Here is a 71852-nt window from a genome sequence, read left to right on the forward strand (position 1 = left end):
TCGTGTGATTAATTGTTGTTGTTTTTTTCCTTTTCACCCTTCGTCGCCAAATGTTTAAAGCAATCTCTGGTCATCAAGTGCCTTTTTTAAAAAAAGCAGACTTAAAAGTTTTTAAAGATGACTATTCCCTAACGGTAATAGACCCTTTCACGATTTCCGACGCCATACTGGTTCAATTTGACCGTAAAAAAAATCTTGCCTCGACGAGAATGACTCGATCGGCTCAAAAACGTCACAAAACATTGAACAGAAGATCAGATCAGAACCGTGAAAGGGTCTATTGGCAAGGAGTAACTTGCGAACAAGAATGTCGGACATATTATAATCAGGTCTAGACTACTACACACTCTCTTAAATAAAATGCATAGTCTAGATATCTTTGCTTCTTCATAAAAAGATATCCTATTAAGCGTATTAAAAATAGGAACTGATCTAGCACGGTTATCACTATCTAAAATTGTTCCCGCTGCAGCTCATTTTTGCATTTTAAATCACTAAATATAAGATCTAATTTAGCTTTAGGGCCTAAAGTCAAAACTGAACTGCCATACATAATAATTGCCTTGATTGTAGCTGTATAATAACAGATTCTCTCCTCTAACGGTAGGAAGTTCTTTATTCTTTTCAACAGACCTATCCTATTTGCGACTGAGATTTTTCTGCAGATCCTTCTGAGAGTGCTTCAGTGTTCTATATCTATGAGTTAGCCGTGCCCTGAATTAGATCAGCCCTAAGAGTGTTTCAGGATTCAATCAGCCCTGGTTCAATCTGTGAGTTAGCCATGCCCTGACTCATGGATCAGCTCAGAGATTGTTTCAGGGTTCGATAAAAAATTGGCGATTTACTATATAGATCTTCGTAAAAGTTTGACTATCGCGGTACGTATTTCTCCAACTCGCATACAGTAAATAATTGGATTCAATACACTATTTAACATCACGAGAGTCCACTGAGTTCCTGCAATGAAAAACCCTTCGTTTCTCGCCCAGACATTCTGGAAACACAATTGCAGGATATCGAAGGCCACAGAAGCAATAAAGCTGAACAAAAATGCCCCACTAACATAGTACATAGTGTTGACAGATTTCTTGTATCTGGGCATGTCTATAGCCGGTTGTACTGATTGCTGTTGGACTTGGATCTGCAATGAATGTCGCCGGATGACTCGAGAGATTTTGACAAGAAGAAATATGTTTATAACTCCTAAAGCAATATACAGGATTAGGAACACTATACATCCTTCATAAGAAACAAGCATTAAACTGCCAGTCGCCACATTGAAAGCTAGACAAAATACCCAAATACAAGCTAATGCTATACCGCATCGTTTGGTTGTGACAAGTTCTTGGTATCGCAAGTGAAGATGAACAGCCAGGAATCGATCTGCAGTGATGGCAATTATATTCAAAAATGACACTAAGATTATCACATTGTATATTGAGAAGAAGACGACGTCCAATACTTTTTCTTGACTTTTCTCCAACTCGTCACTTGATAAAAAGATATAAATGTTCCAGGAAACAAAAGCAGGCTGTGCAATGACACCAGCACTGAAGTCAGCGATGGCCAAGCCAAGAACAAGAACGTTCGAAGGTTTTTCTCGTAAAGATGATGTCTTTACGAAAGTGAAGATTGTCAAGAAGTTGAGAGAAGCAGCTAAGAGGGCCATCACTGTATTGATAACAATTATTGACTGAAGAAAATAGGCAACAGAAGAATCATTGGTGGTCATTCTTTTTTGTCTAAAATTTAGGGTACCAATTTCAAGTATGGGTTCAGTATCAGTGTTCAATCCCCTACGATGAGACTTCCATGGACAAGCCGATAAGATAAGGCTTGCTATGGTAGACCGTCGATGTTCACCTTCTGACATGTAAAAAAGGTCGCTTAGATCAATTCTAGATCTAGTATTAATAAAGCACATAGCAGATGTTTCAACCTCTGATTATGCCTGAAGTATTAAGCAATAATCAAAATAATATAAGAACACGCGCTTTACACAGAACTTTTCATTAAATAACATATTTATTTATTTGTTCAGTAATAACTGGGTATATCATATCGATCAAGTTGACTTAATAACATGGGCATAGCATAACGCCTGTAAGACATCTACTGATATTTACCAGCCCTTCGTATGATTAATTGTTTTTTTCCCTTTTCACCCTTCGTCGCCAAATTTTTAAAGTATTGAAAATTAATAATTTGTTTCAGCATTAAAACTGAAAATAGCCAGTGTGTATAAAAGCATGTCTCTGTGTATCCTCGTGAATCCAGCAGTAAAAATCTCGCGCACTCCTTGCCACTTGTCCTATATAATTTTCGTTTTTTTTTTGAGTCATTTGTTTGTTACGTAGTATTGGCGATTCTTCATTGTAAATAAACTGATGATGACTTTTTCAGTATATGCAAACATTAACTCATTCATTATAAAATCTAAAATACTACTTAGCAAAGACTTCAAAATAGATCACCGTCTACCTTTTTGACGCATATGAAACTTAATTTAAATTTCTCAGATTAAAAACTACGAGTAGCAGGTGATATTGTAAGAGGAGCATTTTTGGTAGAGGGTTCAGATTTCTTTTTTTTCTCTTTCTTTTTAATATGAAATTCTATTTTTTTATGGACGTGTTATAGTCTTCCATGTTTTCATACTGAAAAATATACTATATAAATCTCTCAAGTCGACTCTTTATATATCTCTCTCAAACCCCTCAAACCGACCCTAACTTATTCAAACTGGTCAGAGCTGTGCTCCAGGATCTTACATGGATTGTATAGTGGCTGACAGAAGCTTCTTTTCATTGCTGTCAGTAAAAATCCTTGAGCTCCGCGCCTTTGCTGTTCTTGCGGTGGTAAATAGTGATAACAAGTTTAACGTGTTTGTACTTTGTCCCTTCGATTTATTTTTCTTTGTGCATACAGAACAGCTAACTTGCACAAACTATATGTATTATGTCAATGTCTGCCAAGCCTCACCAATTGTGTTGGGGATGTATTCTTTTACAAAGCTTAGTTTCTCGTTTGAAAAAAATAGAACAAGTTTGCTGGGGATGGGGGAGATTCGAACTAGGCATAAAATTACGAGCTGTTCTTTTTCAACAGGCCACTGCTTCTTACTTTATCCAACTTTCTAAAATGAAAACTTTTAGTCCCTAAGAAAATATTCAAAACTTTTTCATATGGATATTAATTCTTACCGTATGCAGCACATTAGGGCATGACGAGCTGGAGAGCCCATTTTACGGTAAACAGCATGTAGTCTTGGTTGCTACAGATAATAGTTAATCCGATTTCCGTGATGTCAAGATGACGAATGCCAGGCAAAAACATCAAGCATCTGTAAATATGCCTACACTCGATCTATTTAGAGTTATAAACCATGTCGCTCGGCTATGAAAGTCCCAATAAGACACCCAAAACATAACATACTTGTCATATAATCACTTATTACCTGTAGCATTAAAAATGCCAATGAAACAATTCGATTGAAATAAACATTTATGAAAATATATACCTTTAACCCGCTCCCAATAGATCAACACAAGCTAAGAACAGACGTATTATGTACAAAACAGAAACAGAGTCACATCTATCACAAAACACAGTGATCTAAGTAAGCATACACATTATACAGGTATACGAGTACCTAAGTATAAATGTGCCTACAGATCTATCACAAAACACAGTGATCTAAGTGAGCATGCAAATTATACAGGTATGACGAGTACCTAAGTATAAATGCTGCCTACAGATCTATTACAAAACACAGTGATCTAAGTAAGCATGCAAATTATACAGGTATACGAGTACCTAAGTATAAATGCTGCCTACAGATCTATCACAAAACACAGTGATCTAAGTAAGCATACAAATTATACAGGTATGCGAGTACCTAAGCATAAATGCTGCCTACAGATCTAATACATAACACGGACAGTGACCTAAGTAAGCATGCAAATTATACAGGTATACGAGTACCTAAGCATAAATGCTGCCTACAGATCTAATACAAAGACAATAAACGCACATCACATACATAAAATAACAGCAAAAGGGTTAGATAGGCAGTGATAATGTGTAAGAAAAACCTGACATCCTTTGATCTTGGGCAATAGTTAATCGAAACGTTCTCAGTGACCCTTTCAAATAAAGCGCCACAGTAGAGTCACATGATATCTTATAATGACGTAAATACTGTTTCAGTGATGTAATGTGCCGTCCATTGATAGTGGCATGCTGTGTTAATCCGTACGATGACATGCATTACGCAAGTATTCCCTATGCAATGAATAGAAATGAAATCTGAGACGAGCACTTTGAAAGTGCTGCTTCACGCCGGTAACTAAGCCGTGTAGCTCGTCATGAATAACTATATTTCTCAATTTCTTATCATGAACACATGCCTTTTGTTCATCATATGTACTTGCACCGTTTATAATATCTCAAGTTTACATACTTATTAAACATTATACACATCTAATCATTCTGCAGGTCATATACAAGTAAATTGTTTGCAAAAAAGTACGAAAACTGACACGCATTCCTTCGAACTCTTATACAGAATATGATTGGAAATAATATTCCATTAAACATCAAAATAGTTTCTGTTATTATAAACATCTCTTTCCTTGCCTCCCAGTCTTGGGAAATATTATATGCAACTAGCATCCCGACAAACGGAGCATAACACACCATAAACGCACTGATCACATAGTATTTACTATTCTTTGATATCTCTTTTCATTCCAAAGATATTTAATATGACAATTACAAAACGATGACATCAAAAGAAAACCAAATCTTCAATTAAAACATTGAGAATACTTATTAAGAAAACGACTGAAATTGCGTTACTTTATCTTTTGTTGCCATGCCAACATCATCAAACATATCGAAGTGACTGTTTTATCCTGCCCGTACGACCAGCGATTCTGAGTTAGTTTCATCCTTTACATGGTTAATGATTTCCACCATTATTGTTCCTAGGTGAGGAAAATAGCACAGGACGAACGCACCGTACCGATAACATAGTACATGAATTTGACGGATTTCTTGTATCGGGGCATGACGCAGTACTGTTGTACTGATTGCTGTTGGGCGTGGATCTGCACTGAGTGTCTGTGAATCACTCGAGATATTTTGAAGACCATATACAGATTGATTGTCAACAAAACAAAAATAATAGCAACTACAAGGGTTAAAAAAATTTCAGCCCTTAAAATACCTCCGAATGAAAAGCATTGAACTGCCTATTCAAATACAAGCTAATGCTATACCACATCTTTTGGTCATGTGACGAGTTCTTGGTATCGCAAGTGAAGATGAACAGCCAGGAATCGATCTGCAGTAATAGCACTTAACGTAAGGAAGGAAACAGAAACCAACTGGTAAGACATTAAATGAAATACTTTACCGATTGTTTGCGATACATCTGCGTTTTTGCCAAATTTTAACTCAGCGTATTTGACGACACAAAAAAGAGGCTGCACGACAGCATCGACTAGGAGGTCCGAGACGGCCAGACCAAGAACCAAGACACTAGAAGACAAAGCTTGCACAGATGGTGTCCTGATAAAAGTCAAAATAATCAAACAGTTCATGGAAAAAGCCGCAAACGCCATCTCCGCGTTCATGACAATTGTTGATAGAATAAACCCGAAGCTCCTAGGATTTTCGCAATAAAGCACTAGAGAATTCATAGTTGGAACTAATGAAGCGGCTGAGGTTGTCGACAAAGCACTGATGTTATTCATTTTAACTGATGTATAATTTGACAAAAACGTCAAAACGGACGCTTTATCTTCTCACCCAGTCTGTAAAGTGACAAAAAAATTGACGATTATTTTCAGCGAGGAAGAAGAATAATATTTGTTTTAGCCTTTCAATTATGACACTGAGCTGCCATAGAAATATAATCTTTCACGAATCAGGTGTTCTGTAAGATAAGTTAAATATAAAACTCATCGTTCTTAACTTTGTTTATCCAAAGGCGACGAATTTTAAGATATTTTAGCGACCAGAGTTTATTTAAAGATTGGTGATTGTTCCAAATCATCTCAGGACTACTAAATATATCTAAATTAATGATATACCTACAGATGAAAGCCAGTAAAAGTTTTGTTGCTTAATGAAAATTTTTGCCGTTTTAGTACAGTCGACTCTCCCGTAAGCGACCACCTCGGGGCCAGGAGAAAGTGGTCGCTTAGGGGAGATGGTCACTTACGAGAGTTAACACAGGAAGCCCAAACAATGGGAATCCCAACACAGGAAGCTAAACCATTTATAATTTTGTAACTCACGTGTAAAAACTACTGTATTCACGATTAAACTGTTTTAATCAAAATTTTGAATGTGCTATATGTTTACATTAGTGTAATTGTCAATATTTCGTCGGGTTTCTAATACCCGATGACTCTATGTTCTTAAATTTTTTATTGTTAAGGATCTGTCACCATTACTGGCTCTTGGGTGGTCGCTTACGGGAGAGGAAAAACAATGAAATATTCCAAAATTTTAACCCAAAAGGTGGTCGCGGTGGCTTACGAGAGTGGTCGCTTACGAGAGAGTTTTTTTTACAGAGTTTATATAGGGAACAAAACGGGAAATTCAAAAAGTGGTCGCTTATGGGAGATGGTCGCTTACGAGAGTGGTCGTTCAAAGAGAGTCGACTGTAAACCCAAATGCCTACTATGACATCACACTCATTAGCATACTGGAAATATAAACCTTGATATCTCCAAGATGCATCACTCAAATCATATAAAACATTTTACTATTTAACTTTTAACTTCATGTAGAATCAATGCTGAAAACATTGAGTTAAAAATCATAGGCACTTTACGTTTTGACGAGGCAAATAATTTTTTTAAATCATAAGCCCCGTATCTGCCCGGGAGAACGCTCTTCGGAAAACCTTCGGAAAATGGCGTGAGCAGGGCCGTACGTCTTTGAGCGAGTAGAGTCGTACGAATCCCTGCTCGAAACCTGCGACCGTATTTTCTTTCTTTTATTTTATTATTCTTCTTATCGTGAGCGTCATATGATAAAACGCTTATTGACTGAGTTAGGTCGGGCCGTACGGGAAAATATTTGGCTCTCGGTCATTTGTACGGACCTCGCTGCGCTCGGTCCGTACCGCATCACCTCGAACCAAATATTTTTCCGTACGGCCCTCCCACTCAGTCAATGAGTACATATTATTCGCTTTAGAGCGGATAGTATGAATTAAATTTATATCTTTGAAGTAATTAGCAAAAGTGTCAGGCAATTGGCCGTTAGAATGTTTATACGCGACTTCACAAAGCTGGAGTTCTCAAAGACATTTAGAATGTCAATTCTTCGAAATAGCGGTCTACTTGGAGTTCTACGATCTGAGAAAGTAATCGCCCTTAATTAAGGCTCGCTTCTGCAGGATGTCAGGAATAGGTGAGATCCTTGATTTATAATTACTCCCCCAAATCAATGAACCGTATGAGAGACAGGAGTATATAAAACTATAGTACAGATTTTTTAATATATCAAGACTTAGGTAGTGTCTACATTTATACAAAACTCCAATTGATTTAGCAATCTTTCTGTGGAATAAATGCAAGCATTACCATGGAAACCTGCTGATTGACATCCATGGAAACCTACTGTTAATGTCATGGCTACAAATCGTACAACTTTGCACATGTAATTCAGGAACGCATAGTTAATATCGTAGGTAATTATGTAAAAAAAAAAACAAAAAAAAAAAAAAAAAAAAAAAAAAAAAAAAAAAAAAACAGAGTACGAGAAAAATGGACTTTGATAGTTGGTATATAACAATCTGTGTTATAGCCTTGCCCCGAATTAGATCAGCTCTGCGAGTGTTCTCTCTGTAAAGGTAGCCGTGCCCTGACTTAGACAGCTCAGAGGTTGTATTAGGGTGAATCTGTGAGTTAGCTGACTTTGATCAGCCCTGAGGTTGTTTCAGTGTTCGATAAAATCGGTGATTTACCCTACAGGTCTTCGTAAAAGTGTGCCAATCGCGGTACGTATTTCTCCAACTCGCATACAGTAAATAATTGGATTCAATACGCTATTCAACATCACGAAAGTCCATATTCCTCCATCTAAAAACATTTTGTTTTTCACCCAGACATTCTGGAAACACAATCGCAGGATATGAAAGGCCACAGAAGCAATAAAGCTGAACAAAAATGCCCCACTAACATAGTACATAGTTTTCACGGATTTCTTGTATCTGGGCATGTCTATAGACTGTTGTAATGATTGCTGTTGGGCTTGGATCTGCACCGAGTGTCGCCGGATGACTCGAGAGATTTTGACAAGAAGAAATATGTTTATAACTCCCAAAGCAATATACAGGGTTAGGAACACTATATATCCCTCATAAGAAACAAGCATTAAACTGCTAGTCGCCACATTGAAAGCTAGACAAAATACCCAAATACAAGCTAATGCTATACCGCATCGTTTGGTTGTGACAAGTTCTTGGTATCGCAAGTGAAGATAAACAGCCAGGAATCGATCTGCAGTGATGGCAATTATATTCAAAAATGACACTAAGAGTATCACATTAGATATTGAGTGGAAGACGCGCAATACTATTTCTTGAGTTGTCTCCAACTTATCGTCACTTGATAAAAAGATATAAATGTTCCAGGAAACAAAAGCAGGCTGTGCAATGACACCAGCACTGAAGTCAGCGATGGCCAAGCCAAGAACAAGAACGTTCGAAGGTTTTTCTCGTAAAGATGATGTCTTTACGAAAGTGAAGATTGTCAAGAAGTTGAGAGAAGAAGCTAAGAGGGCCATCACTGTATTGATAACAATTATTGACTGAAGAAAATAGGCAACAGAAGAATCATTGGTGGTGGTCATTCTTTTTTGTCTTAAGTTTAGTTTACAATTTCAAGTATGGGTTCACTGTCAGTGTTCAATCCTCGAGCTCTACGATGAGACTTCCACCTTCTGACATGTAATAAAACACAACAATAGCAGATGTTTCAACCAATTATGCATAAAATGATAAGCAATTGCCAGAACGTTTTCAGGCTATCTTTTCGATTATATGTCTCAACATGTCATAAAGTATTGTCAAGAATATAGCGTTCGCTTTCTTAGTCTGAAATAACGAGTGCGGCACGAGTGTCGCATGATTGACTATGGAAAAAACTATTTGATGGACGTTTACCAAAAAGCCTACTACGAATACTTGATATCTTTCACCAGTAGAAGATACCATATCTTTCACACGTGAAGATATCACTGTTGACATAGTAATTTTTGAGCTTTTGCTTTATTTGAGTTTCATCGATATCTATTTAATAAACAGAACATTACATGGCCGCTTGGAGATACGAATTTTATCTTCTGGTGTTCAATTTGGATATCTCACGAGTGAGCGCAGCGAACGAGTGAGATATCAATTGAATACTCGAAGAAGATAAAATTCGTATCTCCGCGTGCCCATGTAATATCCTCTATGTTATACTCGTTATAACCTTCGTATTTATCATATTTATTTAACACGTACAATTAGCCGGAATCGAAAGTGAAAACAGTTATTGCTCTTGGAAATATTAATTTCCACTTCCCTTAGTAAAAGGTTATGAACAATAACGTTTATGTCAAAATGAATTACACTCTTTTTTTCCTTTATTAATATGTTAATTTTTTCCTTCATTTCACTAGTGAATTATTCTGCTAGCGCTTAATTGTCGACTCAAAACAAATATTTTAAAGTTTCCTGGAACTCCATCGCTTTGTTACATGTAAAGAGAGATTATAAAACATGAAACAAACAAACAAACAAACAAACAAACGCACAAACAAACAAACGAACAAAAAAGCCTTTCAAAAAGATAAAACCAAAACCCAAAACAAAATTAAACAAAAAAACTTTAAAAACGAGCAAAAAGAAAAAAAAAAAAACCAAAAAAAAAAAAAAAAACACTCGAATATTATATCATGAAAAACATTATATTATTATTATAATAGAGAAATTTATTGAGAGACTAAAATTCAAAGATTTGGCTTCTTTTATAAAAGATTATTATTTTTATTTAATCATAACTAAACTTGCTTTAATATTCCTGTAAATAATTAGAGTGCATTTTGTTCTATTCTGGTTGTTTGTCTGCGATTTCGTAGTTTGTATGATGATTTGAAAACGAAAATTCTCACGAAGTTAATTGTAAAATAACATTTTGCATGCGATATAATCTATGCGTTGCTTGGACAGGTCACGTGACCCTACACATTAAAACGAGCAGTTGTGTCAAACCGAAAAGAGCACCTCGATATTAGTATGAAGGCGAATTGTTAACTAATAATGTTGACTTTAGGAGTAATGATATTAAAATTAATATAAAATCAAATATTTTGAGAGGATTTGTAAGGAAAAGTGTTGGCTGGTGAGCTCATGCCTTCCAGCGCATTTTTCCATACAAACCCCTATAAAGCGTTCAGTCTTATGTTAATGCCATTTCTCCCGTTTCGCTCGTTGTGAGCTATAAATCACCCTCCATACATGTTGAGGTGATCTTTTCATTTCTGATGTTCATTTTGACACAACTGCTCGTTTAACTGTTAGTGCTAGTCGTCCATTGTTTTATGTAATAGTCCCCCCCTTCACAGTTCTTTGCGCCATCCCGAAGGTAACCCTGCCTGTGCTTTGAAGCGAGAATGACGATGAGCTTGCAATGATAGACACCTTTTTTAACACCATAGACAATTATTATTATGTCTATCATCGTAAAGTCAACAATTGGAAAACTGTGAAAGAACTCGAAATGCTCAGAACAAGCATCAGACTAAACAGCTCTGTTAATAGTTGGTAATCGTCACCTCACTGGCTTTGCCTAGAGAACAAAATATTTGGAACTGAAGTGAAGTACTTTGAAATTCAAATGACTTCCACCGAACCAATAAGAATGCACAGAATTTCGAATTATCAAATGAAATTACTTGAAATGACAAGGAAGCCATTTGAGAGTCTAGGTAGCGTGCTTCAGTCCCATCCATACTATATATACTGAAGACTGAGAATATAATAATGAATTCTGATTAGTAAATATAAGAAATAATTTTTCAAAAACCAATTAATTGTATAATTTTGAAGATGAAGTGGTTCATTAATGACATGACATACAGTCCTTTGACTAAACGTTGTAGTTGATCGGATCATCCCTACGCGTAGACCGGAAAAGATAACGGGTTAATTACCCAGAACTTGCGTCATCCAAACTGCTCGCCAGTTTAAATCTTCGCCGTATGCTCGAGGCATGGTTTTAGCAAATTAAATGTGATCGAAAAAAGCGAGCTCAAGACGTGTTAGGTAATATATGCGGCAGCGAGTAACTGTCAATTAATTATCCCCATTATCCTTTTCGGTCTAGGCGCGTAGGGATAAAGCCGAGCAAACGACAACGTTTAGTCAAAGGACTGTAAACATTCTATTCTACGAAGCATAATGGTCCTCGTAGAATGTTTTTGGTCGAATTCTTGAATCAACTTTTTTGGTATTTCATTAATTTACATCTACAGAATGCTCATGACATGGAGCTAATTAACAGTATTATTCAACTGACTGTTTTATCTTTAAGCCAGCATGCAACATCGACGTCTGCTTTCTCGTAATGCTGAATAAATGGATGTTTCTGAAACATAAAAATAAAGAATGTTGGCTCTTAAATGGTTAAGAAATGTTTTTTATTGCTACTTGCTGCTGCAAAAGTGTCTAGATTCATGAAGAATCTTGGTATAATTTCTATCAAAGACTTTCAGTTCCAACAACTCGAGCAGTTTTGAGGCGCGAATGGACGTAACACAAAAAAACTTTGTCTCTGTGAATATTCAACAGTCAATATATTATACTCCTAGCTTTCATGAACGTTGGTTAAACATTCAGTAGAGCGAAAGTTAAGTTATATTACAGACGAAACGAAGCCACCAATTTATTAAAAACACACTGATTAGAATACAAATTAGAGAGCAGATGTTTGGCGCAGTAATAGAGGAGATAATAACGGTACGAATAGAAAGACAAGTACATAGTCAAGTGGTTGTAGCTAGTCATAATAACGTACACAAACTTACCAGGAGTTTATCATATTTTGGTCTGTATTGGTAATCTTTTATTAAGCTGAAAATACAAAAAGAAAGGATGAATTAAAAAGAGGAGTTTGTCCTGAAAAGAATAAGAAAAAAACCCAGAATGAAAGGGAATGGAAAAAAGAAAAGGGAAGAAATGGGAAGCGATAAAAAGAAAAAGGAAAGGAAAGGAAAGGAAAGGAAAGGAAAGGAAAGGAAAGGAAAGGAAAGGAAAGGAAAGGAAAGGAAAAGTAAGTGAAGTGAGCTGACAGAAGTGTATTGCCCAACTTCCCTGTCGTGACTGTTGTCTCGATCAGCGCGTAGCAAAGAAAAGAGTGGTAAAGGAAAAGTTAATGTCTGCCAATCTGCACTACATGCACCTATTTCAAAAAACATTGTGCGTCAGAAATATGAAATCAAAAAATCTGAGACTGACTAACACGATGTAAAAGGTAAAATATTCAATGCCGAAAAACCTAGTTTCTTGTAGCCTTCGTAGCGGTCCTCGGGCAAAAAAAAAATTTTTTTTTAATTAAAAATTAAAAATTAAAAAATAAATAAATAAAATAAATAAATAAAAGAGGGCCGTTACGCAGGTTAAGTTTCTTAAATATGAGTCATGACCTTTGAGTTAGGAATCTATAATGTGATTTTTCGCTTTTTACTATATCGGCGCGCTCGCGGCCGAGTTCTCGATTCGGTCAATTATTTTCACTTATTTTTTTTAGGACCTCCCTGAAAATCATTTTTATGAGTGGAGTATCCTCATTAAATATCATTATTATTATTATTATATTATTATAATATTTCAAATTCTCTCTCCTGTCCAAATTAAAGATTAATTTGGATCGTTTCCATCCGCGTTCTTTCGAGGGAAAACTATGACTAGTGGAATTACTCTAGTATAATTTGGGATGATATAATTAATCTGCAATAGGACTACAGTAAAAACCCGCGTATAAGAACCTAAAATTTAAGAATCTGTTAGGCTAAAATTTCATTTTTAAGCACCCTTTACATAAGAACCATTTTAGGCTAAAATCCTAAAATCCTAAAATCAATCTTTTCAAAAAGATATTTATAACATAGTCTGTACACAATAATGCTATAAACACCATAACTGTACATGGTTACTGTGAAGAACATGTCCTCATTGAATTAAAAAATCCAACTTAAAATAAAACTAAGATGAACCTTTGATTTTATGAAATCACAGTACATGAATTTAATATCAGAATACTGTACAGTCCATGTAGAACAAAGACCAGACTGCAGTATTCAAAAATACTACTTTATTTCTTGAACAAAAGTTAAGAACCTAATTAAGAACCTAGTTAGCCTAATTTAACACTAAATACCATTTATATAAGAACCTGTTTAGGCTAACTTGAAAAAACCTAGGTTCTTATACGTGGGGTTTTACTGTACGTGTCTGTCCAATTTGGAAATAATTGAATTCAAAAACTTCCTCTGACTACCAAATTGGACTCGGCCTATCAGCCTCTTCCAATTTTGTCAGTACTCGGAATCTTTTTCATCCAGTTACTTCCTAATTGGACAGCATAATAAAGTAAATAATGAATGATAAACTAAACTCTACAGGTACGTTCATAATGAATTGCAAAAGTTAGACATCTCTGATGTCTATGATAACAATGATCAATGCTTACCATTCACTAACAAAGGAACAGAATTCTTCTGAAAACCCTTGTTCACTAGGAAGACAAGGTGGATCTTCATTCATAACTCGAGAAAGAACTTCAAATTCAGTAGTACAGTCTCGGTATGGAAACTTTCCTGTAGCAAGTTCAACCTGCAAAACAAATTTAGAGAAGCAAAGTTTAAATTAGTGAAGTAAAATTTAGCAAAGTTTTACATCCTAGACTAAACCTAGACAACATAGAAAACAACATTAGAAGCAAAATATCTAGCTTGATTAGCTTTTTAGTCACTCTAACCAACCAATATTCGATAAAATTCTTTTGAAAATATCTACTTTATAATTATTACTTTCTTTGTAGTATGAAAAAAGTATATTGTATCGTAATAAAAAATAAAGAAACAAACAAACAAGCAAGAAAAAAACAAAACAAAAACAAAACAAAAACAACAAACAAACAAAAACAAAACAAAGCAAAGCAAAACAAAGCAAAGCAAAGCAAAACAAAAAACAACAAACAAACAAAAACAAAACAAAACAAAGCAAAGCAAAGCAAAGCAAAGCAAAGCAAAGCAAAGCAAAGCAAAGCAAAGCAAAGCAAAGCAAAGCAAAGCAAAGCAAAGCAAAGCAAAGCAAAGCAAAGCAAAGCAAAGCAAAGCAAAGCAAAGCAAAGCAAAGCAAAGCAAAGCAAAGCAAAGCAAAGCAAAACAAAAAACAAGACACAAAAAGATATATTTTTCAAATTATGTAACTTTTTTTTGGAAAAAAAATTAATTCAAGGTCTACAAAGGGTTGGGCTGATATCCTGTTTTAATGTGTGCATCTTTCTTCTTGTTTTTATAGAAGAGAAATTAAAAAAATATTTCATAAGAAATTATTAAAGAAGTTATGGCAGCTAATACATCAAGGGTGACTCTTAGCATTTGAGTTGTTTACTAATTATACAAAAATCCTAAGATTGTATTCCAAACTCTGGGAAAAATTATATAGTACATCAGTTTCTAACTGTTTAAAAAAGGTTTTGAGTGTTAACCCAAAACAAAAATTGGATCAAAACTCATATGAAAGTCTAGCTTTTGGCGCATTTTGCCATTATTGCTCATTATTGAAAAAAAAATTCCTCTTAATCTTTAAAGAGGAAGCCTAGATCACAAAGTGGTTTTCACTAGGGTCCTAACAGAAAGGATTACAAAATACATACAGTATATTACTAAAATAAATATTAATACATATAAATAAATAAATACATTATTCCTAGTAATTCCTAAATATAATACTGGCAGTATATAGACTGTACACAGTACACAGCTCGCAGTACATCTGTGTTGTTCATTCACTGTGACGGTGCCTCGTCACAGCATTTGTACTAGATTATTGTAAGAGTTCTCCCACACTGAGACTTGTTTTAAATTTGTATCGTAATGGTGTTGTATGCTATAACATTTCACTGAGTCATGTAAGATCTACTCTTAGCAATCTTTTTTACAGCGATTATAATCACAGGCATGAAATACTTTGTGTATCTGATGATGCTACAGCGCAACACACAAAACTATGACCACATTAATTAATGTATTCATGTATTTTAATGTATTTTAAACCAACACATTTTGATGGGAAGCTGGCTTGTTTTACCCAATAAGGCATGCAAAGGCTTGTTTGGCAGGAAAAAGCCTGAGCCTTCAAAGAAGTATGTGAATACATTAAGTGTGGTCATACTTTTAATTAATGCATAGTGCTGTAATATGCCTAAGGATTGTCATGGAAACCTGTTGATTGACATCCACCCAAACCTACTAAATGTCATTGGCTACAAATTGTACAATTTTGCACATGTAATTCAGGGAAGCACTGAGCAGTAACAGAAATAATTATATTTGATTACGTTGCATGCTTACTAGTGATAATCCAAGGCTCCACACATCAGCTCGTACATCATAATCAGGGTGCATTGGGTCTGGTGGATCTATTCTTTCAGGCTAAAAAAATTATATCAGGAAGTATTAGTTTAGAAGCATTGGATCTCAATGGCATTGGATCTACAACTGCACATGTCAGTTAGGGCAATAAATCTAGGGATACATCATTGAGATATTTGAAATGTGCTATATAAGTACCCCATTACTATTACTATTACTACTAGGGGATCGATCAAGGGTGTCTTATAGGAGTAGTACACTTGCCTTTCACCTCTGGGGACTCAGGTTCGATTCCTGGACTTTGCATCATACGCTAGTAGAGTTTTTAGTATATAGGTCTCTCCCTTGATTCAAGGATTTTTCTCAGGTTCTCCGGTATTCCTTCCTCTGGAAAACCCTAGACCAAACCTAACAAGCTAAATTCCAAATTGATCTGTGAAATAGCCATACCCAGACTTTGATCAATCATAAAATTGAAATGGCTAAACATTCACAGGGCCTTGACCTAAATTGCACATTTTAGATGTTTAAAGAAAATATATAGCAAAATTTAAGGGCACGGCTAAAAAAATTTTTCTTTTTCGGAAATTCCCCATAACTGATTAATATGTAAATGATGATTGCCCTGTCACATTAGCTCTTTTATAATCCCCCCCCCCCCCACCCCCTGCACCCCCCCTCCCCTAGATGTATATTGCCTTGCGATCCAAAATGGCAGCCGTATTGTTGAAGTAGTCTATAATTTACTTACAGCTAAATATGCAGCACATCCAGCACCTTTGGTTTTTGCCTTGGAATCCACAAGCCGTCCACTAATACTAAAGTCACACAGCTTTACACATCCATTACAGTCTAGCAACATATTTGATGGCTTGACATCTAGTGCAAAAGAAAAATATAATAGTGTTGAGATTAAGTAAGGTATAGTAATGAGTTCTTAGTGTTAACTAAGAGGTTGTTCATTATTTATGGCCAGGGGAGGGGGCGTTTCTTGTTTAAAAAAGATCCGGGACTATGCGACTTGCCCAGTCGGGTGTACGGGTAAACATCACTGAAGCAATACATTTTTAGCTCACACTTTAGAATATAATCATGTAGAGTAAAGCTCGAATGATTGTGCCTTTTTGTCTGCGAAGGGAGAACAAATAAAAAGCTACTTCTTTAGTTTTCATGCAGAGGAATAATTATCCAAACCCAAATTGTTTACCAGCAAAGATCTTCCCTGTATGCTTTAGGCATGGCTAAAATGGAAACACTGCGAGCTCAAGATGTGGCTAAATAATAATATATGCAGCTAACAGTTATTTCTACCCTTACTCCTGTTCGGTCTAGTTGCATAGTCGCAAAGCCCGTCAGGAGTACAACATTTTTGACAGTCGCTGACAATATATTACTTTACCTCTGTGCATGACCCCATGCTTTTCTTTTAAATAATGTAAGGCATTCACAATCTAAGAAAAAAAAGAGCTTCAGATAAGGCAACTATGCTTCAAATAAAAGCGTTTTATTTTAGCTGTATACTTTGAATAATACTTGTTTTACAAGGGTAGCACTTAACAAGCTAACAAGCCTGTGACCCTCATTCCATGATTGAATTGGAATCTAGGAATTGATTTTTGGAGAGAAGAAAACCAAAGAACCCCCCCCCCCCCCCCCCAAAACAAATCTGGCAGCACAAGAGATTACTGTACCAACAAGAATCTTTAATTATTATCATATGAATTATGACATCAAGTTTGGGGATCAGTGGCGGATCCAGGATTTTTTCAAAGGGGGGGGGGGGGGTTGTAGCATTGATTGAGGTACTTGTTTGGCGGGAAAGTAGCACAGGGTTCCCAAACTGAAGTAGGTCTTATGATAATGATTATTTGCTGCAGGCGAGCATGGTTGTTTCAGGTCCCACACACGGTGTATAGAAAAAAAAGCGAGCAAAATGTGTTTGGTACCCTGTTTTAATAAAACTCACGATACTGTTGGTGTTGTCATGAAAAAAAAATCACGATGGCTCTCATAGGGGGGGTTGCAACCCCCAAAACCCACCCCTAGATCTGCCACTGGGGATTGAATTCAAGAGGTTGGTGAAAGGAGAGTGATCTCACTTCACACACAATGAAATGGTTGGAGGTTACAAAGCAAACTACAAAGGACACAGCATTATGACAATCATATACTTTATGACTATATGACAGTACGTCAATCATCAATTCATTGATCTGACTGTTTACTGATCATTGGTCAAGACCCCACCAATCAAAGGATAGTGCTGGGCTAAGAATAATGGCTGTTCAGTAGCTGGTCATGACAACTTCACCAGCTGATGACCATCTAAATTAGTTTTAGCTTGGTGAAGTATCTTGTTTCAGGCTTACTGGGGTTTTCCATATTCTGCGAACTCAGACATTCCAACAGCTTGTTGTGAAATTGGTTTTTCACTGCCTCCAGTCAAGAAAATAAAAAGTACTGACTGATTATTTTTGAATAATGGCAGCAATAAACCAAATTTATGAATGCAACTCTTAATTACCGAGTTCGCAGAATATCAAAAACCGCAGTTACATAACTGGTCAAAACGACCAGCAAGTCAAAGTTCAACCTACTGTAACACGCTGAAATTTTGGACAGACATTGTCTGATGACCAGCCATTATTCATGGCCCTGATGTGATAAACTATTTTAAAATCGACACAAAAGCATTATCTTTAGTTAACTTGTACTTACAGCAACAGCCATTTTGCCAAGAATATGTTCAGGTATTGGGCCTTGCAGTCTCTTGATCAACTTGTCTAAACATGTTGTCATTAGCTCCATACAGATAAAGACATCCGACTGTGTTAAAAAAAGGAAATTCTTGATTAGAGTGATTTGTTGTACACCTACGTACAGTATTTATTATTTATTTATTTATCTGTTTAACGTCTGACTCGATCGCATTCATGGAACTGCAATCTCATATTAACCAGAGCATGAATGCAGATAAATAACTTTCGCATTTACACTGTTAAATTGCAGCGCAATTGCCCTTGAGGTATGGCGATTCAAAGGCAAACATGATCACAGCCATGTTGCATGACGGAGTTGCGTGCAGTACTGTAGCAACGGTAACTAAGGGGAGTCGGAACCACGAATTAACAAAGTTTTTTATAGCTAATTAATGCGTTTGTGCAGCAGCCACTATGCGCATGTCTCCAAACCTAATGAATCTACAATGGAATGTTTTCGGAACAAATGATCAGAGACAATTTTCGACTTGTATTTTTTATAATTGCAAAAGAGTGTCATAGCAACTTTCTGCAGATTGCATTAAATAATTAAATTTAAATACCCAAGAGTATATTGCATGCAGGTACTGTATTTATTTTGCCATTAAATTTGCAGTTTAATATTTTTATAAAGCACATGAGAGCATCTCCCTATGAAGCATGTGTAATTTTAGTATTACTTCTGTTTTCTATATTCTGTGAACTCGGGGACTGAACTCGGACATTTCAACGGCTTTTTGTGAAGACGGTTTTTTACTGCCGCCAGTCAACAACATAATACCATGGTAAGTACCGACTGATTATTTTTGATTGACGGCAGTGAAAAACAAAATTTCAGCATGCAGCTGGCAATTCAGAACTATTGAGTTTGCAGGATATGGAAAACTGCAGTAAATTATTATTTTATTATTGATAATACAAAATTCATATCACAGCTTACCCGAGATATATAACAGCCAATACAATTAACAATATATGGACAATCATGGCTTTTCATTACGACTTCAAGGTCCATTAGAACCCTTTTTTGTTCTTCTTTGTTGTGGCTTCGTGCCATTTTCTGAAAAAAGTACATAAATCAGACAGAAAATCTAATGAATATTTGAATTTACTGTAAATGCACAATAATTAATTTGAGTGTCTTTTCAAGAGAAAACAAAAAGCCTTGTGCCCTGCTTTGTTTCACTGCTATGGACCCTAGGAATGACAGCTTCATACAGCAAACATGGTGTATTGTGGTCTATCTTGAGTACAAACATCATTTGATCATCATGTCTTATAATATGGTCTTGTTTGCATCAGGGCTAGACTCCAATACATCCTGATTATTAAACTCCGAAAAGGCCTATGCCCGGGGGGGTACTCCCATATATGGACTATACGGGGATGATCCACTGAACAGGGTATGGTTGTTCGAGCTTCTTGTCATAAACAGGGTATGCAATTTCACTCAAGTTCCAATTTTTTTCCTGAGTTTCCTGTCATATTCAGGGTTTCTACTTTCGTATTGACCGAAACTGGTTATTATGGTCGTAAAAAACGATACGCGAGATGACATGATAATTGAAACAGGACCTCTGTGCAATGAATTATATCTTTTGTCATAAACAGGGTCTACAAATTTGAGTTTTTTTGTCATAAACAGGGTACCCCTTTCAGAATCCCATCGGAACACCCCTACCCAAATCCTGGCAGAGTACCCCCCCCCCCTGGGGGCCTATGGTACAGCAGTCCAGTTTAAGGAACATCAATACTCTGTATATGTACACTGTACTGATTATATAACATATGAGTTTGACAGCATTTATGTATTTTTCACATCAGGGCCCAGTTGTAAAAAGCCTGGATGGCGCTATCCAGTGGATACATAAGTCGATGCTGTTATCCAATAAATTTATCCACTGGATAAATTTATCTGTCGGATAACGCTATCCAGGATTCATACGACTGGACCCAGGACATGCAGTAACGATAAACATGAAGCTACTGTACATGTATTCCTAGTTTATCTTTACCTTGACTGCCATGACTTGACCTGACTTCTTGTGTCTCATCTTAAACACCTGACCAGATGTGCCACACCCAATTTCTTCCTCTGTATCCAAGTCATCTAGTGAAAACTCGTATTTCTATATGTAAATAACCAAAAAGGTTTCAGTTACAGGTAACATTTATAGTTTATAACTGGAACTTTTATCTTTACACCTTTTGCCGTTCATTAACAGAAAATGTACATTCATTTGTGCCAATAGTTGTATCAATAACGTGTAATGTACTTTCATCAACATCACAAGTAACATCATTAGCGCGGATCAACTTTCAATAACGATAATTGAATATGCGTGTACATTCATAGGCATCAATGGACAATCAATAGCGCGTTTGTACATTCATATGCGCGGAATGTATTTTCTTGTGCGCGAAATTCAACTTCAATAACACCAAAAGACATACAATTGCATTTATGGACAATCATTTACCCAAAAGTGAAAATTCATTAGTGCTATTAGCATAATCATTGACAATGAATAACGCGCTAGGACAATCATGAGGGTCAACGTTATATTCTATAGCGTGGTTTGACAAACATTTGCACGATTCGAATGAACAATAAGAGAAATAAAACAATCATTAGCGATTTAAAAAAAAGAACTATTTTAGCCTTCAATTTCTTCGCCATTTATACATCGTGGCAAATACGTTTGCATATATCTGAACCACTGATTACATTTAGTGATAGCGATGGTTGCCACATTTCTCTGGAACCCTTCCATTAGCAACTGCTTTCTGTAGTGACCTAGAGCAATCTCTTTTCGTCTTGCCTTAGCCCGATAGTTCGTATGTTGTTGGATCTCTGGACGGCTGATGTCGGCTTTAATTGCTGCTTTAAGTGAGCTAATTGCTATTCTCCTACGCAGCCGCTATTATGGAGGCAGTTTCCTGAGTTTTTTATATGTTTTAAAGTGATAAAAAAGAACATCGCTAATGATTGTTTTATTTCTCTTATTGTTTATTCGAATCATGCAAATGTTTGTCGAACCACGCTATAGAATATAACGTTGACCCTCATGATTGTCCAAGCGCGTTATTGATTGTCAATGATTATGCTAATAGCACTAATGAATTTTCACTTTTGGGTAAATGATTGTCCATAAATGCAATTGTTTGTCATTTTGGTTTAATTGAAGTTGAATTTCGCGCACAAGAAAATACATTCCGCGCATATGAATGTACAAACGCGCTATTGATTGTCCATTGATGCCTATGAATGTACACGCATATTCAATTATCGTTATTGAAAGTTGATCCGCGCTAATGATGTTACTTGTGGTGTTGATGAAAGTACATTACACGTTATTGATACAACTATTGGCACAAATGAATGTACATTTTCTGTTAATGAACAGCAAAAGGTGTAGTTATAGAATTTTCCTATGCCTATGCAAGTGTCCTTTCCTCAAGTGTGCAGTTTTATTTTATGATGTAAATAATGAATTGTAAATAAGCAAAGATGTTTCAGTGGCACTCTTAGTCCCAACGGGATTAATGAACTTTCTTTCAACTAATCCTTTCTTTTGTCTTTTGATTGTTTGTTTTTGTTTCCTTGCCTACCTTGTTCCTATTGGTTTCTTTTGTCTTATTCTATCATATAAACACTCCTTTCTACCACCTCTTTCTCTTTTACTCCGACGAAGGACAGGCATCTGAAACGTCAGTTTTTTCATCTTTTCACGGTGTATGATTTACCTTTTCATCATTACTGTTTCAGTTATACAGGTAACACTTATTTATGACTGGAACGTCCATGTTAGCATTTTACTATGACCATGTATGTGTCATTCCCTTGAGTATGGTTTCATATTTCACTTTAAAAACCTTTAAGATCATTAAAATCTAAACTCTGACTTCACCTTGTCTCCTAGTTTAAGGATTCCAGTTTGCTTGTTTATTTCATTCAACTTCTTTTCAATGTGCGCACTACAAGAAACGAGAAATGTGTTAATAAATAGTACAAGAGGTAAATATACGGATAATGAAATGTCTTTCCAACAAGAATGACGGTTGATCATGGTATTGTAAATCATAATAACCAAGGCAGATAAAACTGGCGAGGTCTTGATATGTAGTTTACAATATTGTGAAAACTGAATGCAATGATTCAAAACTTTTTATATTATACCATTCGTAAACTTATATAAAATGTAATTCTGCTTTCCAAATACATGTAATAGCAAACAACACATGTAAAAATATAATAATTTTCAGTGTGTTAATAACAGTCAATCACTGTTTTAATGTTTAAAATATAGTATAATTAGTATAATTTGGCAATAAAATTGTCTTAAATTATAAATGCTTGATATTCGTTTATGTAATATATAACAGAACAATACATGGGCACTTTGAGATATGAAATCTATCTTCTTGTTTTCAACTTCAATATTTTTACTAGTCCGCAGCACTTACTTGTGGGATATCAATTTGAACACTAGAAGATAAATCACACATTTCCACACACCCATGTATTATTCTCTATATATCTGCAGAAAAATCTACAGATAATATATTTATCATGCCGAGTTCACACAATATCAGGATTTGTCAGAGAAAATGTCCTTGTTTTGTGAGACCTTGAAAAATCCCTTGAAAGTCCCAGTCTTTATACTTTGTCCAAATTCTATTAAATAGTTTCTATGAGCATTTTAAGCATTGATTATTGCATGAATACCTGTCATCATCTTTGTTGCTGTGTCTCCTCGCATGTACAATCCTTCTTCTTGGTTTAAAAGATCCATCGACCGACAAATTAGCTATGTAAAAACACAACAATACTTTTTTTGTTGCAAAATAATATTATTCTTATAATAATTATGCATAAATATAACAAAGCACCACAGTCAGGGATCACTTTCACTTCAATCAATCAAACAACTGTCTAGTACTTTAGGGAAGGAAAATGGTTTTCAAAATCACAGGCTAAAAAAATCTTGTGGGTTGAAAATATGCTCTTTTGTAAAGAAATCTAGGCTTGCAGGAATAGCCAAACATCATGTTTTCTAAAATTTACACAATATTTACTGAAAAATTTAATAGAATTATTGTCTTGGATCCTTGTTTTTTAAATGGCCATTAATTCTTTATTTTCTCAATAATTGAAGGTCACTTAATTTTAACTTCATTATGTTTTTGGGACACTTGTTTTTTGTTGTCAAATTTTTCTGAATCGTGAAAAATTTGAATGAAAGTGTCGCTAAAATTTCATACAGTATGTTTTGAACCCAATGATAATTTTCCAGTTGAGTGTATGCTTCACTCATCACGCATAAGGGCTACATGCTAAATTCACTATTTCGGCACTAGCCGTCACAGGGTATAAATTGTTTTAGATTGTGTTACGGTCACCAAAACGTTTGGACATTGTTCTCGAATTTCTGTACAAATGTACTGACTCTAAATGAACTATTTACTTGGTTAATGTTTAGTTAGTTCTCTAAATACAAGTAAATAATCATTTTTCTAGCTCGACTGAAGCTTTTCTTACGCTGTTAAGAGAGCTAACTAAAGAAATCTACCTAAATTTTCTCTTTAAAGTCAGTGAATTTGTATGGAAATCCAAGAACGATGTCCAAACTTTTTGGTGACTGTAACACAATCCAGGCTAGCGCTGAAAAGGTGAATTACATGATTTATTTCGCCGTCAAATAACTGAGCATTATGCATGTAGCCTCACATTGAAACCTTTGTGCATGGAAAGCAAAGCATATTTCGGAAGTGCATGGGCTATTGATTTATTTTATAATCATATCACGGCCAGTTTTCGTAAAGACTGTGTTGATCTCTTGCATATTTTTAATTACTTTAAACCAAACACGAATAAAACATTGAAATACTTTAAAAATTGGAACTTCAAAACTAGAGTATTCCGATTTGTAGGATTATTATTAAGCTTTGTTGACAGAATTAGAACATAAGATTAGACAATTATCCATCTTAGAATGGGTGAACATTAAAACAAAGAAATAATAATAATAATCCAATAATTGAAAGCAAATAAATATGTTTATTTTTTTCCGGTCCGGTATCCTAAAAAATCGTGCGTTCTGATTGGCTGTTTGAGCGGGCGGTATTTTGTCAGTATCTGCCCGCGGTCGCGGTCCGGTATCCTTGGCCGCTAAACAACAAAACAAGTATTGCAATTTATTGTTTTTACTGGCAATATTTATTCACTTATTTTCTCTACAAAACACGCTGTTTTACAGTCACGTTTATCTCAGTAAGATGTCTGATGACGAGCATAGTGATAGCGAATTCTATTATCCTTTGGACTACAAAAACAATGAAAACGAAAGCGAGAAAACCAGAGAAAAGCAAAGTTTTTCAGTGGACGACGTCCAAAGTTTCATACAGACTCAGCGTCCAGAAAATACTATTAAGAAAACTCAGTATGACCTAAATGTGTGGCGAAGATACTTGTCCGAGTGGGGAGAAACTACAGAAGTTGAAAACATACCTCCACAAAAGCTAAATTTGTTGATCTGTCGTTTCTTCATCGAGATACAAAAGAAAGATGGTGAAGCGTACGAGCCCTCTACACTAACCTCTTTCCATCGAAGTCTTCAGAGATACCTCAATGATAAGCAGTCCACAGTCAATATATTTAAAGATCAAGAATTTGCCATGTCAAGAGACGCTTTAAAGTCTAAAAAGAAACAACTGGCTGAAGTAAAGGCCAAGGGAAATCTTCCTCAAGCAGCCCGTGGTGTAACAGATGAAGAAGAAGACCTCTTGTTTGCATCTGGTGAGTTTGGCGAGCAAAATCCTGAGTCTCTTCAAAGGACTGTATGGTGGCTCCTATCTCTACATTTTGGTTTCCGTGCTCGCGATGAAAGCCGTAAACTGAAGTGGGGAGATGTTTCCCTGAATGTTGACAGCGTTACCGGAAAGGAAGTTTTAACTTGGGGCACAGAAAGAGGCTCAAAAACACGACAGGGCGAAGGAAATCGTGCATTCAAGCCAAACGCTTACGCTTCTGATAATGAGCGCTGCCCAGTAAAATATTACAAAGCCTTCCGTAGCCACAGACCACAAGAAATGCTTCATCCAGACTCTCCGTTTTACCTGGCTATCAAGCATAAACGAATGCAAAATTCAAATGTTTGGTATTGCAAAACTCCACTCGGTAAAAACGAGATTGGAAATCTTCTCTCGAAAGCTGCCAAACGAGTAGGGTTGAAAGGTAATGTGTCCAACCATAGTGTAAGGAAAACGTTCATTTCTCGCTTGATGGATGCTGGAGTTCCACCAAACTACGTAGCCCAGCTGAGTGGACATAAGAATCTCAAAAGCCTCGACTCTTACAGCACAGCTTCGTTGACTCATCAGCGCGAAATGTCATTGACTCTCAGTCGGTCAAAACAGTCAAGCCGCTCTATGATGGCTGCCAATACAACAGAAGTTTCTTGCTCTGAAGATATCAATGCCAAGCCAAGTACATCCACAAGTTCGTCATCAGAGGGTGGACCATTTGGCTATGGTATTTTTCCTGGTTCGTCCATTGGTAGAGTTGAAGGCTGCTCATTCACGGTGAACATCGTTCATCAACACGTGCAAGCACCAAAACCAGCCAAAAGGCGAGGAATTCTTGAAAGTGATGACTCTGAATCGCAGTAGACATTGACTTTGATATAATTTAATGCACTCATCTGCAGTTAAGCTTTTTCTGATGTGATCTTGTGCATTTCTTAAACGAATTAGAATTTGATAAAAGCTCTTTTTTAAGTCATCGTAGCACTGCTGTGCTTGTTGTTTGATCCATATCAGTGCGCATGCACGGTTTCTCAATCGTTTGATTGACATGACATGTTATTGGCTTTTTTGTAAATGTGAATAAATTACTTTCACTTTTTCTAATTTTTCAACTTGATCATATTGTTATTACTCAGTGAATAAAATATTTTTTTAATGATATTACTTCCCTTACAACGTATGCAAATTTTTTTCTTTCAATAAATATTGCCATCCATTATCTTTGACGTTTTTCAAATAATAACAGCAACGTTGCACGATTAAAAAGAAGTAAAAAAATACGGGAAAAAAATAAATAAGTTATTTACCGTCCTATAGTCGGTCCGGATAGGGAAAAACTGTGCCCTCGGTCTTGAAAACGGACCTCGGCCTAACGGCCTCGGTCCGTATATTCAAGACCTCGGGCACAGTTTTTCCCTATCCGGACCTCCTGGCCGGTAAATAACATATATGTATTTTCATATCAGAAATTATTATTTTTTGATCTTTCAAATTTGAAAACTTATATCAAAATCTCATTTAACATGGGAATTGAAAAGCATACATGTATTATCGGGGGGAAAATGTAAGCTTAAGCTTATAAAGGAATTATACAAATAAGCTTATCATGAGAGAATCGAATGATTGCAAATCAAAATTCATAAGAAAAATAACGTGAAAACTTATTAAAAAAGGAATCTTTTTAAATTTGTGAGGGATTGTATAGCCAAAATACAACCGCTAAATACTTAAATCAAATTATTTCCCTTTAAACTTGTTTAAATTTGTAAAATTTACGTCTCGACATGGCTGACGTCTATTAAGGACTCTATGAAGACGTTCTTTGTACATAAACACGAAACAGCGACAACTCTAGTAGATTCTTATCGAAGAACTGACGGAAAAGCGAAGAATAAGCGACGAAATATTCCTCAAAGGCCTCAGAGATTTAGCATTTTGATAAATTCAGCGATATTGGTGAGTTAAGGGACGAAGAATAATGTATTCAAGAAAATAAGACTGACAAAACAACAATTAGGAAAACAAGACAGAGGTTCAAATATATTACGTTTCAGTTTCTGAGATCTTGATTGTTTTCACCGTTTAGACATGAAGAACACAAATAAATACATAGAATCGCTCAAAACGTTGTAAGAAGAGCCAGGTACAAGTTGTAGGGGTGACAACAACAATCAGGAGACAAATATAAGACCAGTTGATTTCAGGTACAAAGTGACCGAACGTTCGGTGCCATATACAAAACTCTCAAGTCAATACCTGGTCGTTGTTTTCTTGTCCCAGAGCTGATGTTGAGCCCCAGGAGAGCTCTAGTCGGTGGTTTAGTCTTCTCGCTTTCCGTCTCAGGTAAATCGGGCGATTTTGAGTTGCATTCTTCTTTTAATCGCTGGCCAAGACTGTGTATTTTAGCTTGCAAATCCTTCGCCATTCCCCATATTTACAATAAGACTATGTCAAAGCAAAGGACATGTGGCAGCCCTCACACATGCGCATTAAATATTGATCCACCATTACCCAGCATACATTGCAGCAAACGCACCGTTCCGTGTCTTTGAGTTGAAGTAGCTTTCTAAGACTAACAGAAATCAAAACCATAAAAACCTAACACCATCCAAACACAGGTACTTTGTTTGGGAAGCCATTTAGAGAGTCGCTCAACACATAACTGCACCATGCCACATGTTACCACTCTCTGTAGCCAATAGCACTTCTTCCAATCATGACCAATGCCTACTGTGCTGTCCAATGAAAGTCTCAAACTGGCAGTTCAAAAGTCATATTCGAGTGTGTAAATCTCTGGTTCGGTCCCATATAGGAAACTCCCTATCAGTTTATAGAATAATCTTCCTTGCATGTCAAAAGAATTTTTTGGATTGTTCAAAGTTCAATAGGGTGTGGCTGGTTGCAGGTGGCTAAAAATAAACCAGAAGCTTCTATAAATAATTATATCGGTTTATAAATAACAATTTAAAGGTCACCAAATATCAAAATATGTTAAACTGACAATGTTCGGACAATGGAAAAAGCCCCATCAATTTTTTGAGAGCAACTGCTATTAATGGAATCTGGCCCAATAAGCAGTTATCTAGGGATACCCATTCACAGCCGAAATAAATAAATTCTATAACTGTTACAAAGGTAACAATTTTCCAAGTAATTATTTGAATGACCAAATTGACATTTTTCAGTTATTAATTTATTTCCCACCTAAAAGAAAATTAAGTTCCCAAGCTTTTTTTAAATCAAAAAAATGAAAATTTTCCTAGTGTTTCCTAATAGACCCATTCTTGTACCCAGTCCCTTCTTATCAAAAAGTCGATTTTTCGTTAGAAAGCTGAGAAAGGCTTTGGGTTTGAGAATGGAAACAAACCCTTCTCAAAAATTATGGATGCAAGACTAATTTAAAGATACAAAAGAAATCACCTTTTTTGTCTACATAATTTCATTTCTTTTATATTTCCATGTTAGCCTCGCAACCAAGATCCTTTTGAGAAGGGTTTTTTTTTCAAAATTTCTCACCAGAGATATATAACATTCTTCCTGGATTATGATCGAGTCTTGTATATATCAATGATGAGTGAAGGACAGGACAACAACAAAAACGTTTTTTGTAGTTGCACAATTTTTGGGTTGTATGAAAAAGCATTGATATTATTTTGGAGTAATCAATAGGTGTTCCCCTGAATATATAAATTATTTTTTGGATAGTTATTAGCTATGATTGTAATTATGACAATGGTATTTTGATGCATTTTTTAGGGAAGTTCTAACCACTTTAAATGGCAATCCCCTCTCTCCGCACTTCAACATAACTAACCAACATAACATACTGTAAGAAGAAATAAAAGAACTCAAAGCATTAAGAAACCCTGGCAGTGACCAAACAAGTGCACAGGGCTTAAATTAACTGCTGGACGGCATCAGACAATGTTTGCGCAGCATTGAAACTTCTTCAAATCTTCGCCTTGCCTTTCATTTTGACCTGTATAATAGACTCACCTCATATTAAAAGGAACAAAAATCCTATAACTATCAAAATTTGATCAAGATTATCTTTTAAGATAAACTTATCCCCAAAAACAATCGACTTCACACAAACCATAAAAACGTGATTTGAGCAATTCTTTACTGAAATGGAGGGTTTTAGTGTAACCCAAACACTGCAGTTCAAATATCAATGTTTTCAAAAGACATCTTCGTTCATTTTGCATATTCCATTTGATTGAATCTAGATACACTCATTTGAAAAAAAATTCTGTTGGGTTCAAAAGAAAGAACATAGAAGCTGAGACTGACACGGCACGTGGAAACTAAGCTACCCGTAATATTATAGATGTACCTAGTGATATTACTAATGGAATTTTCATAAATTGTTGCTCTGACAGAAAGGACGTTTTATAATGACTGTGTATCTCACATGAATACAACAAAGGATAATTATATAAATTCCCAAAATATTGTTTGGTCTCAGCTGCTACCTTGTATATTTTGAACCTAATAATGATTTTTCAATCAAGTGCATATATTATATATCTACACATAAGAAGTAAACGTCAAATCAGAAGAGACAATTTCTCAGCAGCTCTTTATTGTTATGCTGTAAAATTATTACACATATTTTCTTAACGGTTGGACTTGGCTACACGCTCCAATTCATCTTTCTTCTTGATGGCATAAGAGTTAGATGATCCCTGAACCAGAAAAAAATGACTGTTAGTACCAGAAAAACTAGGGTGTGGTGACAGGATGTAAAAAATACCATAATCCAAAAAGTTTAAAGTTTGAAAAAAATTTTCTACAGTGTTTGATCAAATAAAAACATTTAAAAAAATTATTTTGAAAATGACTAAGCCAATATGTATTCCCTAAATATCAGTAAGTACTAGACAAGTGACAAGCACAGTCTACAGGTGACATAGATGCACACAAACACAAAATTTGGCAAGATATTCAAAGACTGAAAAACTCAAATTTATTGAACCAAAAAAAATGCAAAATTAATACAAACCTTGGCAGCATTGATCAGTTCATCAGCCAAACATTCAGCAATAGATTTGATGTTCCTGAAAGCAGCTTCCCTAGCTCCTGTACACAGAAGCCAGATGGCTTGGTTCACACGTCGGAGAGGAGACACGTCAACAGCCTGTCTACGAACAGTACCGGCACGTCCAATACGGGTGGAATCCTCACGAGGTCCACTGTTGATGATAGCATTTACAAGGACCTGAAGAGGGTTCTAAAAAGAATGTGTACAACTGTGATTAGTGCTTGATTCTTATGATTCTTGATATAAATTATCATTATAACACTGAAGTCAAATCACTAGGAGATAATTCTCAAGGACATAAAAGGTCTAATAATAGAGAAAGCTACATATCAAGAGCTTGATATCATTTTTTCCCAGGAGTTCCCACATCATGCTGCAAACAAGTCTGAGACATAAGGAAAACGAGTGCTCTTAACATGTAATATTTTGTTTAATATATTAAAGGTTGATACAATAACAAAAAATTTAGTTTACTGTAAAGTTATGTGATATCACTTCATTGATGTGGTTTTTGTTCAAGGCTTTATCATACTGATATCGACCCTGAATGTGTAATAGAAGGCTCTTTGCATATGGTTCAAATTCCAGCCATTAATCAAAGTGTGGTAGGGATAGCACAAAAAGACATGTTTAAAGTGCCTATCACCCTTCTGACGATATTCTCAGTAGTGATTCTACATGGGGTAAGATGTTGAATAACCCGAAAAAATTACATAGTTTGAGTGCGGCATCTTGAAGTTATAAAGGTTTTTCCACGCCATATGCTAATACTGTGACGTATGAGGAGTAATCATTTAACATACAAAACACTACTGGTACAGATAAATTAAATTTGAAATACGTCATTGTTTTCCCCATTGCTCTTATAGAAATGAATGCAAGTTAGTTTTCCCATAGAAGCCGGTGTTTCGAATTACGAGGAACAACAAATAACCATAAATGCCTCCTCATACGTCACAGCATTAGCATATGACATGAAAAAACCTTCATAGCTTCAAGAAGCCGCACTCAAACTATGTAATTTTTTCGGGTTATTCAACATCTTACCACATGTAGAATCAATACTGAGAATATTGTCAGAAGGGTAATAGGCACTTTAAATATTTCAGGGAAAATAAACTAATCATCCAAATACACTGTAGTTTCTATGCATGTAAAAAACACTCAGAGTGAACAATGAGTGTTTGGCTGCATTCTCACACAGGATTTACATAATGCACACTCTTCTATTTACACAGGAATGATCAGTTATTGTCAACCATTAGACATCCATTAGGGTGTCAAAACAAATACTTAATTACCTCTCCTGTCAGAAGATGAATGATTTCAAAAGAATGTTTGAGAATCCTGACTGTCATGAGTTTCTTGCCATTGTTACGCCCATGCATCATCATGGAGTTGGTGATACGCTCAACAATAGGGCACTGAAAACACAAACAATGTATGTCATACATTCATCATCATTATCTAGGGATAAAGGTTGTTCTTTGGTATTCTTAGTGAAAGTACATTTTTATTTCAGTACTTAATATATCCCCAAGACATCTTGGTTTCTAGCTCTATCAATCCAAATTATTATTTAGATTACTGTTTATTTGATGAGCAGGACCCAAAAAATGCCTAACAACATGCTAATGCTGGAGTTGTCAGTCTTGCAAAATAAGACATTTTAGCAATTCTGATGCCATAAGGAAAAATTGGGTTGATTTGACATTGCAATGCATTGTGGGACTGTTTTGGGGACGAAATAGATTCCAACTCAACCCAGTTTCTCCCTAATCCTTGGAATGGCTAATAGCAATCTATGTATAAAAGGGGACATTGGTACCCTGTGGACAAATTACAGAAATTTAGCTCTGGGAATCCTTTGAAATTTAATGGATCATTTTTGAAACAAAATGATATAAAATATTCTCTACGTAACCAAGGCTAACCCTGAGCAGAAAGAATATAAAACTAGATCGTTATTCATAATCTTAAAATTCCAAGCATTCTTGCATGGACGTTCTTCATACCTGAGCTTTTCTGAATCTCTTGGCAGCATAACGACCAGCTGTGTGGGGAAGGTATGTAGAATACTTTTCTTTGACGGCAATGTAGTCCTATAAGTGCAAAATATTTTACAATTTAACTCTTATCTTTGTTCCTAGTAGTTAAGGTCCATTATTACAAAGGTATCTCATTAGGGTAACACTGACAAGAAGAGGGCTTAAAGTTTTGGCTTGTCAGTTGCTGGTCATAAGTACTTGCCAAATTCGCTTTAGCTTGGTCATACCTCATTTCCGGCTCAACATAACTGGTGAAAAAGACCTGCGAGGCAGAGATTTCAACATACAGGTTCCAATTCTGGCCAGGCATTTTCAGATGACTGATCGTTATTTTTATCCCTGCAAGACTTATTCCTCTGGCTAACTGAAAGTTTTTCTTATGAACTACATGTAGTAATGCATCTGGGCCTAATGATTCACTGATTGTAGTTGAATACTTACAGTTAAGCTGATGTCACTGACTTGAACATCTTCAGTGCTCCATTTACCAAACAGTTTGATATCTGGTACTTCTGGTGCTACAACAGCAGGAGTGTCATCTGATTCTCCCCAGTCATCAGCCATGATGGAGACCTGAAGAAAAATAGCCATGTTAATATCATGTAGCCCTGCTTTTTCTGCACAGTATGGAGTATAAAATATTTGCTTTCCTAATCACAGAAAGATTGTTGCTCCTTTAAGAAATAGTAAAATTTAAACAGGAATTATATGGGCCTGAGGGTGAGCATGTTTCATTTACTGCAGCAGCACTATACTTTGTACTTCAATGAGTTCTTTCAATTGTGCTCTTCACAGCTAACCATTTACGTATAGACACTTCACTTTTGATATTGTTACATCAATGTAAAAATCCTTCCCATCAAAACATCAAAGTGAAGCACCAATACCTAATTGGGTAGTGGTAAGGAGAACAATTCAAAGTGACCAAAAGATGACAAAAAGGAATAAAAAACTTGTGGACGAGTTCACGTTAAGTCCAGTTTTTAAGGCTGGCATCCTCATCAATATTTCATCATGCTCCTCGTGGCCGCTCCAAGCACAGGCAGCCCAACAAAAGTGGAGCGGTTAAAGGGGCCAGCGTCTGGACTAACCACCACCTAATAGAATCTCATTAATGGGCAGTGTGTCATTAAGGACATATGCTGTTGTATGCAATCAATAGAAGTAAACTTAATCATAAGGCATCTAAGACACTTTCTCATGTCTTAATTCTAAGTGCATGCTCATGCTTGTGATCTTATAAAAAGCCTCTGCTTTGCATTGCTTTCTGACAGTGTGTCAAGCTCAATGTCTAGAAGCAAGCAGTGATTTGGTGCAGTAATAAACCATGCAAACCATTAGTACAGAAACTTAACAAGATCAAATGTGAGAAGACCCCAACAAAACCTGACACCACATGGAATAGGCAAACCAAAGCCAATAGCCATGACTTTGTACTCATTATTAGCTATTTTGGTGCTTCTAGGAGAAAGCATTACTACAAATATTCATGGGACGGGTTTTTTGGGGATACTAACTCATACCTAGCGAAGTTTTATCCAATTTTGGTCAAGAACTACCCTAAATTTTAATGCGAAAAGGAAAAAGATTTGCCGGTTTGAACGGGACCACATTTCAATACCCTCAACAAACACACAAAATAATCAATGTTAATAACTCAACCAACAACAATCCTTGACACTGTAAGAAAGAGAGATATCTAATGAAGCTAACAAACTCAGAGCTATACTTGAAAGCCCTTTTTTAGTGCTTAAATTACGGTTAAAGTTGAATCGATTATTTCATCCGCCATCTTACCTGAACAGTACGTGTAAGAGAAAGAACGAAGCTTCGGCACGTGGGTATCATAAACGGGGTGGACCCGAACTACTTCGAGAAATCAGGGCGATATCCGATAAATTATCGACTGCAAAACGAAGATTGATCGACAAGCTTGGGGTGTGGGAGGAGAGGTCACGTGACAAGAGGGTCAGCCATATTTGTGGTGTAACAAAAACAAGTGCATCGCTGTGTCAACCGGAATTTTAGCTGCAGTTTTTCCCGGTAAAAAATGGTGTTTTTCGAGACTTGTGGACCCAACGAGGCTATGGTGGTCTCAGGTGAGGTTTGATCTTGTGTTTAAGCTGTTTTGCGGGGAATAATCATCGTTTAATTGTAGATTTGAAATGGACTAGAAAATCGTGAAACCAACATGTTGATTAATCTTTCGTCTTTCTTTCATTCAGGGATGTGTCATACGAGGCCAGCTCTGGTCACAGGTGGTCGGATTTTTGTCTGGCCTATTTGCCAGAAGTTACAGAAGTAAGTTGCCTGTCCTTCCTAAGCAGTTTTCATTCAATGTTTCCAAGTTCTTAGAGTGAGTTATGAAGGGATGGTAACGCCTTCTGAACAACAAATATGCCAGGGCTTTGCATGAACAGATGTTTTGATCGGTAATCCTCGTGTGCTTAGTTGTTAAAATTGAATTTCTAGTTCGTTTTTATACGTTTCGGTCTTATGTAAAACTCGTAGAATAAAAATGCTTATTTTCCGATAATGTGTGTGCTAATTCTCATGTTAAACATATAGTAATTGTGCTGAAGTGCTTCTGTATGTGCTGTGATGTCATAATAACCAAAATAAGCTGTCGTATCGTCACATTTCTTTGTTCGTTCGTTAGTATTTTCTTCTTTGATAGTAAGCTTAGTTTTCTAACAGTAGTAATCATTTGTTTCATATTAAATATTTATATATTTTATAACAGCTAAGTTAAGATTTTGACTTCGTTTTGAGATCGAATAAACCATGGGTCATCACTGTCAACGCAGATATTTCTGCTCAAATCAATACGTTATATAATTTGGTGTATGCTTGACTTCATGTGTTACTTATATACCTCTTCAGGATATCTTTAAACACAATGACCCTCAATGTTGAATCACCAAAAGTTTACACCAGACATGGAGTACCTATATCAGTTACTGGGATTGCACAGGTGAATTACAGTCAATGTTTTTTTCTTATCTATGCACATTCTCTACATTACGGATGACTTTTGCAAATAACTTGCTTTTAAGGCTAAGGCTGTTCAGCTATGAGCCTTTAGTCTAAAAGCACAGTGGTATTTACTGAATGAGAAAAGGGACTTTAAGGTATAGGTACTTCACTTTGATGTACCGATATCATTACATTGATCTACAAACTCACTTATCAATGCATCAAAGTGAAGCATAGATACCTAATTGGTTGGCCATAAAGAGCATAATTAGAATTTGTCAAAATCTGTACTGAAACCACAATCTACATTATAAAAAAGTAAATTCGAAGTCAAAATGCATGGTTTCACTATTGAACAATGAGAGGATGATACACTGAGTATAGATTCAAGAATGAGTTGAATTTTATTGGCGTAGTGCTCTACACTAGTCAGCCATTCATGCACATACATACTCATATACTTTATTACTTTTAAGTAAAAGCTGTTGTTTATTATCAAACAAAAAGCCTGGAACTAAGAATATTAATATTGACCTACAACCAAAATGTTCACTGATTGGCAAGTTTGTTCTGGATGAGCGTACATTAAGCGAACTAACCTGGAAAGTTTTACAAGAAAATCAAGAATCTTACTTCAAAGCTTTTTGAGTGTAACCTTCTCGACATATTGTCAGTTATGGAAATGCAGTTTAAAAAAGATAAAATAAAATTTATGATGAATTCCAAAGTAACAAAGACACTTTTGAGATTTTTTATAGAGCCGACATGTTTTGTCAGTGACTTCGTCCATTTCCAGAAAAGAATGAAGTTACAAACCGTGTTGATAATTATTAACATATGTACAAATCCTCGGAAACCCAGGGGTAATGTTCTGTCGCTCGTTTCTCACTCCCAGAAAAAGTACCCCTGGGCATGAAGTCTGATCCGTTACGGCTTTTTCGGGAACATGTTTGTTTATGTATACTTGATGCAAGGGCACTAGGACACCGAATGTCATTGGATTTCTATAGGTTTTTTTTTTTCCTTTCGATTGTTTGAATTAAATCAACGTTATACTTGTTTACTTATCTTGCGTCCGTGTTCCTTCGTTCGCTGTTGTAATGCAGACGTTTTCATTCCAAAGGTCAAATGGTTTGAATAGCCTATGAGCGTTACTTCTTTAACGGCCGTTCCGTACTTGACTCTGTTTGTACTATACCAACAACAACACGACCACTTGATGCTCCTTACGTCAGTAATATTCAACCGTCCAGAGTTAATATGGTTAATCAAATCCACCTTAAGTTTCATATAGAGCACCGGGGTAGGCTACTAGCCTGCTTGCCATTGTTCTCTCGTCTACTCGCTTAATCCAATTATTTTGAAAGGTCGGGTGGCAGTGTGTTTACACAGCAATGACAGATGCAGCACCAACGCTAGTGTACGAACCACTGCCGAGCCTAGACGGGGGTAACACGATCTCCCTCGGCCCTCACTCGGACCCGAATGCTAGTAATTCGAACCCTAAGACGTGACTACCCGATTACGGCCTCTATAACTTAACACGGTACAGGAGTTAGAGATTTAAGTACCATCGATGAATGACAACGCACTATTACCACACACACTAAAATCCCCACTCTCATGCGACAATTTTTACTCAAAGAAACTTCCCCCTTTTGTATCATCAACTACAATAAAGGAAATTTTTTAGGATATTTTGTAATGGTAAACTAATCTTTATTTGTTTACTTACTTGTACACGTCCAGTCAACGTGAGCATGACCTAAAATGACCTACTGGTCGATATTGATATTTTTGAACTGTAACTGTCTGATCGTTGAGGTAGAAAAGTTACATTTCATTTCGTAAACAGTACCCTGGGTTCAAGATATACTTTTCTCTAACTGCATTCTAATATTCTAAGGATAGTTAGAAAACTCATTAATCATTCATGAAGAAAACACAATAGAAATCATGACCATGAAGGTGATTTTAAATCGGATAAAGATTCGTCTTCATTTGCATAAACTTTAACTTGGATTTTCTCTATCAAACTTGGTTCAATTCGTAAAGAATTCGGTACAATATGAGAACATACATCTGGAGTTTTCTAAGCCGTTTAATAATCTCGCAGATCGTGTTTTATCGGGTCTAAAACCACTCGGCTACGCCTCGTGTTTTATACCCGATAAAACACTCCTCGTTTATTAAACAGTACTTAGTAACTTTCTTTGCAATTGAAGCGAAAATTTTACTCATGCCGAAAATACTACTAATGCCGAGGGAGATCGTGTTACCCCTGTCTAGGCTCGGCAGTGGTTCGTACACTAGCGTTGGTGCTGCATCTGTCATTGCTGTGTAAACACACTGCCACCCGACCTTTCAAAATAATTGGATTAAGTGAGTAGACGAGAGAACAATGGCAAGCAGGCTAGTAGCCTACCCCGGGGCTCTATATGAAACTTAAGGTGGATTTGATTAACCATATTAACTCTGGACGGTTGAATATTACTGACGTAAGGAGCATCGCGCGGTTGCGTTGTTGTTGGTATAGTACAAACAGAGTCAAGTACGGAACGGCCGTTAAAGAAGTAACGCTCATAGGCTATTCAAACCGTTTGACCTTTGGAATGAAAACGTCTGCATTACAACAGCGAACGAAGGAACACGGACGCAAGATAAGTAAACAAGTATAACGTTGATTTAATTCAAATAATCGAAAGGAAAAAAAAAAACCTATAGAAATCCAATGACATTCGGTGTCCTAGTGCCCTTGCTTGATGCTTATTGGTGGACCACAGTGGGTCAACCAAACAGGAAATAGATTAATTCCTTCTTCCAGAACAAGCTATAACAGACTTTGTGTCCAGTGGTATTTTTTCTGGGAGCAAGAAATAAGTGACAGAATCTTACCCCTGGGTTTATGGAGATATATTAATACAAGGCTGAAGAACAACATAAAAATGTGTAGTTTCTATTTTATTTGTTTTTAAAATATGGATTATTACTAAACTGTATCGTTTTTGATTGAATCAAACAGATCAAGATTCAAGGACAGAACCAAGAGATGCTTCATGCGGCATGTCAGCAGTTCCTTGGCAAGTCTACAGAACAAATGAGACACATTGCTTTGGAGACACTTGAGGGTCATCAGCGTGCTATTATGGGCACAATGACAGTTGAGGTACTTATAATATGTAGTACATGTACATGATCAATTGTCTTTTTTTTACTTTATTTATTCTTTTCATATGAGTTTTCAGTTCTATTGATGATCTTAATAAGAAGCATTTTAAGTTATTAATTTACCTATTAACTTATTAAAAGTACTGTGCTCCCTTAGTCAGTGTCAACAATAAATAATGTAAAACTCTTTGTTCTTTCAGGAAATCTACAGAGATCGTAAAAAGTTCTCAAAGAGTGTGTTTGAGGTAAAACAAGTTAGCAATAGTTGTCATAAGTTTAAAACATAGTTTTTTAGTAATATATCCTCACTGAATGCTCATTATCATGTCGCAGTAATTAAGTTATGGGGCATTATCCGGGACTGTTGTGATATGGACTGATAAACAGCAAGGCCACCACCACCATGCCTACTGTAGGGGAGGAGGGTGGGGCAAAATTCTGCTTCCGAAGCATGTACATAAACATAAATTATACTATATGTTAAGTGTATGCTACATCGAGTGTATAAGCAGATTAAAAAATCTGCCTCAGTTGGGTTCTTGCTTATACACTCAATGTAGCATACACTTAACATATAGATCTTTACCAAGTGACAAAAACACATTTCATTAATTCATAAATTCATTAACTTATTAATAGCCACTTTGTGGAAGAATGCACCATTAACTCCCATTTTTATTATTCATTATAATTTATTTATAAGAGTCAAGCCTTGTTTGCATAAAGTAGTAAATGTAGTGGTAGTGAATGTGAGTGAAAGCAGGCCCACATCATGAAGCCAAAACTACCAAAATGATAAGCTTGCTCTAACAAATAAAATATTATTATTATTATTTATTATTATTATTATAAATAGGTTGCCTCATCAGATCTTGTGAACATGGGAATCAGCATCGTCAGTTACACAATCAAGGACATCCGGGATGATGAGGTTTGATGCGGATGTTTTTATGGGGATCCTGTGTCAATTAGTTTATAATGAAATGTTCACTTCCATTCTGCCAGGGTTATCTCCATGCTCTAGGTATGGCTAGAACTGCTCAGGTCAAGAGAGATGCTCGTATTGGTGAAGCTGAGGCTCACAGAGACTCAGGAACAAAGGTAAAGCTATAGTTATTGACCCAATACAATGTTTTCCCATTAAAACTGTGTTTTATATTCCCTTTAGAATGAATTTTTATATTTTGGTTCTCAACCATGCTTTTTGTTTCGTCTAATTTAATGCATGATTGTGATCAAAAGTAGAACTGATACACGATTGGAATGACAGTAGATTGGGTCCCTAATTAAAAAAACCCATTAACATTGTAATAAGATTAAGATAATTTTCCTTACTCTCTTCAATACGAAAGAAATGCCACAAGTCCCATTATAAAAAACGTGATTTCTTTTGTATTTTCATAATTACCCTTGCATCCAAGATACTTATGAGAAGGTTGATTATTGTAGTTAATACATGTATAAGGATTTAGTACTTGATAATATTTTCCTGTTTTTATGTTATTTTTAGGAAGCACTTGCTGAAGAAGCAAAAATGAAGGCAAAATATGAGAATGATACTGAGATTGCCAAAGCTAAGAGAGACTTTGAGTTGAAGAAAGCTGGTTATGATATTGAAGTCCAAACAAAGGTATGACAATATATGAAAATATGAGAATATTTTATAAGTAATATTTCATTTCCGTAGTGGGTACTGTAGGTGACATATCAAAGATTTCCCATTTTTTGGGGGTGGAAGGGATACTTGGATGTGTGGGGGGAGGGGGGGGAAGGGGGCAGGGGGGACCTTTCAACCTTCCGTCGTCTGTCCTGAAAACAGATCATGCAAATTAAAACCTGCAACTGGAAGAGAGGTCCAAGAAAGGGTCGAGGAATTTTCATTCAACACTGTTCTATGACAAACATGCACTGAGAGGCTTTTAGGTTTACACCCCCCCCCCCCCCCCCCTCCCCACACACACACACACCTCTTGTGAATCTAAGGAAAGTAATTATTCATGAAACCAAGCCCCAATTTAAAAGCCGTAATTTTGTTTGGTCATAATTTACATCAGCTCTCATAACTGAACTGGTTGATCATTTGACCAGTGTGGCCCTGCTCATGCTCTCTAATAAAACCTTCAGAAAAAGTCTTGTGATGGGGGCCAGAAAAACCTATCCGGCACTGCTTGTTTAGTCGTGCTGTATTTATCAGTTTAAACAGGAGTTTTCATTCTTTTTTTATCTACAAAATTTGGGTCATGATAAAATGCTGATAGACTGAGTTAGGTTTGGCCAGATGGGGAAATCTTTTGCTCTTGGTCATTCGTCCAAACCTCACTGCACTTGGTTATTATAGCATGACCTTGAGCCAAATATTTTTCTGCCAGCCCTCCTACTCATTCATTGAGTACAGTCATCTCTCACCTTGCGCACACCCTGCTATTAAGGGCAGGAGCAAAAACTCTGGCAAAAAATACTGAAAAAGAAATGATCATAATTAAATCTCACTATTGCAGATGCTCGCTGTTACAAGTTAGTAATGGTCCTGAGGGTGTCCGCTGTAGTGAGAGTTGACTGTAAATAATAATTGCACAGTTGTATCCAAGATAGGATGAAGCTGTCTTTAATCTGATCCTCCCTTTAAAAACATTCGTAGATTTGCCACTGACATAATGACCTGTCATATCTATCTGGTCTAAAGCAGGAAATATACACCATGATTTGTCGGCCTCATTCATCAGGCAGACGTGATTGTGAAGCAAATCGTGAGTGTAGGTTAGAGACCAATTAAAGCCCGATTTGAAAAGTTAAATCAGCCTGATTCACAACATCTGTGTGACTGTCACAGATTTTATGATATCGGCCTGATTTTTCACACAGCACAGTAGGACATTCAAATCAGGCTTGGAATGGACACTAAATTTGCCCACTATTTGCTTCGCGATACGTTCTGGTAAAGAATCTGGCAGACAAATCGCGGCGAGTAGACGGGCCTTAATATTTGTGTTCATATCTTAATGTGGCTGCAATCTTTTTTTTAGAGCGCCCAATCCCAGCTTGCTTATAATCTTCAAGCTGCTATAACCAAACAGAAGATCCAAGAGGAGGACATGCAAATTAAAGTTATTGAGAGAGGCCAACAAATTAAAGTTCAGGAACAGGTACTGAATGGAACCAAATAGATAAGAAACTTTATAATATTATTATTGTTATTTGAGTTCTCTTGAGAGAGTGACACTTAAAAGGGACAACTGCAGTAAGCACTTAAAGTGGCAATTGGACGAAAATTGCTCCAAAATTTCTGTGACCCTCGGTCTAACATCCCTATTCCTAAATGAGAACTGCCATTTTACGTGGTCATCAAAGCCATGTGAAGGTCTAACTATGACAGATATTTATAGAGCATAGGAAGCACGACAGCATCTTCTTTTTACTAGATATTTTAAGGCCATGGGTGTTGGTGTGGCTGCAGCTTGAACCAGAAAAACTGGAAATTCCAGTTTGAAAAACAAATGCTACACTGTATGTGTCATTCTGACCAGAAAGTTCCGGAAAGCTCGGTCTTCCGATGTAGGTAATCTAATTGTCCCGCTCTTTTGGTTCTTCTGGTAGACTCTCATCCCGGTGAAAATCATCTATTAAGTTTTGTATTGTTCACAAGTTTGATTGAGTTTTCTAAGAATAACAAGACCTGATATTTCTAATCCTATCACACTAGAATAACCGGCAGATAGGTTGCCTTCAAACAATTGTTTTTCAAGCATTTAGGTCAATGCAATAAAGGTATAAAAACTGATGCAAATGCAAAGATTGCTTAAAGGCAATAGAGTGCAACACTAATATTTGCAATTGTGCTTGTTAGGAAATTTCTCGACGTGAGAGAGAACTAGAGGCCACTATCAGACAACCAGCTGAAGCTGAGAAGTACAGGCTTGAAAAAATTGCTGAAGCTAACAAGTATGTAGCAAGATGCAATTTCATACTTACTTTAAACAAAGCCGAGGCGAATCACTAAGCTGTGAGTTCTTTGATTCCAGAAATCGTATTGTTCTTGAAGCAGAAGCTAATGCCGAGGCTATCAAGGTAAGTGCCTTGTTCTGGAAGCATGATACAAGGGTTATATTCTCTATATCTTCAACTGTGTTGATTTTAACATATTTCTTAGTCTTAATTGTATGTTTCATCTGATTTGATTTATCTTTAGAAAATTATATCTAATGTTGCATTGTTTGCTGGGGCTAAGTTGTTTGATCCGCAGGATTCATTCTCTAAGTTGCATCCTCTATATTTTAATATTGCATTGTAATATAACATATTATATTAGAGCGGTTTTCGTATGAGTGCGAAACGATACGACAGATTCCAAATTTGTAGCCGTATAGAGGCTTTGCATCATCAGGCGATGGAAGCCATGACAAGAGGCAGGAACAATTGAATTTAGTCTAATGTGATTTGCATGAGAAAGAATACAGTTTCTCAGGGGAGAACGACTCTATTGTTGTGCCTCCTGTCATGGCTGCTATCACGTGATGGTGCAAGGACTCCATTGTAACCGTACCGTGTTTTACCGTAACCGTATCGTCTAAGTGTTGTGAATGGATGAAGTGCTGCAAAACAATGTAAAGCCATTTCAATGTCACGTCGTGTTGTACCATGTACGTGCTGTAAGCTATTACCGTGTGCGGTTTCCCATTCGTGAGAAAACAGTTCTCCTGTGAAGACTGTAGTTTTTCCGGAATCAACCTTGTGATTTCTTGTGTATAGATGAAAGGAGAAGCAGAAGCCTTTGCTATTGAAGCCAAGGCTAAAGCAGAAGCAGAACAGATGGCAAAGAAGGCTGATGCTTGGAAAGAATACCGTGAAGCAGCCATTGTTGACATGGTCTTAGAGACGATGCCTAAGGTAAGTAAACACTGGTCTTTTCCGTTTTCATCCTATCATAGAATGAAATACATTTTCTCTCGCATATTTTAGCTTTTTGTGCCAGTAATAATAAGTAAAATGCAACTACTGTTTGGAATACAAATGACGTTTATTCTCATCGTTGTATTATTATTGTTGTTGTTGTTGTTGTGGTTGTTGTTGTTGGTGGTGGTGGTGGTGGTGGTGGTTGTGGTTGTGGTGATGTTGTTGTTGTTATTTATTTATCATTGTCTTTTCCTCTGTCGTAGATTGCTGCTGAGATTGCTGCTCCCATCTCACATTGTAACAAGATCACCATGGTTTCCAATGGGAAGGGAGAAATTGGTGCTAGCAAACTAACTGGTGAAATCTTGGATATTGTTGCCAGGTTACCTAAGGCGGTAGAAAGCCTTACTGGGATTGACATCAGCAAGGTAAGATTGAATACGTATTGTTCTGTCAACCAACACGATAGGAAATACAATACAGTACTTTTCATTTGGTGGTCTGGAAAACCATAATTTCAAGAGGAAAATTGACACCTTAGTTTTGCACCATCTTGAAAAGTAGCGTGTCTTTGCATCGAAGCGAGACGAACGGTGAGCTTGCAATGATAGAGACCTTTTTTAAAACCTTGGACAGTTATTCACATGTCTCTGTAAATGCAAGCTCACCGTTCGTCTCGCTTCGATGCAAAGGCACAGCTACCTTTCCAGATGTCGCCGGGAACTGTGAAGGGGACTATTGACACTCTTAATTTTTGTTCAAGTGGTCCCGGTTAGTGTGAACCCACAGTAACTTAAAATCTCATTGAAAAATTCTCATAGTTTTATTATATTTTTTATTTTCAGGCAATGATGCTAGGAAACCGTGTATAATATTGCTTCTCTCAAATCTCTTAATTATAACAATATTCATAAAATCTTAATCGTTTTCAGAAAATATAACTGCACATGTCACATGACTTCTAGATGTATCCTTAGACTGATTGCATATTCCATGCTGTGATACACGATTTATTGAATACGATTGCTTCTCGTCATTCGTCAAAAATCGTACATTACAAAAGTTGTGTATAACTGTGTAATCTTATAGAAAAAATCAATAGATCTCTTGCAACACGTCGGAATGCAGCTCAATTTGGAGGACATGACAATAGATTTCCAATTCTCTGGAGATTGAAATTCTTTTGTTTTGTCCTCCAAATTGAGCTGCTTTAACTTCGCCTGCAAGGGGTCTATAGAGGTTTTGATCGTTTTCACATAAGTTTTACAACATTTTTTATCAGCCAAAATTCCTAAAATAACTGTTAAAAAATAATTAAGACCTTTATTTACATCGTGATACGGGGATTCGTTGCCGAGTCTCCGTACCTAAAGCTATCGTTTGCATTGGCGAGTAAAGCTTGCTGTATAGGCAAAAGCCTCCGAGAAAAGGGGCTTTAGAATAGTGAAATATGACGAAGACGATTCTCTCGTAGCTTTTATTGCCCATAGATATTATACCAACGTATCTTATCCATATGTAACATTTGCAGACTGTGCACAGAAGCGAGTTTCTCAGTGGGTCAGTACTAAATGGTAAATAATCAGTTGAGAATGATTTATGGAAAGCTTTTTTTCTCACCATCAGTTAAACTAATGTAGACACGACTATGGTCACTGGAGGAGTTTGTAAATTCTATTGCGAAAGTTGAATTAAAGTCGTGTGGCTGTATTACGTAAAGTTATGTGTGCTACTGCGCAATGGTTTCTCATCCAAACGACACACTTTTTACTCAAATGGTTTCCCATCCAAACGACCCTGTTTTCACTCTATTCCTTACCCTCTAATTTAATCACCTCAAATTTTTCGTTTTCTTCCAGTATTCAGCAGCAGCGCGTCGAAAGACTTTTCTTGCTTGCCTCATGACCGTCGATATAATGAAAATGCAAATGCCAAAGTCCAGTTCTTTCTATAAAATCCAATCTAAAGCACCCTTGTTACAGTTGTTTATCTTGTATTGAATTTGCATGGCCTTCAATGTCGTTCTCTTAGCAGAATTTCTTTACAGTCTGAATGAGTATTGCGGATGTTTTCTTAACACATAATCCGCCTCGGCAAATTTTTTCAATCCGGCCCAAAAATGTCAGAGATATCAAACTTAAACTTTGGCATTAAAGATCACGAAAAACTATTTTGTGTTATGAACATTTTCTTCGTCTGATTCGTTTGACTCGGCCATGCTAGCGTTCCGCTCAACAGTCGTTGAAAAATGAGATACGAATGACGTATAGTATAGACGCCAATTGCAATGCGGTGTGTGATATACTAAAGTTGCACTCTATTGCCTTCAAACAATTTGGGTCAATACATAATGAAATGCAACGACTGGCGGCACGGCAAAAATTTGTCTCCCTGCCACACCCTAATTCGTCCACTGTCACGCCTACTTTTGTTACGTGTATTACAGTGAATACCTTACTGGCAGTATGCTAGATCCGAGAAAGTGACAAAAGTAGGCGTGTCAGTATACGAATTAGGGTGTAGTAGCGAGACAAATTTTTCACGTGCCGCCACAGTTCGGTGAGATCCGAAGTAAACAAAAACAAAAATGAATAGAAGGGAACATCACAAACGCTTTACGTAGAGTTACCATTAACTTTTATTGATTGTGACAGCGTTACTCCAGGATACCTCAGTGGTCAAATGACCACGCGTTTTGCATGTTATTTTAAGTATTTACTTCAATTAAGAAGCTAGTTTACGTATAAACTTTTATCATCATACTGCACTTATGGAATCATATTCGGCCGACCCGCCGCCTCTGAATCGATCAACTACCTCAGCCAAAACCGCAACCACAGAATCAACTACTACAAAATGGGCATGCCCAAGAAGCACAGAATCCCGTTCCTCCGCAACAGGCCGTTCAGGACGCTTTTGGCGGTCACGCCGAAGTAGTAGGTAATACTTTTCGTCTGTGTTCCTCCTTCAACGTGCAGCTATGGCGTTTTTACTTTATTGGTTATAGTCGCTCACGGTTTTGATTTAAATGTTGTTGCTTCTGCCATTATTCAGTACCGTGTGTAGACACTTAAACGTTGGTCATTGATTTGGCAAAGTTCAGCCACGTGTGAAGTTGGTCGCTCAAAATACTAGTTAGGTGTCTGGTAAAGTTGAACGATGTATTATGTCACTTAAAACACTCGTTAATTATTTCGCAAAGGTTCAAAGATGAGTGAAGTCGCTCAAAATGCTAGTTAGGTATCTGGCAAAATTCAGCGACGAGTGAGGTCGCTCGAAATACTTGTTAATTATTTGGCCAAAGTTCAGCGGCGAGTGAGGTCGCTCGAAATACTCATTATTTGGCAAAATTCGGCGATCGCGTGTGTTGTCATGGTTGAGGTCCCCTCCCACTTCCCCATGCTAAGCCGCCTCGATGGGGTTATCTAATACCCTTCATTACTCTGTCCCTGGAGGGGGTATTTCGGGCCTACTTCGTTTCGGGTTATTTCCCTTCTCTAGCACACCTTTTCTCTACGCCTTCGTTTAATTCCGGCTTCCTATTTTCTTCAGCATTTATCGCCTGGGGACCGTGAAAACTTGTTCAGTAAATGTTTATTGGTTCTTACTGCAACGGAGACACCCCGAGCGCAGAAGCGGCGTTATTGCTACCCGAATCGGTGGCCGAGTTATTGTATCTCTCCAACCTCGAAGCCTAGAGTTCTGAGTTTTGGGAGAGTAGGTCCTCGATTCCATCGAACTATCTATTCTCTTTTCCTGTTTCCCCGCATCCCGAGCTATTAGTCGGCGCTTGATTACGAGGTAGTTGGGAACAGTTGCCGGAGGGCCGATTTTTCCCCATATCTTATTCCCTTCGTGCCTAGGGCTTTGTAGGCGAATTCTCATAGTGAAAATATATAACTCTTTCCATTGGTTTTTGGGCTACCTCAAACCTATACTTTATAGACCATGCATCTGCATTTGTTTTTGTCTTACCTTGTTCACTGCTCTCTTCCAGCATACGGCTTCCGGAACTGGCAGGCTACATCTGTATTCGCCAGAAACCTCTGGGAACGAAACCATTGCAAGTACGACCAGCAATATCAGAAGGGATCTCATCGTGCTACTGAACTACGAGGTTGAACTCACTGGAAAAACTGAAGCAAATTGTTGGTGCGAAGTTGCTCTTGTTAGACTTCTAAGAAGACTGATGTTTGAAGGTGGAAATCTTCAGCTTTATATGCAACATAAGCATAGTATCAAGGGAGTTGTAACGCGGTGATTGGTTAAAGAGCAGTGGCGGATCCAGGATTTTTCAAAGGGGGGTTCCGTTTCTTAAACTGTGTATATTTCTCTTTTGTTTAGTTGATGTCTGACAAAAAAATTGGCTCTAATCACCTAATTTACTATCTAGTAACGGAACTTAAAGGTAAATTAAACATTATAACAGCAAATATATATCATTTCGTGTTCAACATTATCCTTGTGGATACTTTTAAGCAAAATTTATATAAGACATATATCTATTACCTAAAAGATCAAACCTTCAAGGTGGGTTCCGTGGAACCCTTCGAACCCCCCGCCCCCCTGGATCCGCCACTGAAGAGCAAAATTAGACAGTCAAATCAAGAGTTCTTTCTAGTAATCCAAAACGAGGTAAAATTTCTGCACGAAATTAAAGATCCGGAAAGAAAGTTCTCGCCAATATTGATGTACGGAATCGAAGAATTTCAATTTAATAGCCCACTACAATAACTTGTAGTTCCAAATATTGAAACATTCATTGTTAAGTTTAATATGCGTGCAAATTTCATTTAATTTTTTTGCTTGTAACCGCGAACACGTTGTCATTTTGGTTTTGTTGAAATAGAAGATATTACATGTTATTTTCACGTGTGAATATATCACTTTTTAGCAATAGAGCAACATAGATCTAACATAAATCTAAGAATTTTTAGGCGGTTTTGCCATTTGCATTATTTGTCCGGCATAAGATGTAAGATACAGTGATTGTATTTGGCGCGTGAAACAAGATTGTATGAAAAATGGTAATTAACAGGCAAAGAAAGAAAAAAAAGAAAACTATGCGATTAATGTCAGCTGCCTTGTATGGTGCTTACTATTACACGTTGACTAGTGTTTTTTATTATATGGATTAAATGAAATGCCTTCCCTCTATCTAGGGTAGCTTCTTAGCTATAAGAATTAATGTTCTTTCTCGTTTAGCCACGGGGCCATTCTCTTCTGTGTTAAAATGAAGTTTTAATATTTTCTAGGCTACGTCCTCTACCTAAGTCATCTTATTATTATTTATATCGCCCTGTTAAAAACAATTGATATATTGAATATTCATGAGTAGTATAGGGAATGGGGGTTCCAGCGCAATCTCAACACGGGCAAGATCCGTGTCAAAAATCCACCTACGGACAACCCCCACTCCAAGTGTGGTTGAGGGCAACAGCGCACTTAAATATGTTAGTCTATATATGGAGTGCGAAGATTGTAAAGAGTTTGCTTATGACTTCTGTGTAAAGTGTTTGAAACCCAAGTTTGTACCTACTAAGCCAAACAAGTATATTTGCTGTGGTAAGAAGATGCGAATAGAAGACGACACGTCAGCACAGTGTTACGAATGTGGCAAGAATATTCGTAATGCCGTACCAAATGCTACCAGAGAGCAGTATTACGCCAATGGAGGTCGTACGAAAACACCTTATAAGAGAATAAAATACTTCCGAGACTGGATGAGTCATATCCAAGGTTTACATCCGGTATATTTAGACACCGAAGTAAAGAAGAAAATCATAGACCATTTAGAAGAGCCAACCCCACAAAGTCTACGAAAGACATTGAAAAAATTAAAGCTAGGAAAATATTACAAAGCTATTCCCTATCTTTTGTCTGAAATTACCGGTAAGTCTATTCCTGAGGTTTCTGACATGAGCAGAGCCGAGTGGATGTTTTGTCGGCTGGATAAGGATATTCCTTATTACCCTGACGTAATCTACGAAATATTTTACAAAATAGACCCCAACCACCCACTGTTAGGATGGATTCCAAGAAGATAGTGGATCTTATGCCATAAGATGAGAAATTAGCATAAATCTTATGGCATAAGATTACGCGTAATTTCCAGACTGTCGTTCGATATGTAAACGAAATCCTGTCACGCTTTTTTCAAAGTAGATGTTTACTGAGCAAGCTTTCTTTGAAGCTCTTCTTTTGCCTCCTGGTAGATCTTTTTGCGAGATTCCTCGGAAAGATCTTTTACGACTGTTTTTTTTATTTCTTATGTCCGTCTTTAATTTCTCGTACTTTTCCTCTTCGGCTAAGATAAGCGAGAATTCTACGTCGTCTATCTTTCTGTCACGCAAAGCCTTTGAGACAAGGTCAGTGATAGTATTTACTTTAGCCCTTGACAGAGCTATTGTCGTGTCATGCTTGGATATTTTGCTTGACAACTGTTTCATAATGCCCGTAGCAACAGCAGAAATAATACCACAGGCTGCCCCAACGCCGGCCAAAGGAACTCCAACAATTATTCCCGGTCCAGTAAGCGAAGTAGCAACGCCGGAGCCCGTTAATACAACAGATATGGATCCTGAAGTTATCGCAATCTTATGTAGCGTGCTACGGGCTCTGACGTACTTTTTTCGGACTTTTTCATAGTGTTTTGTTTGCCCTTCCAAGTAAGCCAGGATTAAATTTGCTTTATTCAAGCGGAAGTTCTCGGCGTTTAATTCGTTAGGTTCCTTAGGAAGTTCAGGATAAAGTGGAGGTGCTGATGGTATAACATCCATTATATACTAATGTACGACGCTTTTGGAAATAACATAGAGGAGCAGCCGCATAACAGCCACTGGAATTGGGAAGCATTTAAGAAATTGTATCCCAAAGCAGTAACCTCGAAGTTTGAAAGCAGATCTGACGGGATTTACTTCAAAGAGTATAATGACTTAGTTTACAGCAATAAGGATTTGGAGGAGGGATTGGAAAAGTTACACCCAAAAACACCCGTTCATAAGCCCGTTTATAAAGCACCTAATTTTCCAAGGAATCTATTAATGACCAAGGAAGATTACCCATTTTACGATGCTGAAGGTGGCGTAAACAACTTTGAAAAATTGGTAACGCATTTAGAGATTCCAGTGGGTAAGCAATCATTTGACGTAGTAGTAAGGAATATCTTTAAAGAGACGATGTTGAAGCATACGTCAGGTAAAGAGGCCAGGGAATGGTTAGCGGGGCCCAATATGCGGTATTGGCTGCAGCAGTTAAACTTTGCTATTTGGGCTGCCACTAAAGGTTGTGGTGTTGCCGCGGACATGTTCCACATTTCATTTATGCGGTTTCACGTTGCCTTTACGGTAAGGAGGTTGTTGAAGGAGCTTAACGTACCCCTACCAGGAGATGGAGCATTTGATCCAATGAATAACCGCTACGACTCCGCAGCCCTGGAAAGGTTAATTAATGAGTTCAAACCACAGCAAAAAGATTTTCGTTATAAGGAGGGTAAGACGCATGGGCTGGGTATAGTTTACGTTTGGGGTGCCAATGGTGAGAAGCCGGCCGACTACGGGCATCAGGAATACCCAAGTAATGAGTTAGAGTTCGGTGATATGGGTGGTGATAAGGGTAATAATTCATTAATTACTAGAATTCAAACAAACTACCCCGGCACTTGGGATCCGTTTGTGTTAATGAAAGGAAAAGGTTTAAGGAATTTCGCTAGGATTAACCGCAGCATTGAAGCATTCGTGTACTGCATCCTGGGAGCGCAGGTAAATACCCGCAGCCCCATTGTTGGATCCCAAGGCGCTTCACAGGAAACGCAACAAGAATTCCTAACTTTATTTGAGTCCGCGATAATAGAAAATGATATATCTAAATCGGTGCAGAGATATCAATTAGCGGTGCAGCAGTCTAAAGTGCGACTGGATTACGCTTTGTCGCCCGGTTGTTGGTTAATGCCAAGTAATTTGGTCATTAACGCTAATTCCGTTGTGGGTTATAACAACAAGCTGCAGCGAGCTACTAAGGATATGAAGTTTGGGGTGAATGACGTGAACTCTGATACTACCAAGGGCATTACTCACTTCGTAGAGAAACCAAAAAAAGAGGTAGAAAAACCATTAAAAAAGGAACACGCAGAAAAACCCGAACCAAAGAAACCAGTAAAAAAGGTTATGCCGCCTGAGGAATATGACCATAACTTACTAAAGGCCGGCTTAGCAGCTGCAAGCATTGGTCTGAGCTATTATGTATGGCGATGAACAACCCCTACGTAACTGGAGTAGATTGTGTTTATACGACTTACAAAGGCGAGAAAAAATACAACCAAGCATCTTGGGTTGATGTCACGGGCATGTCTGTAGACTTGAACTACTCAGGAAAGAAGTTAATCCTATGCAGTATTTGCATTGGATCTGCCAGCCACGCCAACGTTGGCTTTAGGTTTCTAGATGAGAATGGCATACTGCAGCCTATGAGAAATAAGACGAACAACAGGGAGCCTGCGCATTTTTCAGTAGAACCCAATCCCGGCAGCGCCGAAAATCTATCGGTTTGGACTTTCCCCATGGTCGCCGATTGCCATGGGAAGGTAAAGCTGCAGATAAGAGTAGACGATACGGGAAAGGTTACGGTAAATAGCATAGAAAATCAAAGGGATACAGCTTATAATCACGCTACCATTAGCACCCTTACGGTAATGAGTCTCTAAATATATGAACCCACACGCGAAGGAGGAAGGCTTTCATTACTATTTAGGGGAGATTTATTACCAAGGGGATGAGTGGTTTGATACCGAAATTTGGGTAAAGGTTGGTGGTTTAGGATTGGTTATGTTTACCCTTAACGTTAACCTACGCAATAGCTGTAATCTTGGGTTTAGGATAGTAGATGAGACCAACACTCCACTATTTCCATATAGAAAAAAAGTAAATAGCAGGCACCCGTCACACTTTACGTATGAGGCTTCAAATAGTAGTGGGGAAAATCAGTCGCCGGTAACTTTTCATATGATAGTTAATTGTCGATACGCGAAGCTTCAACTTCGCCCCAGCGACACCGCAGGAGGTGATAAGTATAAAGGCTTTGTTGTATTTAATGCCGCGACGTCTAAGGGTGCCGTGGTGGATGCTGTTTGGAATCATAAGACCATTAGCACTATGACTGCAATACCGCTAGTTCCGCATTATCAAGGCGGCGCGAATACCATCTTTACTTATCCCCAGTCGAGAACACCTCGGGAGTCTGACGACGATAAGCCCCCAGTAACGTACAAGGATAAGATCAACCCTTCATCTTCTTCAGGAGTACCACCCCAATAGCGACGACCAAGATCCAAATGTTATTCCCCACGAACTTCAACAGTTCGCCGCCGGCCCTAAGTGCCAAGGAAACAACCGAACCCAGCAGCCCAGGAAGACCGGCTGCCATCTTTTTTCCCAAGTCCGTCAGCCCATTGCCTAATTTCTTTACGCCCGCGCCTGTAGCCTTAAGCGTGGATAGGATAACTCCTACTACGCTTGAAATAGCAACCGCAAATGCCAGTGGAATACCATACTTCACCAGAGCTCTTTTTACCTTTTCCTTGGTGGTAAGCCCCAGCTCCTTTTCCAGGTTTTCCTTTTGAGCCCGTAATTCCGCAAGGCGCACCTCTAGATCTTCTGTTTCCCTTTGGGCAGCCTCCCTTTCCTCTTCGGTACGAGTTTGGTCCTCGATTACTTCTTGCTGCCGCTCTATTTGGCCCTCCAGGTCTTCGATGGCCTGATCTCTTTGCCGGATTTGTTCCTCCTTAGTATTGATTTCAGCCATTAACCGCCGCCTTTCCACCAAAGAGCCAGCTATGGTAGTTTGTAGGTTATCGGTACCGTCTTTAATTAGATCCAACTCCTGCAGGGCGAGGTTAAGAGCCCTTTGAGTTTGATTTCTTTCACGTCGAATTTGGGTTCTTTGGTCTACCAGCTCACTTATTTCTTGATTCTTAAATTCGACTTCCCTCCTATGCGCGTCGGCAAGCCGCTGGTTTTGCTTCATGTATTCCTCCTCCCTTTCTTCCAACGTTTCCCGCAGTGCTTCCACTGAGGCGCCAGAGCTTTGGGCTTCTCCTAAGTCCTCCCGTGCTTTGTCTAATTCGCGCAGGGCCTGATCCACCTGATTTCCTATTTCTTTTATTCTTTCATCTTGATGGGCGGACTTCTTTTCAGCATCGGCAAGTAGCTGACCTTGCTTTGCATATTCTACATCTTTTTCTCTTAACTCCCTTTGCAGATCCGCGGCACGTTTTTCCGCGTTGGTCCTTTCGGTTAAGTTGTGCAGCCTTTCTAACAGGCTTCTAGTAGCACGCTGAAAGCCTCTTAATCTCAAGACGTCACCCCTAACGTTGCCCTCCTCATCAAAGAGGTTTTGCGGTTTTGTCCAGCGGTCTTTGTCGGGAAATCTTAAGTCTTGGACGCTTATGAGGACTTTGTTTCCCTTTTCCGTGAGCTTTACGTCGTCAGCATCAAAGTTGTCGTAGCGCAGCTCTAGCTCCCGCGCTGCCCACTCTACGGTTTCCCGCGCGGCTGCTTCCGGCTCGCCCATGTTTTGAAGCTCTATGTGCTCACGCGGAAACGTGTACTTGCGTGCTTTGGGATGTCTTAGGGCCTGTGCAATCCTATCCCTTAGGGAATCGTCGACTTGTTGGGTGGGAAGCAGCGGTTCTTCATCACCGTCGTTAATGTCAGCCTGACCTTCCTCAGTGGTGGGATCGAAGTCGGGGTCTGTTCCTTCTACTTCCATTATATATGATAAGCTCAAAGTTAAATCCCAACGTATTACCTAAGCAGGTTGGCGGGCTGAAAGCGGAACGCACCTTTCACCGGGTCACCTTTACCCCCAGCAGCGCAAAGCCGGGGGAGACGCTGTACGTAGGCGTACCCCGCCTAACGGATAACCTAGTCCTAGTACCCGGTACCTTGGCTTTAAGGTTTGACCTAGCAATACAACCAAGCACCAAGGACAAGCGCTATACCGTCAATAATGTGGGTAGGAACCTCGTCTCTAAGATGAGAATCAAGTTCGCAGGGGAATCCCTCTTGGATTTGAATAGGTACGATTTGTACACCACGTATAAGGATCTGTGGCTAACGGCCTTTGACCGTGCACAAAAGATAGAGCAGGGAATTGGAAGCGTTATCCTTCGTAAGCTTCGCAGCGATACTAACCCCGCGCCTACGGACTCCAGTGGAGCAACCGCAGTAGCAGACGCAACAAGGGTAAAGACCGCCTATGGTAGCAAGTACGTTATCCCTTTGGATTTCGAAGTGATTACGAGTCATGGCGTGTACTACCCCAGACAGTTATCCGAGTTACAGTTTGAAGTAACCTTGGCGGACACTACGAATGTCATAGGAGGCATGGACAGCGCAATCAGTGGAGCCGTGGATCCCTATTCTATCACCAACTTAGAGCTGCAGTACGAAACGGTATACAGCGAAGAGCTGGCCCGTAGCGCTGGCATGGAATACAGCTCCGGAAAGGCATTCCTTTACGACCACGTAGTGATGTATAAGACGTTCAGCTTCCTGGATAAGACGGATGAGGTTATCAACCAAAGCATTAACCTCCCCCGAAGAAGTCTCACGGGGTTGATGCTGGTGTTTGCTAAGCCCTATGAGGCCGGTAAGCGCGACTCCGAGGCCTTTCACAACCCCAACATTACTAACGTAGGGGTCAACATAAACGGCGTTCCAAACAAGGTCTACTCCCAGGGGATAAAGCCCGCAGACGTGTACAGGGAGGCAATGCGCAAGTTTGGCGACCAAATTAGCCCTGAGGAATTCTTTAAGGACAAATATGCGCTGTGGATCGATATGCGCACCATTAACGACGAAGACCTACATGGTCAGGGTTTACGTCTAGTAAATACGCAGGATGGTATAACTTTGGAGATCAAGCGCACCAAGAATGCCTCAGCGGGCGACGGTGATAAAATAAACTGCTACGTCTTCGTCGTGTCTGATGCGCAGCTAAGCGTAGAAATGAACCAACTTAAAAGTGTTGCATATTAAGGTTAAAATATTTCTTAGATATACGATGCTACGCGTATTCGAAAACAACGAAACCAAACTGCAATGCATAGTGCAAGGCGAAACTTTGTACTTTAAGGGAAAAGAGGTGGCAGCTGCATTAGGATATGAAAAAACGAGAAACGCAATCAGGGAGCACGTTTCTGAGAAATACCAGAAAAGGTCGAGTGAGTTAGGAAGGGCCCTAAAACAGGGCGCTTCTACTATGCACCCACATTCTGTGTTCATATCTGAGCCAGGTTTGTATGAACTGATATTTAGCTCTAAGTTACCCCAAGCCGTTAAGTTTCGCGATTGGGTCTTCGAAGAAGTCCTTCCCGCATTAAGGAAAACCGGTAAGTATGAGATAGAAAGGCGCTTTGACGGCCCAAACAAGTTGGTATTCAAAATAGAAAATGAGTTTGACCTACATAAAAAGGTAGTGGACTACATCCGCAAGTTTTACCCTAAGATACTTTTAGCACCCGGTCTAGGCGAACTGCAGGACTCGGACGGCAAACGTATAAAGTGCTGGCAGAAAGGATATCAACGCGGTCAGCCCGACTTAATGATCTTGAATGCGCACACACATTACCGCGGTTTCTGTATAGAGCTAAAGACCCCGAAAGGCAATGGCAGGTTATCTGAGGATCAGCAACTACTCTTACAGAGGTATGAAGAAAACGGCTATAAGGTAATGATAAGCAGCGACTACGACGAAATCTGCAGGGAGATCACTGCGTATGCTGAACACCTACGAATTCCCTGCAGGTGGTGTTGTAAGGGCTTTAAAACCAGTGAGACTTTGGCAACACACTTAAAGATATTTCATAGAATATATGGACAAGGACAAATTTAACAAGTTAAAGTTCATACAAACACACTGGAGGGATTTGGTGGTGGGGGAGATTTACGAGATAAAGAATTATGTGGTCTTTGAAGACATCGACCGCCTGCGTTTGGTCTTAAAGAATAAAAAAAGAACATACACCCTTTGGGCGCCCGATAGGATAAGGTACGCCATCGAAGGGCAGGATGTTACCCATGTTATGAGTCATGGTAAGAGGGATGGCAGGTGGGTATTTGACGTGGTTAAGTATGAGCCTGAGAGTCCTCTGCATTCGTAATGACGTCTAATAGGGTCCGCTGCGCTTTAGGATCCGCGGAGCACCAATGCCCCACAAAGGATCCTTCGAAAAATGCACTGCCGCAATGAAGGCAGGTGTATTTTTTACGCGGTTTGGGGGACGTAATGCAATCGGCAGGTGGTTCGCACGTAATACAGTCCATATATTGAAAGGGCGATTAGGAATCCTCCAAAGAAGGCGGCTGCGTAGGCTAGCATATACCTTTAAAGGGGGTCTTTATTTTTCTTGATCAAACAACAAGAAAAATAAGAATGGTATTTGAGACTCTTTGCGCAAACCCCATTCTAAAAGGGTCTCAGAATGTTGAGTATAAGGTTGTTATATTGTTAAGGACGTTTATTTGTTAAGACAGTTGAAGATATGTTCCTTTTCTCTGATGCAACCACAGCGGTCGCACTCCTGCCTCCAATACTCCCTTTTAGTCCACGGAACACCTTCGGCGCGTTCAAAAGAGGGGAAAGTACGGACTATCTTCTTATGGTAATCTATGCGATTCCTTAAGTAATCCTCTTTATGCGGGCAGCGACTCATCAAATCCGCACATTGGTAGCAATCCACGCCTTCCAAGTCGTAGCTCCCAAAGAGAAACCGATAGTTGACTTCATGTGTTTTCCGATGCGTCTGTAAACGTTGACGACTGCTTAGTATCTTATTACAGAAACTACACTGTCTGCTTTGTTCACAGACGCCCCTTTTCAGGTGCTCGGAGGTGTTAGGAAATTCCTTATTACAGCCCTTGCAAAGCCCACAAATGCGTTTGTCTTGATGTTGTCGCATCTTTTGAACGGTGCTGAATTCTTTACCACAATCCTTACAAACTTTACTAATTGGTTTCTTTGTGCAAACGCCACGACGAACGTGGTATTGTAGTCTTTGCTTGGTGCTGAACACCTTTTTACACATTGAACAGTTCATTTATACTTAAGTGTATCTTAACCACAATATAACGTATTTTTAACTTTATTGTTAACATTCTAAGACATCTTTTAAAACAGGTCTACGGGAGCATACAGCTGCGTTTAAAAGACACCTTAGAATGTTAAGTATAAGGTTGTTAAATTGTTAAAGATATCTTATATGAGTCGTTTAAAAGACACCTTAGAATGTTAAAGATAAGGTTGTTAAATTGTTAAAGATATCTTATATGAGTCGTTTAAAAGACACCTTAGAATGTTAAAGATAAGGTTGTTAAATTGTTAAAGATATCTTATATGAGTCGTTTAAAAGACACCTTAGAATGTTAAAGATAAGGTTATCATATTGTTAAGTATGTCTGCATGTGCTGTTTAAAAGACACCTAAGAATGTTAAGTATAAGGTTGTTAAATTGTTAAAGATATCTTATATGAGTCGTTTAAAAGACACCTAAGAATGTTAAAGATAAGGTTGTTAAATTGTTAAGTATGTCTGCGTGTGCTGTTTAAAAGACACCTAAGAATGTTGAGTATAAGGTTATCATATTGTTAAAGACTATTATCTTTTTTTTTTAAGAAAAGAAATATCCTTATTCTTAGGTATATTTTCTTAAAAAAAGAAATAATAGTCCTTAACAATTTAACAACCATACGCTTAACATTCTGAAGTGTCTTTTAAACAGCACACGCAGTATATCTTTAACAATTTAACAACCTTATACTCAACATTCTTAGGTGTCTTTTAGAAGTAACATGCAAGACATCCTTAACAACCTTATAGTTAACATTCTGAAGTGTCTTTTAAATGACTCATGCATATATCTTTAACAATTTAACAACCTTATCTTTAACATTCTAAGGTGTCTTTTAAACGACTCGTACGTATATCTTTAACAATTTAACAACCTTATACTTAACATTCTAAGGTGTCTTTTAAACGACTCTACAGCGGATATCGCATAAAGTCCTTAACGCTTTCTTTTGCCCATGTTGCCATCGTCAACAAGGCGCCAAACCTTTCCGCGCGCTTCAGACCGCACATTTCATCGTACAATTCCTGCACGCGCTCTTTCAGCCGATCGATCTCCTCCCTTTGCATTTCTATGGTGTCTCTTTTATCTTTTGCGTCGGCGGCAATCCTTCTTACTGCTTCCACTGGGTCCATCGTATATATAATGGATCCGAACCATATTCCCTGCAATGCTCTGATAGTAGGACCCACGGGCTGCGGAAAGACCCAGTTCGTGGTAGAGCAGCTATTAGGACCCTTTAGATACCGCTTCGACTATATTGTGCTATTATGCCCCACCTACGTGAATAACCGCACCTGGACGGGCATAGGAGTGAAAGATGACGACTTCTTTGTGGACATACTGGATCCTAACGAGTTATCCAGCCATCTTAAGTTTTGGCACAAACAATTCCCTAAAGATACACAGACACTCCTCATATTGGATGACATCGCCTGCGGGGACGACGTAAAGAGACGCACTTCCGAGCTCGTTAAACTCGCCTTTAGCGGCAGGCATGACAATATCAGCGTTTGGTTGCTTTCCCAGCAGCTTACCAGCGTCTCTAAGCCCTTCAGGGAAAACATAGGCTCCCTGGTCGTATTTTATACTCCGAGTCGGAGTGACCTGGAAACCATCTTAAGCGACTACGGCGGTGAGATAAGCAAGGAACAGTTACACGAATACATGCGGCATTTAAAAACACACCAACATTCCAAGATGATCTTCTCTTTGAGGTTTCCCTACACGGTTGGAATCTATGATTCCTAATGTATATGGATATTGAGCAGCTCTTAGATGAAGTCCCCGCGCAGTTAGATGAAAGTAACCTCAAGGAACAACTTAACATCCTCGTGTCTTCTGGGAAGTGTAAAGAAATGATAGGCAAGGAACTTACCCATGAGCAGGTTAATAAGTTGTCGGAAGAGGAAGTCAAGAAGTTCCATAAGAGGTATGAGGCTGCCCTTGCAAGTAAGACCACGGACGCCGTAGCAGACTCCGCTATCCGACTTGCGACCAAATTGCTTGGACTTGCGCTGCCCATAGACGACGTGGAGCAACTGCGGAAGGACATAAGCGAGGACTACGTTATTGCTCAAGAACTTAAGATAACCTGCGGCTGGTTGTCCTTGAAGTGCGGTAAGTTAATGGCAGTCGCCTCTGCGGCTTTGCACGTAGCTCAGCACGTCGACTTGAAGGAGGTACTAGGTTCCTTCGGAACATCTTGGAAGGACTTCAAGAAGGACAGAGAAGTCGAAAAGGTCTTCCAGGCAGCACTTGCTGAGGTACCTGAACAAGTCGCCTCAAGTACTTAGTCAAGTCGTTGTCAAGTACTTAGTCAAGTCATTCTCAAGTACTTAGTCAAGTCATTGTCAAGTCATTGTCAAGTCGTCCTTAAGTCATTGTCAAGTCGTCCTTAAGTCATTGTCAAGTCGTCCTTAAGTCATTGTCAAGTCGTCCTTAAGTCATTGTCAAGTCGTCATCAAGTTACTTGTCAAGTCCTTCAAGTCCTTAGATATAAGATGAGTGGCACCGAAGAACAACCACCCGTAGAAGATACCAAGATTACCAAGGCTAAATCTCCAGGCAGAGTTGCCGCGGGAAAGAAGCTCGCAGAGATGAATAAAAAGAACAAGGCAAAAAAGGAGGAAAAGGTAGAAGAAGAGGAATCCTTTTGGAATCCCGGCTACGTCATCGGCGCGATAGGAATTGCTATAGCAGCAGGCAGCCTTTACTTACAATGGCGGGCAGCAAAGCCAAAAGTAAAGTGGGAGGCCACAACATATCGCGCACCCGTGCAGGAACCGGCTGTTAGAAAAAGTAAGATCCCTGAAATGGAATAACCTTCTCGCTTTGTAATATAATGTCGACCGCGTTGTTGAAAACTGTTGAAGAAGCAGCTATTATTACTTCCATCGTTGCGGGTATTGGTTGGGTTGGTAAGAAAGTGCTCAAAGAAGACTTTACTGAAGACCCAAGCAAGAGCTTCGCTAATTTTGCTAAAATGACCGCTGCCGTAGGCGGGGCTATCATGGTAAAGGATTACCTACGGAAGGAATAGTACCTACCTACGGCGTAATATATAATGGCTAGCGTGGTCATAGGTGGAGTCGTCGCAGCTTTAGCATTCACTGGAGCTAATTATGGCGGTCAATATTTGGATAGATTAGTTAGAGGCGACAAAAGCGGCGCCGCTGAGAGGAAAAGGCACGACTTGGCGCTGGAGAAATATCAGCGAGACGTGGCAGCTTGGAATGAAAAAAGACAAGCTTACAGGGATTGGTTGGACAAGAACTACCAAGACAAAATGCAGGCGGATAAGAACTTCGAAAACACAGACTACGCCTTTAAACTTTATGCGCAAGCGCACCCCAACTTTAGGTTAAGAAAGCCTCAGTTTAAGAATTACTACCAGCCTTCTAAGAAACAAAAAGACAATGAATTGGTCTTCGTAGGAGTCGCAGGTTTGGCAGGAGGCGTGGCTTTGGCGTATCTAATATAATGATCGTCTTTTTGGAAAGCGACAAGAATAACTTTACCACTTACTTGAATCCTCCCATCAAAGCTCATAAGGTAAGGTTGGTTAGTTGCTCTTTGTACAATTCTTGGTATAATTTGATTGGCGGCTTTGTCGTTGTGAATGCCAACAAACCAAAGTTGCCAGATTCCCATTACACCCCCATAACACTGGCTAAGGAGCTAGCAAAGCATGGATATACTCTTACCACAGGATTACCCCATGAAATGAAATTCGAGAAAAATAGTGGAAGCGCCAATCTAAAGGACAGTTCATTGGTAGAACTCCTGGGCCTTACTAGTACCACGATCAATGGTCAACTTGACGTAAAATGGAAAGTCGCATCCTCTTACGAAGTCTATTGCGACTTGGTCAATAGTTACAGCAATGGAGAAAAGTCTTCTCTTATGTCCAAGTTTCTGCCCAAAGGTAATCCATTTGACTCAGAAGAATACACTCCCATTTCTTTGAGCTATGACTTGTCTCATTTGGTAGAAAGCATAAACATCACCATTAAAGTGGACAGAAAGACGGTGGATTTTAACGGACGTAAGATCAATCTCGTTTTGGAATTCATATAATGGGCCGCGTAGAGGACAAACTCAAGAGGATTTACTATGGGCCTGAAGGCTATTGGAAAGGAGCGTCAGCTATCAAGAAACTCGCGACCGCGGCCAGGGTATCAGAAGAAACGGCTAAGAACTGGTTAAGAAAACAAACCCTCTGGCAGGTTTATCTTCCCGTGCCCAAGTACATTCCCAGGCCCAGCTTTACCGTAAATACCCCCAATGAAGTTCATCAGGCGGATTTGCTTTTCTTACCGCACGACAAGGTGAGAAGAAAGACCTATAAGTACGCTTTGACCGTAGTTGATATCGCAAGCAGATACAAAGACGCCGAACCCATAACCAGCAAGGATTCTGGGGAAGTCGCAGAAGCCCTAGGTAGGATTTATAAGCGCGTCTTGAAATGGCCTAAGCTGCTGCAAGTGGATGCGGGGACGGAGTTCATGGGCGTGGTTACTAAGACCCTGAAAGACCACGACACTAAGATTAGGAGAGCCGAAGCAGAGTACCACAGGGGTCAGAGCATTGTCGAAAGATTCAATAAGACCCTGGCCGAGCGTCTCTTTGGATACCAGTATTGGAAAGAGCTGGAAGATCCCTCCAAACGCAACAGGGAATGGACTCAGAGGCTCCCCCAGGTCGTCGCGGCTTTGAACAACGAGGCGGCCAGGGCTACGGGAATAAAACCCAAGGATGCCATAAAAAAGAAACACGTGGAACACAAGTCCTACGTCAGAAGTTCGAGGGCGGTCTTCCCCCATGAAAAAAAATTAGGTAATGTCACAGTCCGATATCTCTACGGACCGGGTGAATTAGAAGGAGGATCCAAAAGAGCTACGGATCCTAATTGGTCTTTGGAAACTTACCAGATCCGAAGCGTAATAGCTAAGAAGGGTCGGCCCATCTTGTATTATCTTCACGATGGCCCCACACGTGGGTTCGTCATGGAAGAACTGCTTATCGTGTGATGTCCGAATGCTATCGTATGCACTCCGTCATCACACATCCATCGCTTACCGTCAAATGCAGACAGTGACACCTTCTCCTGCGTGACGTTATGTATCTGATGACCATAGCTGCGCAGGCTGTTCATCTTATGCCGCTGTTCCTTGCGTGTTCGTAATACGTTGAGGTAGGACTCGTGCGTAATGTCCTTCTTAACCACGTACTTTTTTACGCCTTTAGCTTTCTTTTCTACGCCGTCTAACTTTAGCACGCTGTACATCTTTGGTTTCAGACCCACGTACTCTACTATGGGTTTTCCTAACATTTCGTCTTTCATCTTCCCAATTACCTTCTTATTCTTCGCAGAGTAAAGGAAGTGCTCCTTCGGGTAACCGCTGGTGTCGTACTCGTCTATGTCGGGGAGGCAGTCTTTGTAAACGTCTTCCGTTTGCACTTCTAGAATTAGGGAGTCGGTGTCTGTGTACAGGAGGCGACAGCGGTCTCCGTACTTTGGCTTAAGCTTATCGTAGTAGAACTCGTACATAAGCAGCTTCGATAGATCCAGCACCGTAAAGCCTGTGTAAACGGGCTTGTTTAGTAAGAGGTTTGCCCTTTTCATGTGAATCACGTAGAAGTTCAGCATTTCTACGTATCTAACGAAGCCTGGCTGTGACACGTATGCTTCTGCTTCCTCTTTGGTGCTGACTATTTTTACGCTTACGCGCTTGCGGATGTTCTCCATTGTCTTTCCGAACACGCTGTTGTTCATCAGTTTGAAGAGGTTTTTCTCGAAGTCATTTTTTGCTGCGGTACGCTTTTGCGTGTTAAAGTCAATGTAGGGGCGCATCCAGGGTTCCTGTGTGAATTTTAGGACTCTGTGGATCTTCTCTACGCGCATTCCGTGTCGCACGTAGAACTGCAGGTTGCGGTAATGTACCACATACTTCTTCTTATCAATCAGGTTCATAGTTAGTTTCCTGTACGGTTTGTAACCAGGGCACATTTGCTTTTGCAGCGGACTTAGCTGCTTAAATGGTATCTCTATCGCTTCTGGTGCTAAGGGGAACTCATTGTGTTCGTCGTGCAGGCGCTCTGGGTACTCCAGATCCACTTCTAAGACGTAACCCTTGTCTTCCTCCTTTCCTACCTGCATGTAGAAGTCTATCGGCTTCACTGGATCCCATTCGAAGTCTCTCACAGGTAGGTACTGTGACATTGCCCAACCATAAAGGTTATTCGCATCCAGGTAGTAAATGTATGTGGTTGGTTTCTCTGGGTCGTGCTCTACTAAGGGGTTGTTTGCGCGGGCGTAACGTCGGCTGGGTCCGCATACGCCACCACGAATACCGTCTTCCATAAACCGATACATGTCGTACTCCGTTAGGAGATCCAACTGCGCATTTGTCTTCTTTAACAAAGCACTCCAGCTGAGCCCAGGAGCCGTGTAGAAATTAGCGGGATCCAATCCGTAATATTCCATAGCCATCTTTCTGAAGCTTTGGAAAACATCTGCAAGCAGCACTACGTCAGACCTTAGGTAGATGTCGTGGTAGTCCCCCATGTTCTCACAGGAGTACTTTTCCCACACGTCTAACGCATGCTGGTACTCCTCATCCTTTATGCCGGACTCGTTTAGGGTGCTGTAGAAGCAATCTTTGGGTGGTAGGGACTCTTTGAATCGATCCCAGGAATCCATGTATTCGTATGGGTAGACTCCTTTCCTTTCCGCGCCATATTGACTGGAAATGGGAAAGTTGGTGTTATACTTTACGAGGTTTGCTAAGGAGTCCGCCATAAACTGCTGCGAATCTAAGAACTTTAGCTTACCCACAGTTACGGACATGTAGCGCTCTTTGTTGTTGGGTATGCATTTGACGTCGGAGCCGTCTGTTCCTTGTAGTAGCAAATGGGAGTCGTAACCGCGGAGGTTGTGAAAGAACACCGGGATCTCCATGTCTGGATTTACTTTGAAGTTTATATTGCATTTCCAATGAGCCGCTCCTCTGTATTTACCCGTGATGTGGCAGTGATCCCTAACCTTATCCACATAGAAATCCTCAACAAATGCTTTGTGGCAGTGAATGCAGTGCGTGGAGGGCTTTCCCGGCTTCTCACCTTTCTTAGCATACTTCCCGCATTTAAAATGAGCTTCTCCTAGATACTTTCCATCTTCATCCCACGCTTTCTTGGCTCGTCTTCCAAACTGAAGAAGCGTATGTTGGCAAATGTGGCATTTTTTTGCCTTGTTAAAAGCCTCCTGGTTCTCTTTGGTAAATTCCATCTTCTTTGGACGTCTTAATTGTTCTCTAATCTCCCCCTCCTCTTCTCGCAATGCTTCTAGAAACTCATTAGCTGCGTTCTTACCTCGGTAAATCACAGGAGGGTTTGCTTTACCGTCTGATCTGACTACTATGTAACCAAAGGAGCAGATCTCGTGTAATCCTACCTTATTCGTGGCACCACGTTTCTGCTCTTCCTTAGTTATCAACGCTTCGAAGTCTGCATATATCACGTAAGGCACTTGCATCTGCTTTTGATGGTCTGCGTATGAAAGCTCTTTGTTGGTGGGTATCTGGATCCGTTGCGCCACTTCTTCGACTCCGCGGCAGATCTCATCGTGTTTCTTTAGGGCATTTAAGGATGTAAATGACAGCAAGCAGCAGTCACAGAAGTACTTTTTGCCTTTGTGCTTAGTATGTCTGTAGAATAGTCTGCTAATGTGTTTAACCCATGAGTAGTGTCCGCCGTGGTAGAATAAATGTACGCGCTCTCCTTTACTTTTTGACAGAACTAACGGTACTATCGTCTGCTCTCTGACTCCGTAAACGTTAATTGCTAGATCGTTTATTTCCTCAAATATGGGGATGTCTATCAACTGCATGGGAAATTCCACACCATCCCACTCTAAATCATCTGTGGGATACTTACTTGTCCTACAGGGATCCTTCTCTGCTGGATACAGTGCAGACCTGATTGCCCACATAAAGCATCGATTGTCTTCATTCTTCACGTTTACAATAGCCTTCTTCCTTTCTACCCACGTTGGTAGCGGTACGTAACTCCCCCCTCGTATGGGTACGTACCTGGCCATACTTATCTCTATTCCTTCAACCTCCTCTACTGTCCAACCCGATCCTTCTTTCGTGTAGTTAGACAGCGACTCCATTATTGCTTCTAAGGCTTCACTGAGTGACCTATCCAGATTCGTGGATTCTAATATCACTAACGACTTTGATCGCAACATTGCTGTCGTCATTACCTCGTCTTTTGACAAACTTACTTCTACCATTATGCTCGCTTTCAGGGCTCCTAATTCTTCTATACCTTTTCGGAGAGTCCTTTTAACCTTCCTTTCTGACTGACGCCAAAACTGTCTAACGTCAATCTCACCGTTACCGGGTATTGACACCGTGCTGAAGTTGCTTTGGGATTCCATCTATATAATAGGAAATATTTTATACCTAATACCAAGCACTTTTTAGGTCGTCGTAGTCGTACTCACAGTCCTGACAATGCCAAAACAATTTAACCTTAGTCTCAAACTTCTTACCACATCCACAATCATAACTGCTCATACACTTCGTCTTCATTTTCAAATGCTTTTTCAAATCCGCTTCTTTCTTAAAAGTTCTCTTACATTCTTCGCACTCCATATATAGACTAACATATTTGCGCTGTTGCCCCCAACCACACTTGGAGTGGGGGTCGTCCGTAGGTGGATTTTTGACACGGATCTTGCCCGTGTTGAGATTGCGCTGGAACCCCCATTCCCTATACTACTTTCATGTTATCATTAATTTGGCTTATCGAAAAAATACCCTGCAAGTTATGAGCATGATTGAATAATATCAGTTTGAAAAATATTATTGATATATTATATATTATTGCTAATTTATTGACAGATGCTTAAAATGCTTTTTCAACTCTTTAATGCCGTTTTAAAGCGCAATATTTAACCAGTAACAAAGATGATCGGTGGTTATATTTGTCTTGATTGTAAGCTGCACGCAAGCCAATTGTGCCTTAAGGTTACTGGAGACCTTCAGGGGTATGTTTCTATTAAGGTCTCTCTAAGCAACACGTTAAACAAAATCGCCTAATACTATATATCGTTTTAAAGATCAAATGATAAGGATTTCAAAAATCATATTATTTCAAAGTGATTTTCTAATTTAAAACAATGGCGAGCCTTAAACACAAATCGGGCACGTTCCGTAGAGGTGAATTAATGGAAATACTAGCTATAGAAGATCCTTCACACTCGTGCATGCCAATTTTGAATATATAGCCTTAGCTTTTATGATAAGATGTTCTTTAAATTTGACAATGAATGCTGCATTGTTGCTGCATATGTTCCCGCGCAAATTAATGTTATATTTCTGTAATAATTTTTTAATATATAGCTAGAAAATGGAACCCTCTCTCCTTGCTTTCTCAGGCGGCTCGCCCGAAAGCAACAGAATTGCTCAGGTGGCTCGCACGTAATTCTGTGAGAGGCTACATTTTAAATTTATATTCGATCGTAGTCTAGTTTTAATTTTTTTAAATAGTAGTTAGAAAATGGAAATCTCTCTCTTTGCTTTCTCAGGCGGCTCGCCCGAAAGCAACGGAATTGCTCAGGTGGCTCGCCCCTAATTCTGTGAGAGGCTACATTTTAAATTTCTAATCTCTAATCGTAGTTATAAAACATTTCATAGTTAGAACAAAATGCGAAAAGGTAAAGAGAATAACAGCACTGCTATTTGATCATATTACGCTGCTTTGTATCGAAGTGTTAATCCAATTGACACGATACTAGAATTTGTGGTAGTAACCATAGTGATACTGGGAACATGCTGGCACAAATATTCACCAAAAAAACGGCTTTGCGGCTTGTTATCAAAGAAGGATGCGTAAAAACTTTCCAAAGATTTTCATGTTCTGCATCTACTCCAATAAAATCGTGGGTGCCTCTGTCACATACATTTGTTCGGTACTAATTATGAACGTTAGAGGCCGGTGATCATTTATGATGACATGCCGAGCAGAAAAAGTGCATGTAGTGTATACGGTTCAACTTCTTTAAAATTAATTTAGAACTGTTACCATTAGTAAGGTTCTACTGCAGTTTTTCCCCTCTTTATTAGTCATTCATATTATAGATTATCATGTAACTCAGTAAGTTTTACTGGAATAGTTGTGAAATTTTTTATTGTGTGTGTTTGCATCATCATTAGTCTCCCACGCACCATTACATTATCATTAAAACAAATTAAAACGATCTTTTAATTAATCTGGGTTTCCTGTGTTTTGCACCACAACCAGAAAGGTTGGGCTCCCTGTGGCACTCGGCCGTTGACAAGTTCGAGTCGGTAATGAAAGAAACCAGATCGATGTTGTGTCTAAAAACATTCATAAAAATCCAGGTTTCAGAGTTTGCCAGGTAAGAATTCTTAAACAGCTACATTATTTAAGGCTATAAAAGTGTTTTAGGCTTGTTTTTGAGTTTATATTTTACTTATAAACACTAGTATCTTGTCTGTTATAGAAAGCGGCCAGAGGTCAGAAATGAGTAATTTGACCAAAGTTTGAAGACATGCTGCGTGACACACAATCATTTGCCCAAAGATTTCTTTACATCACTAGAAAGACCAACATCTGACTAATTAACCAGCGAAGTTTCACGCGACTGAGAGGTTAAGCACATTCAGAATGAATATTTTTGTAACACCTACTTTTTGATACTCTAAACACACGTCTAGCGAATAAAATTATTTTGTTATCTTAAAATTGTACAATTGATCCCAAAGTCACGCATATCGTACTCAATAGATTGTTCTTCAAGAATATGGGTTGCTTTAATTCCCAGTGTTGCTTATTTTTTGTCCAGCAGCCGCGAAAGTTGAGTCAAAATTTACTGTCGCGAACGGCGTTTTCGGGAGTGTTTAAAAAATTCCATTTTTCTCCATAATAAAGCGTTATTTGATCAAACCAACTATACAGCGATTCTTAGGATACATTACCCTATCTAACTTAAAAGTATGAGCGAAATCGATTTTTTGAAGTTTGCCACGGATTTTAAATTTTGCTTGATCGTTACAGACAGTCACTCTTAAGTGCCTCTTTACATTCACTACACCCACTTTTTAACTGCTCCATCAGGTAATCTAACTCAAAAATTCGCTCTCCTTCAATAATATTTCGTGTTTGTTTTCAAGTTTTTCTCTCTTGATCTTTTAATTTTCGTCTAGTTTTTGTCGCTTCATTGGTACTCTATTTCTGACAAATCTACCATCTAGTCGTCGTTTTCTCCTTTTCACAACTTTCACTTTTATTTTCACAGTACTATTAAACTATCCCATATAGATACCCACGAAAAAATCACTATATAAAAAATTTAAAAAAATGATGACAACAATGATCACGCATTTATTTTGTTTTGTTGTTTGAAAACATTGGAGTTTCTGTGGATTACGTAATGTGCGCAGTAAAAGTGTGCACTGACAACTTTACCCACCATCCTTAAAATGAAGTTTTAATATTTTCTAGGCTACGCCCTCCACCTAAGTCATCTTATTATTATTTATGCAACTCTGTTAAAAACAATATTGATACATTAATTATTCATGTTATCATTAATTTGGCTTGTCGAAATATAACTGCAAGTTTTGAGCATGATTGAATAATATGAGTTTAAAAAATATTATTGATATATTATATATTATTACTCATTTATTGGCAGATGCTTAAAATGCTTTTTCAACCGTCTTTAATTCCGTTTTAAGGCGCAATATTTAACCAGTAACAAAGATGATTGGTGGTTATATTTGACTTGATTGTAACTCTCTACGCAACACGTTAAACAAAAAAAACACAACACTATATATCGTTTTAAAGGTCATATGATGAATTTTTCGAAAATAATATTATTTCAAGGTGATTTTCTCGTTCGAAATGACACCGAGCCTTAAAAACAAATCGGGCACGTTCCGTAGAGGTGTGTTAATGGAAATAGCGTTAGCGCGTATAGCCGCAAGAACCTCACTATGTGACTAAGTAAAAGATAATCTACAAAAGCTGTGAGCGAATTTTAATATTTTGAGTATTTCGTCTTTTATGCAGTAAAACATTAATTGGTATTGGGATTTTTCGATGTTCCAACTTTAAAATTTAATAATTTTTTTAAGAAGCAGAATATCAAAAATCGCTCACTGCACCTTTTGTAGTTTATCTATTGCATATTCACATAGTGAATTTTTTTTTGCTACATCCATGGCCATTAATTCACCTCTACTGAACGTGAACGATTTGAGTTTAAGGCTCCGGCATTGTTTTAAATTAAAAATTCGCTTTCAAATAATATTACTTTCTGAATCTGTATAATATGACCTTCAAGCGATATATGGTTTTAAGTGTTGCAAAGAGATAGTCTTAACCGAAACATATTTGAAAGAACTGTACACGAGGAGTTCAAAAATACAAAACTTGTTCATTTCTCATATGGGAACCAAAAGATATGATTTTTTGAATACTCATGAAGCCGCTATTTTGGTCTTAAATTATTAGCAAAATGGCGGCTACAGTAATATTCACAAAATCAAAAACGTTTTACCAAAATGAGACGGAAAACTCACGGAAAACTATTTTGCGTTATGAACATTTTCTTTGTCTGATTCGTTTGACTCGGCCATGCTAGCGCTCCGCTCAACAGTCGTTGAGAAATGAGATGCGAACGACGTATAGTATAGACGCCAATTCCAATGCGGTGTATGATATATCAAAGTTGCACTCTATTGCCTTCCAAAAATCTCGTGTTTCAAGTCAAAAAATGACCTATTTGGCATTCTTCATAACAAATGCATCATCTATAAAAAGATGTGAAAAATGGCCCAAATCGGTGAAAACCATGGGCTATAGTCCATATATTTGGCCCCAAAATGAACAAAAATGACCTATTTTGAATTCTTCATAAATAATGCATCATCCACAAAAAGGTGTGAAAAATGGTCCGAATCGGTGAAAACCATGGGCTATAGTCCATGCTTTTGTCCCCAAGATGAACAAAAATGACCTATTTTCCAATGTTCATTAATAATGCATCATCTACAAAAGGTGTGAAAAATGGCCCAAATCGGTGAAAAGCATGGGCTATAGTCCATATATTTGGCCCCAAAATGAACAAAAATGACCTATTTTGTATTCTTCATTAATAATGCATCATCTACAAAAAGGTGTGAAAAATGGTCCGAATCGGTGAAAACCATGTGCTATAGTCCATATATTTGGCTCCAAAATGAACAAAAATGACCTATATTGCATTCTTCATAACTAATGCATCATCTACAAAAAGGTGTGAAAAATGGCCCAAATCGGTAAAAACCATGGGCTATAATCCATGCTTTTTGTCTCAAATTGATCAAAAATAACCTATTTGGTATTCTTCATTGTGGGTGAATACAACGAAATGCAACGATTGTTTGAAGGCAATAGAGTGTAACTCTGATATCTTTTATTGAACATCGTGAAAGCCCTAGAATCGAATTGACCTTTATAGCTTGTGAATATTATTTCTTTTGTCTGACTTTTTAGGGACTTCTCATTGATTGGGAGTTGAGGGGGAGGGGTGGGGTGTAGTTGAAGAAAATTTCACTATGACAATTCTTTTCGTCCACGTGCACTCCCAATGGAAGATGCGCACAATAAATAATCAGGTCTTCCCCTCAACGAATACCCGGAGTAATGTACAATCCTTCCCCTGTAAAACCAATCTTTGTAGCGGAGCACCATACTTAAGAAAAAATGGTAAACCATCGAGTTGATTTTTCATGGCTCCGTGTACACAAGATTCCCGATTGGCTGGTTAGATTATCTTTTTTTTTTTTTTTTGGCGGGAATGTCGACGCGTTGCAACATCCGGGTACACATAAAGGTACACACGTACAAATATGTGTACATACAATCCGGCTATTAAACTTTTGTAAAAAACGTTTTTACACCTGCTATTACGTAATAGAAATACCGAAAGATAACAACACAATTTTTTATTCAAGCTTATGTTTATATTTATATTTACTCTATTTACGATGGAACCCCTTTCCGAAATTGATATGTCGAAAGAAAGCTCAGAGGAGAATGAAGCCAAAAGAAAGGCCAGAAGTAAAAGAGTTTTTTTCGGAAGAGGAAAAACTCTGGAGGCGTGAAAAAGAAAGGCAAAGACGAAGGAATCTCACCAAAGAAAAGCGGCAAGCAGAGAGAGAGAGAGAAAACGCAAATCCAGGCGGGACTTCGATTATGAACAAGGAGAACATGATCGTGAAAGAAAAAGGAATATGAGGCAAAACTTCACGGATGAACAAAGAGAAAATGAGTGTGAAAGACAAAGG

At 38.4% G+C, this 71852-nt stretch overlaps 6 protein-coding genes across 6 annotated transcripts; 2 read left to right on the forward strand and 4 right to left on the reverse strand.

The window, feature by feature from the left end:
* Window positions 1-844: 844 nt before the first annotated feature.
* On the reverse strand, window positions 845-1873 carry LOC116308667 (melanocortin receptor 5-like). The gene has a single exon (XM_031719142.2). It carries the CDS (start codon window positions 1871-1873, stop codon window positions 845-847), a length of 1029 nt encoding a protein of 342 aa, XP_031575002.2.
* A 5902-nt stretch (window positions 1874-7775) lies between these two features.
* LOC116308669 (melanocortin receptor 5-like) lies at window positions 7776-9933 on the reverse strand. Its single transcript, XM_089024557.1, has one exon. It carries the CDS (start codon window positions 8872-8874, stop codon window positions 7984-7986), a length of 891 nt encoding a protein of 296 aa, XP_088880683.1. The 5' UTR covers window positions 8875-9933; the 3' UTR covers window positions 7776-7983.
* Window positions 9934-10024: 91 nt separating this feature from the next.
* LOC116308668 (dual specificity mitogen-activated protein kinase kinase 7) lies at window positions 10025-27704 on the reverse strand. The gene is made up of 12 exons (XM_031719143.2): window positions 27489-27704; window positions 23155-23236; window positions 22337-22403; window positions 20441-20554; window positions 19366-19485; window positions 18385-18492; window positions 17066-17117; window positions 16418-16545; window positions 15646-15726; window positions 13758-13900; window positions 12094-12139; window positions 10025-11654 (listed from the first exon to the last, which is right to left on the reverse strand). The coding sequence occupies exons 1-12, from the start codon at window positions 27655-27657 to the stop codon at window positions 11577-11579; spliced, it is 1188 nt and encodes a 395-aa protein (XP_031575003.1). The 5' UTR covers window positions 27658-27704; the 3' UTR covers window positions 10025-11576.
* On the forward strand, window positions 24650-26096 carry LOC148904692 (uncharacterized protein KIAA1958-like). Its single transcript, XM_089024930.1, has one exon. The coding sequence runs from the start codon at window positions 24705-24707 to the stop codon at window positions 26094-26096; it is 1392 nt and encodes a 463-aa protein (XP_088881056.1). The 5' UTR covers window positions 24650-24704.
* Window positions 27705-29787: 2083 nt separating the features above from the next.
* On the reverse strand, window positions 29788-32921 carry LOC116308666 (small ribosomal subunit protein uS7). The gene is made up of 5 exons (XM_031719141.2): window positions 32766-32921; window positions 32292-32378; window positions 31578-31700; window positions 30238-30465; window positions 29788-29920 (listed from the first exon to the last, which is right to left on the reverse strand). Exons 1-5 carry the CDS (start codon window positions 32913-32915, stop codon window positions 29852-29854), a joined length of 657 nt encoding a protein of 218 aa, XP_031575001.2. The 5' UTR covers window positions 32916-32921; the 3' UTR covers window positions 29788-29851.
* A 1349-nt stretch (window positions 32922-34270) lies between these two features.
* Window positions 34271-45077, forward strand: LOC116308665 (flotillin-1). Its single transcript, XM_031719140.2, has 14 exons — window positions 34271-34423; window positions 34550-34625; window positions 35208-35298; window positions 38323-38466; window positions 38669-38713; window positions 39325-39399; window positions 39474-39569; window positions 39979-40098; window positions 41492-41611; window positions 42313-42407; window positions 42488-42533; window positions 43215-43352; window positions 43622-43786; window positions 44204-45077. The coding sequence occupies exons 1-14, from the start codon at window positions 34375-34377 to the stop codon at window positions 44228-44230; spliced, it is 1287 nt and encodes a 428-aa protein (XP_031575000.1). The 5' UTR covers window positions 34271-34374; the 3' UTR covers window positions 44231-45077.
* The last annotated feature ends 26775 nt before the right edge of the window (window positions 45078-71852 follow it).

The sequence above is a fragment of the Actinia tenebrosa genome, unplaced genomic scaffold (assembly GCF_029948245.1).
Source record: "Actinia tenebrosa isolate PJP-AT-01 unplaced genomic scaffold, QUT_ActTen_1.0 PGA_scaffold9__36_contigs__length_13948895, whole genome shotgun sequence".
Lineage (NCBI taxonomy): Eukaryota > Metazoa > Cnidaria > Anthozoa > Actiniaria > Actiniidae > Actinia > Actinia tenebrosa.

Bases quoted from the DNA above. Each gene is read 5' to 3' on its own strand.
- LOC116308667 (XM_031719142.2), bottom strand. From the start codon at position 1,873: ATGTCAGAAGGTGAACATCGACGGTCTACCATAGCAAGCCTTATCTTA.
- LOC116308669 (XM_089024557.1), bottom strand. From the start codon at position 8,874: ATGACCACCACCAATGATTCTTCTGTTGCCTATTTTCTTCAGTCAATA.
- LOC148904692 (XM_089024930.1), top strand. From the start codon at position 24,705: ATGTCTGATGACGAGCATAGTGATAGCGAATTCTATTATCCTTTGGAC.
- LOC116308668 (XM_031719143.2), bottom strand. From the start codon at position 27,657: ATGGCGAAGGATTTGCAAGCTAAAATACACAGTCTTGGCCAGCGATTA. The intron at 17,118-18,384 runs GTAAGTACAAGT...TTTTTTTCTTAG, and splicing joins TTGGCAAAATGGCTGTTGCT to ATTGTGAATGCCTTACATTA. The intron at 15,727-16,417 runs GTAAGTAAATTA...TAATTTTTTTAG, and splicing joins GATGTGCTGCATATTTAGCT to CCTGAAAGAATAGATCCACC.
- LOC116308666 (XM_031719141.2), bottom strand. From the start codon at position 32,915: ATGGCTATTTTTCTTCAGGTCTCCATCATGGCTGATGACTGGGGAGAA. The intron at 31,701-32,291 runs GTATGAAGAACG...TTGTGTTTTCAG, and splicing joins AGAGATTCAGAAAAGCTCAG to TGCCCTATTGTTGAGCGTAT. The intron at 30,466-31,577 runs GTAATTAAGTAT...CATTCTTTTTAG, and splicing joins TTCATCTTCTGACAGGAGAG to AACCCTCTTCAGGTCCTTGT.
- LOC116308665 (XM_031719140.2), top strand. From the start codon at position 34,375: ATGGTGTTTTTCGAGACTTGTGGACCCAACGAGGCTATGGTGGTCTCA. The intron at 42,534-43,214 runs GTAAGTGCCTTG...TCTTGTGTATAG, and splicing joins CTAATGCCGAGGCTATCAAG to ATGAAAGGAGAAGCAGAAGC. The intron at 43,787-44,203 runs GTAAGATTGAAT...TTTTATTTTCAG, and splicing joins CTGGGATTGACATCAGCAAG to GCAATGATGCTAGGAAACCG.